This window comes from Cupressus sempervirens, chromosome 7, assembly GCF_028749045.1.
Source record: "Cupressus sempervirens isolate cs-2001-9-10 chromosome 7, ASM2874904v1, whole genome shotgun sequence".
Lineage (NCBI taxonomy): Eukaryota > Viridiplantae > Streptophyta > Pinopsida > Cupressales > Cupressaceae > Cupressus > Cupressus sempervirens.
The window spans coordinates 578,934,428-579,006,516 of record NC_143124.1 but is presented as its reverse complement, the minus strand read 5'-3'; the positions used below and the strand labels follow the sequence as shown (position 1 = coordinate 579,006,516).

General features: G+C 33.9%; 1 protein-coding gene and 1 pseudogene across 9 annotated transcripts; one reads left to right on the top strand and one right to left on the bottom strand.

Annotated features, from left to right (window-relative positions):
* Positions 1-32,567: 32,567 nt before the first annotated feature.
* LOC149548076 (uncharacterized) lies at positions 32,568-53,537 on the bottom strand. Of its 9 annotated transcripts, XM_089792105.1 has the most exons (13): positions 53,399-53,537; positions 53,209-53,271; positions 43,252-43,318; positions 36,916-36,984; positions 36,297-36,812; positions 35,987-36,197; positions 35,502-35,904; positions 34,754-34,848; positions 34,540-34,605; positions 34,326-34,415; positions 33,923-34,021; positions 33,453-33,634; positions 32,568-32,926 (listed from the first exon to the last, which is right to left on the bottom strand). In XM_089792105.1, the coding sequence occupies exons 8-12, from the start codon at positions 34,754-34,756 to the stop codon at positions 33,455-33,457; spliced, it is 438 nt and encodes a 145-aa protein (XP_089648231.1). In that variant the 5' UTR covers positions 34,757-34,848; positions 35,502-35,904; positions 35,987-36,197; positions 36,297-36,812; positions 36,916-36,984; positions 43,252-43,318; positions 53,209-53,271; positions 53,399-53,537; the 3' UTR covers positions 32,568-32,926; positions 33,453-33,454. The 9 variants fall into 9 exon arrangements, with proteins under 9 accessions (XP_089648231.1, XP_089648232.1, XP_089648235.1 ...); XM_089792106.1 differs by lacking the exon at positions 32,568-32,926 and having other exon boundaries at positions 33,181-33,634; positions 34,754-34,836; XM_089792109.1 differs by lacking the exon at positions 32,568-32,926 and having other exon boundaries at positions 33,181-33,634; positions 34,326-34,632.
* On the top strand, positions 48,987-49,739 carry LOC149548077 (secreted RxLR effector protein 161 pseudogene; annotated as a pseudogene).
* Positions 53,538-72,089: the final 18,552 nt, after the last annotated feature.

Sequence of the window (72,089 nt, the reverse complement as noted above, 5' to 3'; positions counted from 1 at the left end):
ATCATGAGAGTAACTACAAAACTAAGAAAGACAATGAAGAAAAAAAAAAATGTAGCCAATGAACTTCAAGAACTCATGAGGCATTTATGAAGGGAATAGATATTTTAGAAGAAAAGTTAGATGATGTTGAGACAGGAAAAGTGAAGTCAGCAATCGAGTTTGATTCAACCAAGTTGAATTAAGCTTGTTTACAGAACCAAAATTGGAAAATTCATTTAGAGATCAAGATACTCATAGTGATCTTGAGGGAAGATGTATTATAATATGTTTGGATAGTAGTTAAGATCGCTTGAAATTTGGAGCTTATTTGAACAAGTTACAAAGGAAATAAGTTTTACTATTATAAGAGAAAGTTTACTCTATGATAGAAGATGAAATCTATGTTTCTACAACAAATTTCATGAAGTAAATTTTTGTGGAGCATTGTCATGATGAAAGTAAGCTATGGTGAACCTTGGATAGCATTAAAAGATCAAATAGCTGATCTTGAGCAGATATTTGATTTCAAAGTGAAATAAACAACTTATTCGATTGAGCGAAGTACACAATTAATGCAAGTTCTAGATGAATAAAAGGAGTACAGACTTGATTATTTCTACATTAAAATCATCTTAGAAGCCAAGAGCGCCTAGAAGTAATTTGGTAAAAGTGATTTCAAGCTAAACCCTACTCTAAAAAGGTATTTTATTGTTCTTCACAGAGAAATTTTTTGATAAATTTATTTTTGGTGTAATCATGGATATGTCAGTTGTTCAAAATGTTGAGAATATTAAGAGACTCAAATTAAAGGTTGTTCCTATGAAATTGTTAGATAAAAACCCTAATTTAGCCTTATCAATTACTCTGAACAATGTAGTGTTATTGGAAGATGTAGGGAGTTATCTATGTAGTAAGTTTGAAACCATTGGAAGTGAGTTTATGAATAAAGATATGGAAATTGTTTTCAATCATGAATGATTATTAAGCCTAGATATGAGCATCTAAAAGACTTAGACCTTAGTCATATATTATTTCTACCATGAACTTGATACTGAAGAATGGACACATATCATATTTAGTAGAATTCATAACAAAATTGTTTGGATGGGAGATAATATATTTGACATCTCTACTGACATTATTCATTAGGTTATTGGTCTTAGCGAACAAGGTAGTGTACCTATTGGTGAGAAACTAGTTAAGAAGAAGGTTGAAAGTTATACTAAGGTAGTTTACAATGATAAAGCAATGGTGATCAACACCATTGGACAACATGGTGTAAGATTCTTGAGCAGAATCATTGCATACTCTATTTGTGCAAGTTCTAAGAGTGCTGAGTTGTCAGTAGGATTCATTTATGCAGCTTATAAGATATGTGTTGAGAAAGAACAAGTGAATTTAATTGAGATTCTAAGAGTACAACTTATTGAAAACTTACAGAAGATTAAGAGAACTAAGAATGGTGTGTTTAGATTCTAGTCTTTGATTAATCATATTTTCTTTCATGTACTTAAGAGATTTCCATTTTTATTAGTTACTAATATTATGAGTAGTGAAAGATACACTATGGACAAGATAATAGATGTATGCAAAAGGCATCTAGCAGAGAAAATCTTGGACAATAGAAATTTGATCATGAGAACATTTCAAAATCAGATAAAATAGAGATATAGAATTGCCCTTGCAATTGTTGATAGATTTAAGAATCATATATGTTTTATGGTGGATATTGACTTAACCTACATTGAAGCAGTAGAACCTTGGGAAACATTTCTTAAGCCCTTAGGTTATGAATTGAGTAATGATATAGCTATTAGTTACATTGATTTATTGTTGAAATTTGATATAGATCAAGCATCATACAGACTTGGAATGTATTAAGAGATAACCCATTCAACTTACCAGGCATCATTAGAACAGGCATCTCATAAGAAAATTACATATGTAATGAAGAAAGCACTATTGGAGGCTGGTATGTCAAAAGAAGAATCTCAAGTAGTTAGACAAACTATCTTTGGAATGAAACAAATTGGTGAACAAGGTGTAATGTATGTGACACCGCTATTAGTTGGCCAAGCATCTGGCATGTCTATTACAGAAACTCCTATAGAATAGATCATTCAATATGTTGCTATAATAGCCAAACAACCAAGTGGATCCAAAAGACAGTTAGAGAGAGTCAAGCAACAAGCTACTAGACTAGAAAAGAGAAAGAAGACATTGTTGACAATTGAGGACTCTAGTGATGAAGAAGAAGAAGAGAAATAGCCAAAGAAAGTCACTATTTCTAAGTAGCTAACAAGTGAAACAAGGCAACCATGGAAGCCTAAGAGAGAGAAAGTTAACACAACCATTGTTAATAAAGGAAACTTTGTATAGATGAGAAAGTTCTATGATTTGTACAATGGCATTGAGAATGAATAGATTAATATCTCCACTGTGAGATATATGATTCTAAATAACTTGAAACTTGAGAGTATTAAAGGCTTTGTAAATCAAAAGGTCTATGATAGACTTATAGAAAAGAAGACAACAGTTCATGAAAAAGACATGGAACTTTGGAAGTCAATGCTAAGAACTATGTGTAAGATAGATGATGACGATGAAATCAAGAAATTGATGAAGAAACTAGCACCTTACCTACAAAGTAATATGAGGCCATTTTTGTTTATGGGAGGAGGAAAGATTGTTATAATAAGTGAAAGCACAGCAACCATTAATGAAATGATGAGTGAGTCAAAGGAAGAACCTACTACTATAGAGAAAACCTTTGAAGTATTAGTAAGTGGTGATACTATGTAGATTGATTAGAAAAATGTTACAGTTAACATTGATGAAGACCTATTCAATCAGCCTAAGCCCCATTCTAAAGATATTCAAGATTAGTCGACACTGATAAAAGAAGAGAAAAGATAGATAGATGAAGAAAAGAAAAAATATTGAAGAAGCCAAGCTAAAATTGCTTGAAGAAGAAAAGAAAAAATATTGAAGAAGCCAAGCTAAAATTGCTTGAAGAAGAAAAGAAGCAAAAATAAGATGAAAAAAGGAGAAAAGAAGAAAAAGAGAAAAATTTGGAAGAAGAAAAGAAAGAAAGAGAAAATAAAATAAGAGAAGAGAAGAAAGAAGAAGAGAGAATATCAAAGAAGGTAGTAGAGGAAAAACAAAAGGAAGATGAGATGATGGCATCTAGCTCATCCTCTCCTATATATCTTGCAAACCTTATAGGTGATGATGATTATCAATCTAACTTAATCTCATCCTTGACAAAATTGTTTGAGAAAAATAAAAAGGTGAAAAGTCTACAAATAGCAGTAATGGAGGTGACTAATAGATTGCACAACACCCTCATAGTCAAACACATTGAAGTAGATCTTGAATAGATAGAACAAGTAGTTGTGAAATTGTTTGATGATGAATTTACAAATTTTTTGAATGTTGTTGAGTCTAAGGGTCAAATTTCACATGATGCTAATCTTTTTAGCACCATTTGTTAGAATATTCAAAATGATTTGTTGAGTCTTCATACTTGTATCAAGGAAATATGAAGATGTTAACAAGTTGGCAAAGTATTATACATCAAATGTACTTTATCTCATATGTTGACCAAAGATGTAGATAAAAAGATTCAAGGGAAGCTAAGTGAGTTGGAAGCTCTAACTAATTAGATACAAAAACCCTCTTACAGAGTTGATGAATTGGAAGGACAAGTTGTTGGTATTCATTCAGACATTAGGAAACTAGAACTTGAAAAAGACCTAATTTTGAGAAGACTATTAGAATTTAGAGAGTATATTTCTTTGAATATGTTAGCCATTCAAAGATAATTGGAAGATTGTGTCAAAGTGAAAGACACTTATGCAAACTTCACCTACTTTGACCTTAATGTAGTTGAGATTGCATCATATGCCTTATGTGCCATGCAAAAAAGGACACATGGGAGAAAGTTATGAACAATTTGAAGAAAAATTTGATGATTGTATGAAGATTTTAATAGCTTAAGGAAGAAAAATTATGTTTTGATAGCAGTCAGACAACCTTTTTTATAGTTTTTGAATTTTCTAACCTTTGTCATTGATGTCAAAGGGGGAGAAGTTGCTAAAGAAAATTGTGTAGTAATTTATGGATATAGCAATCATATCATAAGGGGGAGTAAGTAAGCAATTGAGCATTTGTAATATGAATTATATGTAATGTAATAGATGATAATTATTGTAAGTTTTTGTCTCTTAGCCAATTTTCCTTACTTTGTTTCCATCAATGCTAAAGGGGGAGATTGTTGAAAATTGGCTATATATAGTGATGTAATTGTTGTCATTCAAGGAAATACATGATGTACATACTTGTAGTAAAACTCAAAAATAAAGATACTTAGCTTTTGGTACTTAAAAAATACCTGAGAAATAAAGATACTTAGCTTTTGGTGCTTAGAAAATACCTCAAAAATAAAGATACTTAGCTTTTGGTACTCAGAAAATTGTCTAAGTATGAAATTGGTTTATAGCAGTATATTTTTTTATATTTAAATTATTTCTGACATCATATTATGACTAGAAAAGTTAGATGGAGATACTATACATGTTGATGATGATATGTATAACCTCAGACATCAATATAGACAGTATGGAAAAGAGATATTCATGTTTCACCAGTGAAATAGAACAGCAGAATTAAAGGAAAGGAATTATTTTGTTTACAAAATAATTACTTGACCTATTAGGGCCAACATCCTAGATATTTATTCTAAGTTGGAAAATCATATTATGGTCTTAGCCCACCTATCAAAAATTTGTGAAAAGGTATGGTATTTATGCAAAGGACATCTTGCAAAGAAGAAGTGTGCAATTATATTGTAATAAGTGATATGCGGACTTTTTGTGAAGTGATATATGTGTAGTTTTGAGAACCTAATTTTATGATCCAAGATCAAGCTGAAGTCAGAGATCATTCAAGAAAGAAGATACAACACCTATATACTTGAAGACTAATTACTTGTTTGGGCAGTGAGCTCTTCTTGCATCTATTGTACTATAACTCCTAACAAGGTTGGAATCTTCTAATAGGGATTTGAAGTCTCCTAATAGGGACTTTCTATACTAAATTTTCTCATTGACTCCTAATAGGGTCCATCCTCTAACAAAGAACATATATATCAGTATATTATCTTGTGGTATCATCACCACTAGGGTTTTCCTTGGCCAGGGTTTCCCTAGTTAACAAAATATGGTGTTATGAGTTATCTTTATGCATGGTTAGTAGTACTATTCAGCATTGATTTTTTACTTTCTTATGCATGGTTCAAAGTAATTAATAATATCTAGTTAACCAAAAAAAATTGTAGAATACTAATTCACCCACCCCCTCTCTCAGTATTCCCTATTTCTAACATGACCACCTCATAACCTATAATGAAAAACAAACATTTAAAAATAATTCTCAAAGAATTTTGGCCTCATGGATTGTAGTGTTAAAGATTAGAGGTTGCATGTGGAACATTTGGTAAAACACCTCTAAAGGAGGTGGATCTTCAGTGACAAGAGACATGTGTGATAAGAAAACATGGTAGCATGTAATGTGTAAAGTTGTGCAAACTTTTTCCAATGACCTCATTGCTTGTGAAATAATTTTTAGAATGGGCCATAGAATTTCAAAGACAATGCAAATTTTTCAATGCCTCAAAAGAATTGGTCCATTCATCAATGGATTCTTTCCATTATTCAAAATAATGTTATGTTCCTTAAAGAAGACTATTCTTAACTAGATGTAGACAATAGTGATGAATATGTTTTCAAAGTTAAACTTGTTGATCTAAAAATAATTAACTAGTCAAGAAAATACATGAATGTCACCTTGGTGGTGTAAGTATAATGTTTCATCATGATGAGTTCAAGGTTTTCTTTTTTAAATAGTAACTCTTTTAACTTTTAGTCAAAGTTAGGAAATTAACTATTTTTGTGCAAAATGTGTGAAGTTCGTAACTTTTTTCTAACTACATAAAATTGAGTTAGCTACTAACTACAAAATGGTTAGATATCAAAATGATGCCTATAAAGAAAAGAAAATTTATAATGTAAACTTGGGGGGAAGGAGAATTTTTGTAAGGGGAAAACTATTGAGAAATTTCTTTGGAAGTTTGCATCAAGAACATAATTATCATTGGATTTGTATATCTTTAAAGAATTAACATGTATGTTTTTAGTCATATGTCTCAAATGGTTTTTAAGTTATTTCTTCTTACTTCTTGTATATTGAATAGGTAGTCCATTATGTAATGATGCAATCTAGTGATCTTTTTAATTTATGCAATTGATATAATGAAAAATATTCATCTCATAGTATCTTGATGTAGTTGTGCTAGGGTAGTTTATCTTTTTGTATGTCAAGGTCATTGTTTCATGTTATGATAAAATAAACCCCTTTTCATCGATTATCTAATGTGAGATCCCATTCAATATTCATATGTCTATCATTGAGGTTTTTGTGATTTATCTTGTTTAGTTTTATGCTTTCTCCTTTTACACAAAAACACAAATATGATAATCACATGAGGGAGGTGCCCCTCTCAATCATAGAGGAAGATTGTAATCTAATAGTGATCAAATTCAATCTATCCATCAATTGACACAATTGTCATTTTTCACAAGGCAAACAAGGTTAGTTTCATAAAGATTCTCACAGTGAAAATTTTGTTTATCAACAAAACTAAATCCCACATTCACACATGAGGCCTAAATGGAAGATTCTTGGTCAATTATGAAGATGGCTATGAAGTGAAAAGGAGACTGTGGTCAAGGTTCACCTTGAGAGAAATTGTTGACCTCAATCTACACATGGATATGCCTTGAGTAGAGGAAAATTGAAGGTGAAGAAGTGATTGACCCTAAATTTATAGAGAAACTTGAGGCTTTTCCCATACCCTATATTGATTAGAGAAAGAAAGAAGATGATGACCTCTACATAAGAACCCTTACTATTGTGAACAAAATAAAAAAATGGCTAAGGGTGAAGAAAATGTTAAAAATGAAAGAAATGGGAAAAATTCCTCAAATACACTTAACTACTTCTAGTTCACCCTTACCTTCCAAGTATACTAATGAAATCCTATAATGTCCTCCTGTAGGTAACCTAAAACCTAAAGTTGAAGTTGAAATCCCTTTACATGAGCATGTTCTAGTTCAAGTTCAATCTTCTCCAAGTATAACATGTTCAAGGATTTAGAGGAAAAGGGAAGAAGAATCAGCTAGTTAGAGAAAGAAGGAAAATGAGTTATTTCAATGAATTTGGATGCAAAAAATGAGTTTATAAAACCTGTAGAAGAATCTTCTATGGACATTTTGACAAGAACCATTAGACAAGGAGAATATATGATGGTAGATAATGTTAATATTCTAGATTCACTGGTTATTGGTAATCCTAAAAACTTTCAAACTCATAAAACCAAAGTTTATCTCAATACCCCAAAATGGTTGCATCTTTCTATTAATAAGAAATAGAGTATTGTGCTTGTAACTGTCCTTGTAGAGGATATGGTTAGTAAATGTCTAGAAAAGACACCTAAAACTAAGAATCCAAAGTTGGAAGGCATGCTTGAAGTAGATGAGAACACTAGACATTGGATTGTCAATGTATTCAATCCAAATGGTGATAAAGAGTAAGATAAAATTATGCCCCAAGATTTTGTCGCTAAAAGAACATACCTTGGATTAGCAACAAGGGTAGCTAGTATGAAAAATTTCAATATTAACAACTAGAAAATCACTAGCGAAATATGGAAGGATTAGAAAGACAAGTGGGAACTGAAGCAATCTATGAGATTGATGGTAGAGTATATCTACACCTTACAACATCCAAATGCTCTAACCCTTCTAGATACTATTTTAGTAGTGGTTATGACATGCCCTACTAACCAAAAGTTTCTGAACCAAATGAAGAGGGATAGGGAAGTGGGTAGGATGTTCAATGACTAGATTGAATACATTGTGGAAAAGTTCCTAACCAAAAAGAATGTTGATGATATTATATGAATATGTCTTATTTGTAGCCAAAGACAATGTTGATTGGAGGGATGTTGTAAATGAGCAAGATAAGGATGAATCACCTGAACTTCTTAAGGAATTGGAATGTCTCAAGGACATCATGGATAATGATATCAAGTGCATTGATGTCATATTAATAGAAAATGAAGAAAAAAAACCTACTATGGGCCACATCAATAAGAACCTCTTTCTTATATAAAATGAAAGTCATGAAAGAAGTTAATTTTTAGTCAAATGTGTAGTGCCTACCCTAGTTCACATCTTTTCTAGACTTATTGTTGCTATTATTATCAGACTATGTAGACTAGTTTTATGTTGATGGTTTAGTGGTGTTGTTTTGACACTATAAGATAATATGATAGGGATTCAGTTGATATATGATGAGATCATTTAGACTTTACATTTCATGTGTGTATGATGATCATTACATTGTTTTCAATTATTACTGATGATTAGTTAGATGGTTTATTATCTCATGTGATTTATTATGGTTACTTACCCCATACTTGCATGTGTATGGTGTGCGTGTTTTCTTATTATATGGCGTTTCTGACGTGGTTAAGGAAGGGAGTCGTAGTCACCTGCTTAATTGGGATCTACACGATGCACCACTTCCTGCCATTGTCTGTTTAGCTTAGCATTATATATTGTATGTACATGCATGGTTTTTTTGTAGGTTGCAGGTACTGGGTATCGACTTCCCTGAATTGCCAGGATGAGCATACCCTATTATACTATCTCAATGATAAGAGAAGGGAGATAAATTCTCAAGTCCAAATCCCAAACCTAAAAACCATTTGTCCTAGTGAGTTAGGACAAGTATCAAAGTTGAATACCCACCGAATGTGTCGGATGACATATTTCGTGATTTTTAACCCTTTAGATTCATTTTGTATGATTTGTTCTATGATGGTTTTTCATATTTTATCTTGGAGGTCTATGGTGAATTTTCCATTAATTAAGTCTTAATAAATAGATTTAATTAATAAAGTATTTATTTGATAAAATTAATAAAATATCATGATCTTTGATATTTTGATTGTAATTAATTAAATGTGAATTATTGGGGAAAAGGAATTAAATATAAGAAAACTAGAAATTAAAAATAATAATAATTATAAAATAATAATAAAGTAATAAATAAAATAATAATAATAATAAAAGTTATAAAAAATTAAAATCAAAGTTATAAAATTTAAATAGAAATTATTTAAAAAGTAAATTGGAGTTATAAGCTTGCATGGGAATTAACATGTGTCAACAACACGGGGGTTAGTGCATCAATTAAGCACAAGGTGTCTACAATTCTATGACTCATCAAAAAGGTTGGAAAAGACCCATGCTTAGTTGGTGACACCTTTCAGCGGTTTCAAGAAGCATTCCAAAGGTTTCTTGAGAGCTCTTTATATTTCGGCATTCATAGAAGCTTAGGGAGAGAGCGTGGAGAGCAATTGGACCATTGGAGGACTCAAGAACTTTGAAGAAGGGAGCTTACTCTGCGAGTTTTCTGAGGAAAAGCGAATTAGCATCAGAATCCAGGTAGATTCTTGTGATTTTTCTTATGCTATTTCCGCATCATGCATTCCTGTCTTCTTCGTGTCTTCCATATGTCTTCTGAGGAATTTCATATTTTTATTGTATGCATTTTCAATTTGGGCAATCAAATTTATTTAAGAATTTTATATGCATGGATTTAAAAAAAAAGAGAAAACGAGGCTAAGGTTAATTCATAGCCAAACCCATTAGATTATTTATTGGATAAATTTGAGATCAAAGTTTATAGGAAATTTCTGAAAATTAGAATTCCTAAATAAATTGTGTATATACATGTTTATATATTTTTTAATCTGCACACACACACACACACACACATATATGCAATTATATATATAAATATGTATACATGATTATATGTTGTGATGTTTTTTTTTAATTTTGCAAGTGTGTGTATATATATATATATATATATATATATATATATATATATATATATATATATATATATATATATATATATATATATATATTAATAAATAAAAATGAATATCATTAATCGAAAACATTTTTTGAAAAACGTTGAACTTCATTTAAAAATCGAATCGCATACTCACGAATGGAAATTGCATAAGCGATTTTTTTTTTTTTTTTTTTAAATTTAATGCAAATTGAGGCGGGCGGGGAGAGTCGAGCCCGTACCCCCACCCCACTACGTATATGTGGCAGAGGCCGACAACACTGCTGCCGCAGGCTCTGCGACACTGTCGCAGGCCTACGACAGTAGGCCCGCACGATACCTCCTTTGTGCAGTGATATAGATATATATGAATTGACTTCTAAGGTTGTGACACAATTTTGCGATTTTCGATTTGCGATTTACGAATTGCGGTTTGATTATTATATTTTGTTTTATAAAATGTTATTTTTTTATATGTACAGATGTGTATATATATATATATACACGTATATATATATATAAGTATATATGTATATATATATATATTATTAACTATAAATGATTATTATAAAGTTCTCAATTAATGGATCACTCTTTTAATGATTAAAATATTGCTATTAAGGTTGTCAATTATGAAGAGATATTAACAATTAATTTAATTAAACTTAGTTTTTAATTAAGATTAATTATTAAAATATATAATCGAAGTTTTTGATTCATTGAGAATGTCAATTTTCAAACGATGTCATATAAATCAATTAGAAAATTGAGTTTGATGGAGAAACTTTTAAACGAATACATGGGTTAGATAAAACCACTTGATGTTAATTTGGGAATACGTAAACTGAGACTTTTGAATTCAAATTTGAAAACTTAGCAAAACCAAAACATGTTTTTACATTGTGTATTCTTTATGCTATTGTTTTGGATTTTGGGTTGACTAGTGTTGACCAGTATAGGACGTCTACCAGAGGCTTGGGGGTTATGTGATTGTGATGCCATGATGATGTTTTAATCTCGATCTTTATATCCCAACCATGGTTATGTGATGGAATGCTCTATGTATTGGATGTGAATACTAATTGTTATAATTGATATTCTTATTTATGAGACACTTGACTTAACCATTATTTTTGGTCATCGATCAGTTATCCTTGGTTATTTTCTAGTAGCCATGATGCGACTGAAATGTGGATTTATTCTTCATGATGTCATGTTGTGACATGTTTGACTCAACCATTTTTGGCATCTTTGATCAGTGTGTTTGAGATATATTGTTGGTAATTGAGAACCATCGGATACTTTTGATTATCAGTGATGCTTCAATTGCCAATAGAGAGCTATTGTGGTCATGATTTTCTATGGATGTTTGCTCATGGAGATTTGATGCTTTTATTTATTTTTGTGATTTTGAGATTTATGATTCCATGAGCATTAGGGTAGGATATCTGCATGTAGTGATGGGAAGTGGCTTGCAATGGGGGTCGGGGCCCTAAGAGGCTGCCAGGGTAACTCATTGTAAGTTGGATTAATAAGTGATAAAATTCACACCTAATACTAACTAAATGAACCTATAAAGATAAGAGTTTTGGTTCTCGCCCATGCCTTGAGTACTTGTATAGGCTAGGATGGGAGTAGTGAGAACGCATGGTTGTGACCTTGCATTCCATAGTATGCCTTGTCAGTATGAGAGGATACTAGTGGCCGCATGAGATCAGTATGGACCCGTGGAGTTTAGCTAACTGCCAGGGTAACTTGTACGTGATAAATGCGATGACACTTTCCCGCTTGCATAGTAGGTTCCTACATGTCATTGTGTGCCTCTGGGAAGTAGATGTCAGTTTCGTGATTGGAACCTTTGAGTTAGTATACTTTTAGGATTCCTGGACTATAGAGACTTGTGCTATGTGTTATGGATAGCCTGTTTGGGACTTGAGATTATCTCCTCAGCACAGTGGGAGTGGACCACTTAGGTACCATGCAGTCGGGTGGTAGTGTATTTTCCACTCTTATCATTGGAGATTCATTGAGACATCGTGGCTGATGTGTCCTTCGTGATGGTGGATATGTATCCTTTCATTGATGATTAGCATATGTTAGATGATGTTATCTTATTCTTATATTTGCATGTTAGATTACTTTCTACATATGATGTTGTATATGTTAGGAGTGACATTCCTACTATGTTAATACCGATGATCTCTTCGGTGATTTGGGATGTTACGCACGGAGGGATGGCTAGGGCCCACGATGGTCTAATGATGCTATTAACGGTTGGGAGGAACCATGCACTTAGTTATGTTGATCTTATGATGGATGTATATGTATTCTATGATGATGTATCATGTGTATCATGTGATTGTCCTTGATGTATCATGGATTAGAATAGGATGATGTACCTTATTTTACATATGTATATTCTTTTAAGCCTTCATACCTTGTGACATGTACAGTGGATGATTGAGCATTTGGAAATGTAATGTATGAACATTGGACTTATCATTATTATTTCATGTGAATGTTGTACTAGATGGATTCATGTATGTTAGTTAATTTAGATGTAACTCAACGTTAAGGGATCTTTAAAGAATGAAATCGGTTATGTATGTTATGTTTACTTTTAGATGGACATTGCAATTGCTTCCGTGATTATGTACAAGTTATATGTGGTTTTTACTTTCATGTTATTTATTTATTTATTTTTTTAAATGTTACCAAACTCAGTGAAACTCTAAGTTAATTCTTTGGATCCCTTGGCGGGGCGTTACATTTGGTAAGGCCCACGATGGTCTAATAATGCTATTAATGGTTAGGAGGAACCGTGCACTTAGTTAGTTATGTTGATCTTATGATGGATGTATATGTATTCTATGATGATGTATCATGTGTATCATGTGATTGTCTTTGATATATCATGGATTAGAATAGGATGATGTACCTTATTTTACATATGTATATTCTTTTAAGCCTTCATACCCTGTGACATGTACAGTGGATGATTGAGCATTTGGAAATGTAATGTATGAACATTGGACTTATCATTATTATTTCATGTGGATGTTGTACTAGATGGATTCATGTATGTTAGTTAATTTAGATGTAACTCAACGTTAAGGGATCTTTAAAGAATGAAATTGGTTATGTATGTTATGTTTACTTTTAGATGGACATTTCTATTGCTTCTGTTATTATGTACAAGTTATATGTGGTTTTTACTTTCATGTTATTTTATAAAAAATAAAAAAAATGTCACCAAACTTAGTGAAACTCTAGGTTAATTCTTTGGATCCCTTGGCGGGGCATTACATTTTTTATCAGAGCCCGAGTTTCTACATTGGGAGCTCTTGGTATTTTGGAACAACTAGAACTGTGAGCTATTAAGTGTATCTCTTCAACTTGAAACTAGGTGAACTGAAACAGAACTTGAATTGCTACTTGAATATTTTTCATACTTCAACACTTAGTTTTCAAAACTGGAGATTTTACTTAAACCTAAACATTGAATTGAACTTAGTCTATTGCAAACATGTGTCTTTTGATTGTAATAGTACCTTGTTCTGTTGTAAGATGGTGTCTGGGACTAGTTCTTCTGTTGGAGGCTGAGGAAGAGGCCGTGGTTGTGGCAGAGCTGTCAATGCCCATGAGTCTGCCCATGAGGGATCGGCTCATGTAGAGAGCAGGGAAGAGCACTCTAATAGGCAGCAGCAAGAGAGCCATAGAGAGGACCAAGCTGAGTCTGAAGAGGTTGGTTTGAGACAGATGATGCAAACTATTTTAGAACGTCTACCTCCTGTTCAAGAACAGCCTAAAGTGCATCAGACAGAACAAGAGCATAGACCCAGATCTAGAAGTCCTCGGAAGGATCATCAAAGGTTCATTGTGTCCACTCAGATGAAGGATCTTTCAAAATCCAAGGTCAAGCCTTTCAATGGGCAAGGTTCTGGTTATGTGGCCGAGCAGTGGCTAATTTCCCTCGACAGGATTTTTGCCATGCAGGATTTTGACAGCAATGTTAAGGCAAGATTTGCGATCACTAATTTAGAGAATTTTGGGGCCACTTGGTGGACGATTGAGGAGAAGAAGCTGGGAATCAATATGAGCAGTGTCAAATGGGAACTATTCTTAGAGAGTTTCCGTGAACGATTCCTACCAGAGGAATGGAAACTACAAAGGGTAGATGAGTTTCATAATCTCAAGCAGTACACTATGTCAGTGACCGAGTATGAGCGTAAGTTTTATGAGCTTATGCCTTTTTTAGGGTTCAGTGAAAATTCAGCTCAGTTGACACAACACTTTGTTAGGGGTTTGAATAATCGTATAATTGGGGGTTTCAAGGTATTTGAGCCAAAAATTCTCAAGGATGTGGTATATTGAGCAATCCTTGTTGAGTGGTACATTGAGCAATCCTTGTTGAGAAAAGTGTCAACCTTGGTCAAAGTGGTTTTGTAGGAGCACCAACAGCATCAGGATCTAAAGGCAACTTCAATTCAGGTGGTAACAAGAAACCTTTCTTTTCTAAGGGAAAACAGTATCAGCAGCAGTCTCAGCAGACGCAGCAGCAGAAGGGATCAAATTCTCAGGCTCAAGGTGGTGGCAAAGGTTACCACAATGCTCAACGCAATAAACAGAATTAGTCCAATCAGCCAGCTCAAAGTAGCCAGTCTTTTGTAAGTAGGAACAGTCGCTAGCAATCTAATGTACCACCTATGGGAAGAGGATCTGGCAGGAATACAAATTTTTTTTCATGTGGTCAGATTGGACATTATGTAGCTCAGTGTCCACAGCGAGCACCTCAGTTTTCAGGACCTAGGCCTACAGCTTCAGAACCCAGAGTTGGTGATGCAGGGAGAGCTCATAGAGTTTTTGCAGCAGTTGATCAGCATCAGGTAGATCATCAGGGAACAGTGGTTGAGACCACAAGTGCTATTCGAGGTATATCTCTTTCAGTATTGTTTGATTCAGGAGCTACAGATTCATTTATTTCACCATCTATAGTTTCTAAGTGCAAGCTAGATGCGATGAAGCAAGATCATGGTTGGCAAGTGGAACTAGCCTCAGGGATTAAGGCCTCCACAAATTCTGTAGTTCATAAGTGTGGGCTTAGCTTAGGGAGCTTTGATACAGCAGTGGATCTTCGAGTCATACCCCTTGGTTCCTATGATGTGGTTCTAGCCATGGACTAGCTTGGATCTCATAGAGCTAGTATAGATTGTAGGAAGAAGATTATTTTGTGCCAAGATGACCAAGGGAATGATGTGAAGATAGTTGGGATACCGAGGCCTATATCTCTGTGGATGATTTCTGCTATGCAAATAAAGTGAAATTTCTGTAAGGGATGTCAGATATTTGCTATTATGGTAAATGATCTTGATGAGGAAGATCCCATGAAGAAGACTTCAGATCACCCGATTTTACAGGAGTATGCAGATGTCTTTCCAAGTGAGATTCTAAGCATGCCTCCAAAGAGGGACATTGATTTTAGCATTGATCTAATTCCTGGAGCAGAGCCTATCTCTAAAGCTCCTTATCGTATGACTACTCAGGAACTGGGTGAGCTATGTCTTCAACTAGAGGAACTTCTGGCCAAAGGGAGCATTCGACCTAGTGTATCACCATGGGGAGCTCCAGTGCTCTTTGTGAAGAAGAAAGACAGTTCTTTGCGCCTTTGTATTGACTACAGACAGTTGAACAAGGTGACTATTAAGAACAGGTATCCTTTGCCTAGCATTGATGACTTATTTGATAAGATCAAGGGAGCTATAGTATTCTCCAAGATTGACCTTAAGTCAGGATACCACCAGCTTTGTATTAAGGAAGTAGACATTCACAAAACCGCTTTTTGAACTCGCTATGGGCATTATGAGTTCACAGTGGTACCTTTTGGATTGACTAACGCTCCATCGGTGTTCATGAGTTTGATGAATGGTGTTTTTTGATCATATCTTGACAGGTTTGTTCTCGTGTTTCTTGATGACATATTGATATTTTCTAAGACTCAGAAGGAGCATGAAGAACACCTGCGGTTGGTATTGCAGTGTTTGAGAGGCAATCAGCTTTACGCCAATGCCGCTAAGTGTGAATTCTTCAAATCAGAGATTCAGTATTTAGGGCATGTTATCTTAGGTGATGGTATTTCAGTAGATCCTACAAAGATTCAGGTGATAATAGATTGGCCTACCCCGACTAATGTGTCAGAGATTCGTAGTTTCATGGGTTTAGCTGGTTATTATCGTAGATTTGTCCAGAGCTTCTCTAGGATAGCACATCCTATCACTTCTCTTCAAAGGAAAGGTAAGAAGTTTGTGTGGACAGAGAAATGTGAGGAAGCATTTCAGAGGCTCAAGGAGCTTTTGACTAGTGCACCAATTTTAACTGTACCTGATCCAGAAGGTGATTTCATGGTGTGTACAGATGCTTCTCTTGAAGGAATTGGAGCAGTGTTGATGCAGAATGGTCGGGTGATTGTGTATGAATCATGCAAGCTCAAGGATCATGAGTTAAATTACCCTACACATGATCTTGAGTTAGCAGCAGTAGTTCATGCTTTGACAAGGTGGAGACATTTCTTGTTGGGGCACAAATTTGAGCTACATAGTGATCATCGTAGTCTTCAGTACATTTTTACTCAGCCTAATTTGAATGCTCGCCAGAGACGATGGATGGAATTTTTATGCGAGTATGATTTTGAGGTTAAGTACATTCAAGGTAAGGATAATGTGGTGGCAGATGCTTTGAGTCATAGGAGACATGTGGTAACATCGATGACTCTTAGTGTGGATTTGAGGAGTCGGATTCTTCAGGCACTTCCTACGGATTCCTGGTATCAGGAAGTGTGTAGAGAGATAGATTCAGGGAGACCCTTGGAAGGTAAGTTTGTAGGTTACGTTCGAGAATCAGATGATCTTTTGAGACATTTGGGGAGGATTTATGTGCCATTACTGGATGAGCTTCGCACCTTGATTCTGGCAGAAGCCCATCGTACACCTTACTCAGCACATCCAAGTGTCAAGAAGATGCATGTTGATTTGAGACATTTGTTCTTTTGGTCCGGGATGAAGTGAGATATTGCTGATTTTGTGGCTAGGTGTCTTGAGTGTCAAAGAGTCAAGGCAGAACACCAACACCCGGCAGGATTATTGCAGCCTAATCTCATTCCTTCTTGGAAATGGGATATCATCTCCATGGATTTTATAGTAGGATTACCTATGACAATTCGACGTCATGATGCTATCATGGTTACCGTTGATCGGTTGACTAAGGTGGCGCATTTTTCACTGATCAGGTCTTCCTACACAGCAGCTTCTGTAGCGAATGTCTTCATGCGTGACATTGTGAGATTACATGGTATTCCTAGAAAGATCATTTCTGACAGGGATCCTGTATTCACATCTGCATTTTGGACATCATTGCAGCATGAGCTTGGAGCGCAGCTAAACTTCAGTTCGACATATCATCCAGAGACTGATGGTTAAACAGAGAGGGTGAACCAGGTTTTGGAGGATATGTTACGGATGTGTGTGATGGATAGGCAGACACATTGGGAGGACTATCTCTACCTAGTGGAGTTTGCTTACAACAATGGGTATCATAGTTCTATTGGCATGACACCTTTTCAGGCATTATATGGACGTCCTTGTCATACACCATTGAGTTGGGACAACCTCGAGGATCTCATTCTATTGGGTCCTAAGATGCTTCATGATATGGAGCAACAGGTAGTGCGTATCCGTGAGCATTTGACTACGGCACAGGATAGATAGAAGAAGTATGCTGATGCTCATAAGATTGATAAGCAGTTTGCTGTGGGTGATAAGGTTTTCTTGAGAGTGTGACCGCGAAAGAGTCTGATCTAGTACGAAAAGGGTTCTAAGCTAGCACCTCGCTTTGTGGGACCATTCAAGATTTTGGAGAGGATTGGCCTGGTTGCTTACCGTCTTGTTCTACCGCCCAGTCTAGCTCGCATTCATGATGTTTTCCATGTTTCAGTGCTTAGGCAGTATATTCCTGATATTGTGCATGTTCTTGATTGGAATGCGTTGCAGGTAGAGGATGAGCAGCTGGCCTTGGAGCTGGTTCATATTCTGGAGCCACGGGAGTTGACCCTCAGGGGTCAAACCATCGAGCAGGTAAGGGTCCAATGGGACCCTACTGATGATTCTTTAGCTACTTGGGACGATGCAGCTAGATTAAGGGAGTTATATCCCTATTTGTTTGTAGGCTTCCAGGAGTAAGCCTAATTCAAGGGGGGGTGGATGTAGTGCCTACCCTCATTCACATCTTTTCTAGACTTATTGTTGCTATTATTATCAGACTATGTAGACTAGTTTTATGTTGATGGTTTAGTGGTGTTGTTTTGACACTATCAGATAATATGATAGGGATTCAGTTGATATATGATGAGATCATTTAGACTTTACATTTCATGTGTGTATGATGATCATTACATTGTTTTCAGTTATTACTGATGATTAGTTAGATGGTTTATTATCTCATGTGATTTATTATGGTTACTTACCCTTTACTTGCATGTGTATGGTGTGCGTGTTTTTTTATTGTATGGCGTTTCTAATGTGGTTAAGGAAGGGAGTCGTAGTCACCTGCTTACTCGGGATCTACACGATGCACCACTTCCTGCCATTGTCTGTTTAGCTTAGCATTATATATTGTATGTACATGCATGGTTTTTCTGCAGGTTGCAGGTATCGGGTATCGACTTCCCTGAATTGCCAGGATGAGCGTACCCTATTATACTATCTCAATGATAAGAGAAGGGAGATAAATTCTCAAGTCCAAATCCCAAACCTAAAAACCATTTGTCCTAGTGAGTTCGGACAAGTATCAAAGTTGAATACCCACTGAATGTGTCGGATGACATATTTCGTGATTTTTAACCCTTTAGATTTATTTTGTATGATTTGTTCTATGATGGGTTTTCATATTTTATCTTGGAGGTCTATGGTGAATTTTCCATTAATTAAGTCTTAATAAATAGATTTAATTAATAAAGTATTTATTTGAGAAAATTAATAAAATATCACGATCTTTGATATTTTGATTGTAATTAATTAAATGTGAATTATTGGGGAAAAAGAATTAAATAAAAGAAAACTAGAAATTAAAAATAATAATAATTATAAAATAATTATAAAGTAATAAATAAAATAATAATAATAAAAGTTATAAAAAATTAAAATCAAAGTTATAAAAAATTAAAATCAAATTTATAAAATTTAAATAGAAATTATTTAAAAAGTAAATTGGAATTATAAGCTTGCATGGGAATTAACATGTGTCAACAACACGGGGGTTAGTGCATCAATTAAGCACAAGGTGTCTACAATTCTATGACTCATCAAAAAGGTTGGAAAAGACCCATGCTTAGTTGGTGACACCTTTCAGCGGTTTCAAGAAGCATTCCAAAGGTTTCTTGAGAGCTCTTTATATTTTGGCATTCATAGAAGCTTAGGGAGAGAGCGTGGAGAGCAATTGGAGCATCGAAGGACTCAAGAACTTTGAAGAAGGGAGCTTGCTCTACGAGTTTTCTGAGGAAAAACGAATTAGCATCAAAATCCAGGTAGATTCTTGTAATTTTTCTTATGCTATTTCCGCATCATGCATTCTTGTCTTCTTCATGTCTTCCATATGTCTTCTGAGGAATTTCATATTTTTATTGTATGCATTTTCAATTTGGGTAATTAAATTTATTTGAGAATTTTATATGCACGGATTTAAAAAAAAAGAGAAAACGGGGCTAAGGTTAATTCATAGCCAAACCCATTAGATTATTTATTGGATAAATTTGAGATCAAAGTTTATAGAAAATTTTTGAAAATTAGAATTTCTAAATAAACCGTGTATATACATGTTTATATTTTTTTTAATCTGCATATATATATATATATATATATATATGCAATTATATATATAAATATGTATACATGATTATATGTTGTGATGTTTTTTTTAATTATGCAAGTATATATATATATATATATATATATATATATATATATATATATATATATATATATATACACACACACATATATATACATACATATGTATATATAATATATATATTTAATTAAAAAAAATGAATATCATTAATTGAAAATGTTTTGAAAAATGTTGAACTTCATTTAAAAATCGAATTGCATACTCACGAATGGAAATCGCATAAGCGATTTTTTTTTTAAAATTTAATGCAAATTGAGGCGGGCGGGGAGAGCCAAGCCTGTACCCCCACCCCACTACGTACATGTGGCAAAGGCCGGCGGCACTGCTGCCACAGGCTCTGCGACACTGTCGGAGGCCTGCGACAGCAGGCCCGCACAGTACCTCCTTTGTGCAGTGATATAAATATATATGAATTGACTTCCAAGGTTGTGACGCAATTTTGCGATTTGCGATTTGCAATTTGCGGTTTGATTATTATATTTTGTTTTATAAAATGTTATTTTTTTATATGTATAGATGTATATTTATGTATATATATATATACAAGTATGTATGTATATATATATTATTAACTATAAATGATTATTATAAAGTTCTCAATTAATGGATCACTCTTTTAATGATCAAAATATTTCTATTAAGGTTGTCAATTATGAAGAGATATTAACAATTAATTTAATTAAACCTAGTTTTTAATTAAGATTAATTATTAGAATATATAATCAAAGTTTTTGATTCATTGAGAATGTCAATTTTCAAACAATGTCATATAAATCAATTAGAAAATTGAGTCTGATGGAGAAACTTTTAAACGAATACATGGGTTAGATAAAACCACTTGATGCTAATTTGGGAATATGTAAACTGAGACTTTTGAATTCAAATTTGAAAACTTAGCAAAACCAAAACATGTGTTTACATTGTGTATTCTTTATGCTATTGTTTTGGGTTTTGGGTTGAATAGTGTTGAACAGTATAGGATGTCTACTAGAGGCTTGGGGATTATGTGACTGTGATGCCATGATGATGTTTTAATCTCGATCTTTATATCCCAACCATGGTTATGTGATGGAATGCTCTATGTATTGGATGTGAATACTGATTGTTATAATTGAGATTCTTATTTATAAGACACTTGACTTAACCATTATTTTTGGTCATTGATCAGTTATCCTTGGTTATTTTCTAGTCGCCATGATGGGACTGAAATGTGGATTTATTCTTGATGATGTCATGTTGTGACATGTTTGACTCAACCATTTTTGGATTCTTCGATCAGTGTGTTTGAGATATATTGTTGGTAATTGAGAACCATCGGATACTTTTGATTATCAGTGATGCTTCAATTGCCAATAGAGAGTTGTTGTGGTCATGATTTTCTATGGATGTTTGCTCATGGAGATTTGATGCTTTTATTTATTTTTGTGATTTTGAGATTTATGATTCCATGAGTATTAGGGTAGGATATCTGCATGTAGTGACGGGAAGTGGCTTGCAATGTGGGCCGGGGCCCTAAGAGGCTGCCACGGTAACTCATTATAAGTTGGATTAATAAGTGATAACATTCACACCTAATACTAACTGAATGAACCTATAAAGATAAGAGTTTTGGTTCTCGCCCATGCCTTGAGTGCTTGTATAGGCTAGGATGGGAGTAGTGAGAATGCATGGTTGTGACCTTGCATTCCATAGTATGCCTTGTCAGTATGAGAGGATACTAGTGGCCGCATGAGATCAGTATGGACCCATGGAGTTTAGCTAACTGCTAGGGTAACTTGTACGTGATAAATGCGATGACACTTTCCTGCTTGCATAGTAGGTTCCTACATGTCATTGTGTGCCTCTGGGAAGTAGATGTCAGTTTCGTGATTGGAACCTTTGAGTTAGTATACTTTTAGGATTCCTGGACTATAGAGATTTGTGGTATGTGTTATGGATAGCTTGTTTGGGACTTGAGATTATCTCCTCAGCATGGTGGGAGTGGACCACTTAGGTACCACGCGGTCGGGTGGTAGTGTATTTTCCACTCTTATCATTTGAGATTCATTGAGACATCGTGGCTGATGCATCCTTCGTGATGGTGTATATGTATCATTTCATTGATGATTAGCATATGTTAGATGATGTTATCTTATGCTTATATTTGCATGTTAGATTACTTTCTACATATGATGTTGTATATGTTAGGAGTGACATTCCTACTATGTTAATATCGATGATCTCTTCGGTGATTTAGGATGTTATGCACGGAGGGATGGCTAGGGCCCATGATGGTCTAATGATGTTATTAATGGTTGGAAGGAACTGTGCACTTAGTTAGTTATGTTGATCTTATGATGGATGTATATGTATTCTATGATGATGTATCATGTGTATCATGTGATTGTCTTTGATGTATCATGGATTAGAATAGGATGATGTACCTTATTTTACATATGTATATTCTTTTAAGCCTTCATACCCTGTGACATGTAGAGTGGATGATTGAGCATTTGGAAATGTAATGTATGAACATTGGACTTATCATTATTATTTCATGTAGATGTTGTACTAGATGGATTCATGTATGTTAGTTAATTTAGATGTAACTCAATGTTAAGGGATCTTTAAAGAATGAAACTGGTTATGTATGTTATGTTTAATTTTAGATGGACATTGCTATTGCTTTCGTTATTATGTACAAGTTATATGTGGTTTTTACTTTCATGTTATTTAAAATAAAAAAAAAAAAAGGTTAACAAACTCAGTGAAACTCTAGGTTAATTCTTTGGATCCCTTGGTGGGGTGTTACAAAATATTTTACCACTATCTCCAAGGTTGATTCAATGTTGATTATTTGTAGGGATCATCTCAAGGTGAATGAAAGAAAATTTTAACATATCCACAAAGTAAAAGAGATATGGAGGTTGTAACTAGAACACATTGGAGTGTTACAATAGAAGGAATTGTTCAGATTTGTAATTTCAGACAAAGAATGGAAAAAATCAACTGGAGGCCTTACTACTGATCAAGAACAATATATCAATCCCTTTACTCTAGCTAGAAATTAGATAAGAACTTAAGGATGTAGTAGCCGATAAGATATTTTTCTTTCAAAATAATTTTTGTTTTGGTTATTGAATAGTTCCAATAGTTTTTCAACTCCTCTGCGGGTCAGTTGTTATAACTAAAAATTGAATCTTCACCCTTAGTGGATATTTAAGTTTATTTCCAAGATTTTGAGAGGGTTATCTCTCTTTTCTTTCTAAAAAATTATATTTTGATATGTTTATTTGGATACTAATAGATATCATCTAAGAAAATATATATGAGATCATGTGGTTTTATATATTGATTATCTAAGTATTGGATCTTGTGGTTCACAAATTCATACAAAAACTTTTCATGTGGAGATAAATAGTATGTAAAGATAATTCTTATTCTAGTATATGTAATATGTACATTCAAGGTGACAAAGATAAGTTATTCTTTAGGCTGATTTTATAATCTTATTATGATAATTGATCATGTGGCTTATTATTATAGTAAGATTTGTGTGGTTTTTTAATTTACACATTCTTTTCATCTTGATGTTTAATGTTAATGCAATATGCTTTGTGGTTAAAAGTACCATTTAAAATATTCTCTTATAATAAGAGTCAATTGAATAATCTTTCAAGTAAGGAAGATCCACCTTTTAAATGTAGAGAGCTTGCTAAGAAAGAAGCTCATTTTTTAGTGTGTTTTTCTTTCTAGTTAGGGGGGTAGAATTTTAAATTAATTAATATTTTAAAAGAGGGGGAAATTGATCACTAACAATTTTTGGTGATTCTACTAGGGATTTGTTAGAATTGATAGCCTAGTGTTCCAAATTTTTGATTGTGAGATTAGAAATCATGGTTTTTCCACATCATGATGTCTTTCATGTGTTACAATCCAACTTAGGATTCCTTTGTACACAAGAAGACCTAATCTCATATTTGAATTCACTAGTGTGGTAGTTAAAGAGGAATAATTAATAGTTTTAGTAGGTAAAGAGAGTTCTATAAGAAGATGAAGAGATAGGAGAAAGATTAAGAGGAGTACTCATAGTTTAAGAGGCTTCTATGGTAAACCAAATTGTTAAACCCCTAGTAGATATTGATTGAATAGTTCAACAATTAAGCTGGTTAAAAGAAGGTATACTAGGATTGACAAGGACAAGGGGTTATTGGACAAATTTTTTGAGGCATTGAAAGGATTGAACTTTTCCCTTGATCAAATCTTGAGGAGGAAAAATAAAATAAAATTAGTTAGCAAACCCTCTTCTCCACCACTTGCCACAATCCCTTATGTTTCTATTCAAGACTTAATCATCCTTCGAAATGTATCACCTCTTTGCATCAATATTAGAGCATTGAATTTCACCTCACCAAACATGGCTCTAAATCAGCCAAAGGGATAGACTATAGGTCCTTCAAACCTCGGTGAGAATCTTGGTGTCTTACGCAAAGGAGCTAGAGATATTTTATCTAAGTTTAATAGGGATGGAAAAATTTCAATAGAGGATCATATGAATGATTTTCATTCTTATTTTAGCATCCTAGATGTCACAATAGAGGATATTGTAGTAAAGCTCTTTACAAAAAACCCCTACGAAGTCTGTTGCTTATTGGTTGCATCACCTCTCACACCCCTCTATACATAACTGGAACAGAATGATAGAAACCTTTGAGGATAGGTTCAAGTATACTTATGATGAAAACACTTTGTTGATGTACTTAAGATAATTTTAAAAAGAGGTATATGTTCATATAAGATAATTTTAAAAAGAGGTACATGTTCATATGTGATAGTTTGTTGCCAAATTCAACAAAGTATTGCATCAAATTTTTGTAGCTTCGAGGCCTGATGATGAAAACAAGAAAGGTTTCTTCTTGAACTCAATGTCACCTAATATTAATTTTCACCTCAAGAAGTGTAGAGTGGTGGACCTTTCAACTACATAAAGTTTGGCTATTGAACTTGAAGACAATCTTATCATGTCTAAGAAGTGGAGGAGGGAAGAACAAGCCCTAAGTGCATAGGCATCTACTTCAAGCACTACAAACCCTTTGGTGCAAAGGTTATTAAATGAAATAATAACTATGAAGCAACAATTTCCTAAGACTAAAACTCTTTATTAAGAAAATCCATGAAAATATATGAATCAAGCCACCTGGAATATAGGAAGGTAGTTCAATCTACCCCCTACACAATAAAGGATACAAATTGAACACCCCCCCCAACAAGAATAATATTTTTATTTCCCACCACACAAGTGATCATAATGGAAGGACATGTCCATAAAATGTATGTTACAAGAAATTGGAAGCTAAGGAAGAAGCTATAGTAGGAGTAATCATTCAAGATGAACCCTCTAGAATTCTTGGAAACTCTGTGAGTTATTACTTGGAATATGAATTTGATTCCAAAAGAGGTGGTGACATATTGGTGACTCTAAAGGAGTCTTGCTACTCTATTTTGACGAGAGGACATTGTGGAGGAAAGATTTACAGCTAAAAAATAACCCTTATGGTAAAATTCCAAGCAAAGGATGTAGGAGCCTAAAGAAATGAAACTCCCAAAGTACAGAAGTTAATGACCTTAGAGGTTCAAATTCTGAAAAGGTCTGACATGGAACCTCTTTTTGATATTGTAGGATTTTGTAAATCCTCTAAAATTCAAATTTTCCCTATTGAATATTTCAAAATGAACCCTCATGAGCTAGATAAATTGGTGGATTATGTCAATGGTACAACCTCTCAACAAGTTTATAATGTGTATTTTGGTGAAATATCTAGAGTGAAGCAATTATATGATGACAAAGAGTTAGTTCAACAAGATAACATAACTTCCAACACCCTCACAAGGGATAAGCCTAAACCATTCTATGTATCATCATTCATGCATGATTTTAAACTGAATGGTTGTATCATTAATTGTAGGGCTTCTAATAACACAATGTCATTCACCATAGCCAAAGCCTTAAACCTCCCAATGATGGATTCTAAGAAAGTTTCCCTCATTGACTAGATCAAAGATGTACAAGTCTTGTTATCAATCTTCCCTTAGAAGTGGCTAAAATTCATAATATTGGTCATTGATACTCTAGCTAGCTATGGGATTTTTTGAGCCAGCCTTTTTGTAAGGATTTAGGATGTGAGATCTAGATGAATTTTTCTCTAGTTGGCATTCCTATGGGAAGCTAGAAAGTAAATTTACTTCATAAAACCAAATATGAATATACTATCTTTCCTTTTGAATATCCTAGATCCCAAATCCTATTTCATAAGACTTATTTTTCTATTTAAGTTATCATGCCTAGAGTGACATTGTAGGCTCAACATCATTGAATGAAGATGTGCCCTGGATTAAGGAATTTGATGGTAGTTATTCCACACCAAGTTTAAGAGTGGGTGTAGTCTTTGCTTCTCCTCATGAAAATAATTTTTCTAGTTTTATTTAAGTGTGAATTTGAGAATAACACAACTAAATATAAAGCTCTATTGTTATGTGTAAAAGAAGCAAAGAAAAGGGGCATTAAAGTACTAAGAACACATGAGGGTGTTGAATTAATCATGAAGTAATTCATACAAATCTTCATGGTTAGAAATGAGAGATTAAAGCATTAAAAAATAGATTTTGGCACAAGATTGAATGGTTTTGTGATTTTTTTATAAAATCTATGCCCCCAAGAATTCAATTCAAGGGAAAATGCGCTCACAGGATCAACCTCCTTCTTAATCCCACACCCTAACTTTGCAAATTATCATTACACTATTGAGTTAGTCCACATGTCTAGTGTTCCTAATTTAATGCCCAGCCATGGTAGGTCTTCAAGGATGATCCTCATATAAACACATTCTTGCAGGGAGTTGATAAGTTTTCCTCTAGTTATTTTGAAGGTTCAAATGTTGAATTCTTTGAATTTTTCTAGGATTGAGATGTCAATTATTGCGAGGAGATATTGTAGCTAAAGGCTAATTATATGCCAAAATGGGTGGTGGATCTTGAAAAAACATTTAATAGAAAAGACTTCTTTGTGAATCATACAACATAAAATGATAGTAGCTAATCTAGTGACTATGAGAAGTGATACAAGGATAAATTCAATGGAAGCAATAACAAAAGGAACCAGCACCAACAAGAGATAGATAATAAAATTCATCTAATTGATTTATCAAATGAATAGTATATACACTTGCTCTCTTACAGATTTCTTCTTCCTGTAATTTCATATCCAAAAACTTGCCCTGAACCCAAACCTAAAAACTCTATTTATACTTGCTATGGAATATTCTAGATTATTAAAAAATAGAAAAAATGGCTTATAGAATACTCTAGATCAATATAGAATAGGGAGAAGAATGACCCCACAATGGTCTGAATGAATCCCAAGAAAAGATCTTATCCTAATGACGAAATTGGGATAAATTCCTCAAGTCGGCTCATGCAGAAATCATGTCCAAAATAACTTTATGTGGGTGCTCCTGCACCATACTCCTGGGGATAATAGAATCCAAGTCCCTTGGATTGGCCTTCCTCTTTCGTGCCTTCCAATTCTTTGGTATTTGATGTTTGTACTCTTGACCAATATCCAAATCAACTGTCATATGTATGTAAATCAACTGTCATATGTATGTAAATTTTTGCCATATTTAGATGGAACTCCTACAAACCTACAATGAATGGATTAGATGGAACCTCATTAAATATGACTTCACCAATTTGGGTTACTATAGGAACTGTTGCATCCTTTGCTGTGATGTCTTTATGATGCAATATCTCCATACTTGGAGACAAATTCATCACTATTGGAGCCTCCTCTATCCTCTTAGCTTCATCACAAGTCTTCTTCCTTGCTACTAGTATCCTTTTGATAGGCCAGACCACCTTCTTTCTAAACTTCAAATGCCATTTCTTGGTTGCATTAAGGACCATCACATCCAGCCCTTTATGAACTATTTCATCACAATGCTCATCAACCATTTCAACCTCTTTTCTATCTTCAAGAACTTATGTATCATAAGCTTCATAAAAAATATGTTGTTTCTCACCTTGTATATCTACATCACTATGTTCATTTGGTATGTCAGCATCGATCTATTCATCTGGTATATCAGCATCAATGTGATTAAGTTGTTCTTTCAATGGACAACTCTTCTCTTCCAGTGTCTCAGTACAGGCTTCTGTAATTTTAATCGAGTGATGTTCTAGATCAATATTTTCTTTTTCCATATTTTTCTGCAGTTCCTCTTTTAGTTGTGTTGAATTCTCTTCTCGCTTTCTCAATTAATGCATTAAGAATTCCATTCATTCTTTTATCTCTTGATCTATTATGGCTTCCTCTTCTCTTTTCTTCCTTTTCTCTTCTACTCTTTTCCTTGCTTCTTCCTTCTTGTTGTTCTAAAAATCCCAATATGAAACCCATGCATTGAATAGTATCTTCTAATCATGAGATAAATCTCCTCTTGTGACCATTGTCTCCTATCTAGGTTCTCTCCACTCAACCTAGTCTTTTGGCAACACTTATAGGTTCTTTCTTCAACCTATCACAAAATCTAATTCGCCTTAGAAGCTGAAAGCTTTCCCCAAGCTTTTCCCAAGTGCCTTAGGATCTTTCGCCAAACTCTAATACCAAAAATGATGTAGAGATAAATTCAATGGAAGCAAAAACAAAAGGAACTAGCACCAACAAGAGATAGATAATAAAATTCTTCTAATTGATTTATCAAATGAACAATATATACACTTGCTCTCTTACAGATTTCTTGTTCTCGTAGTTTCATATCCAAAAACTTGCCTTAAACCTAAACCTAAAAACTCTATTTATACTTGCTATAGAATATTCTAGATTTACAGAATACTCTAGATCAATATAGAATAGGGAGAAGAATGACCCCACAATGGTCTAAACGAATCCCAAGTAAATATCTTATCCTAATGATGAAATCAGGATAAATTTCTCAAGTTAGCTTATGCAAAAATCAAATCCAAAATAACTTTATGTGGGTGCTCCTACACCAAGAAGGTAAACATTGGAGATTAACAAGAGCCCAAGTTAGTAAAATTGGGTTTTTGTTGTGATTTTGATGAAAAGGCCAAAATTTTTAAGCTATTGAAGGAGTTCAAAGATGTTTTTTCTTGGTCCTAATAAGATCTCATAAACTTCAGGCATGGCCAGTTCTGACACCACATCCCATTGAAGCATGGGGTATTACCCTTTCGATAGAAATTAAGAACCTATAATCCAAAAGTGGAGGATGTCATTTTTAGAGAATTCAACAAGATGCTTAAGACGCATATCCTTCAAACTATACATCACTCTACGTGGGTGGCCAATATTGTGCCAGCGTGCAAAAAGAATGGAGATATTTGTATTTGTGTGGATTTTAGAAACCTAAATTGGACAATTTTAAAAGACAAATTTGCATTACCTATGATGGATCAAATCCTTCAAATAGTGATTGGTTTAGAAATGATGTCCCTCCTAGATGGTTCTTCAAGATACAACCAAATTAGTGTGGTGAAAGATGACCAACATAAGACAACCTTCACTAACTCTTGGGGCACATTTTCAAATCATAGAATATTGTTTGGATTAATCAACACAAGAACTACTTTCCAATGGGCTATGGATTCCACCTTTAGTCGCCTACTAAATAAAACCATTATTATTTAATTGAATGACATGATAGTCATTTTGAGAAGGAGGAAGAAGAATTTAAAAGACCTCGATGAAGTTATTAAAAAATGTCAAGACCATGGAGTCTCTTTGAACCCAAAAAAGTATGTATTTTTGTTAAGGGGAAGCTTTTGGGTCACCTAACCGCAAAAGAAGGAATCAAGATTGATCTTGAATGGGTAAGGGCCATCCAAAGATTATGTCTCCTATGCAACCATAATGGTGTAAGATCCTTCTGTAATATCCCCCTCTACTATCAAGACTTGGCATTGAATCATCCATTCAAAATAATTAGGGGATAAATGAAAGAATAAAAGGATTATTTTTCTATTAATTATAAGAGGATCAAAAAATAATAGAACCAGAGAGTTTACAGAGTATCAACAAGGAGGCCTAGCCTCCATCCAACAACAGAGTATCAAATGTACAATGACATCAAAACATGAGGAACAACCAACTAATATAAAACATCAAAATGAACATCCATCCAAGTAATCCAACCAAGTGGACACTCCATCCAAACAATGTTTTTGTGCTCTTAAATTTGAGTTAATATGAGCAGCTCTTTTTTTTTTGGCATTAACATTCTTCATGATCTCCCTATTCAGTCTTTTACACGCCTTATCAAAAGCATGTAGGTCATCCAACGTTCTTCTCCTTTGATATCCATGTTTCAGCTCATAGTAGAGGAAGACAACATGACCATCTTCCAGGGATCTCTTCAACTTGTCTTTCTCAATCAACATAGTGGCCTGAACTTGTAAGAAAATTTTTAAATGTGTAAGTTACCGAAAAAACTCAGTAAGAACCCTCAACTTACCTTGGTACCTCTCCTCATTCCTGCATTTCCAGATCTGCCAGAGGATGTTAGAGGACAACATATTCCAAAAAAGATTTGAATCTTTATGAAGACTAGAGATATGATTAGTAACAATGTCAATAATAGTAATATTAATAGGATAAATAATACCAAACATTTTCCAAATCTCTTTAGCAAAAATACAGTCAAATAAAATGTGTCTACCAGTATCAGGAAGCCTACCAAGGCTACATATATCAGAATCAGCATGAACTCTTTTAATAGGAAGCCTATCCAGCATAACAAGCCATTTAAAACATTTTATTTTTTGTTCAATAGGAGATTTCCATAAGTAATCAAAATATTTTTTCCAAACACCAGCTTCAAAAGAAGAGTACCAAACATTATTAACATGCTCAATGATATCTTTATTCTGATCAATAATTCTGTAAATATTCTTAGCTTTAAGGTTAGCCATGACAACTCCATTTGGCCATTTACATTTAAGATGCCTATGAGAATCAACAAAACAAACATTGGGCAGACCCTTAGAGGCTTGAATAATCATATTGTAAGTTTTCTTTTGTGAATCAGGAATGTCATACTTCCTTTTGAGCTCATCCCACGGAGTGAGACAATCTTGCTCAAAGAGATCAACAAATTGATTTAAACCTTTCTTGGCCAAGACCTGGTAGAGCATCCTTGGGACAGGGCTAGGGGTTTGCCATTAAGGTGGAGATTCCACCAAATGGATCTTTCACCGTGAAGCAGATTTTTACTGTAATAGTCCTTGTTGGTGATAAATTCCTTGACATGGTCCCAAGCCTTCCAAATAGATTTGAACACCACTCTCATTTATATAAGTAAAATGAGAGATTCTTCCAAGACCTAGCTTTCTTAGGACAACCTCTTTCAATGTTATGTCTAATAAGCACCTTCCAAGGACTGTTACCCTCCAAGGAGTGAAAGATCCATTTAGCGGAAAGGTCAATGCCTTGGACTTTGAGGTCCTTAAGCCCCAACCCCCCAAGGATCTTGTCGGTATGGCACCACTCTCATTTAACAACATGCAACTTTTTGTTACCTTTACCATCAGACCAAAGAAATTGTCTAATAGCCTTTTGGATCTCCATGATAATAGATATAAGTCTTCCATTATAGATTATAAGATAAGGATTATTAGATATCTCGATTATCAATAATAATTTATTTGATAAATAGATATAAGTCTTCCATTATAGATTATATAAGTAAAATGACTAAATAATATATTGATTAAACATTACAAATAAATAAATTAGTATTTGACTACTAAAAAACAAACAATATTTATATTATAAATTAGTATCATTAATAAAAGTTCTAAGTTCAAATTAACATTGATAGTCATACATAAAGTGGACACGTAAGACTAACATCGGCATCAACGGAGTATAGGTCACAACCCCGCCATTATGACCCTTCATTGGGTAGGGAATATGTATAAATGTTCATGTCATGGATACAGAAGAGGACCGGAAAAATGTTTTATAAACTTGTACATAATCCAAGCAGACCCGTGGATCAGGGGTTTACCGCAGAACATAAACTAAGAAACAATAGAATGAAATCATACAAAGGATGGCTATATTCCCATAAAGTGCATATCGCTTTGGGCCCATGCATACCACGTCAGCAATATACATACTACTTGTAACTATTCACATGCATCAATGCAGCCTATAGAATGGCCCGCCCTTTCAAATAAGATTATTCACGACCGCCTATGCGTGCTGGTTGGGTACCATATGTCTTACGTGGATTTGTCGATGAAGAAAAACATTAAGATAGGTTTATAAATAAACAAAATATGAATGGAAAACCGTGAACAATCCCATTAAAGCATGCCAAACCAACAGAGTCATATTTGACTAAACGAACTTCACCCACACATAGTTCCCCGCGGATATCCTCTACGCAGGTGCCGAAGGGTAGTCACGCCAAAAGTTCCTATAAGCATGGCAGTCAAACTATTGAAAGAATATGGGAAGGGAATGTACAAACAGTAACAAGGGGCGCTTGCGCCAGACTTCCTGCTTTTGGAAACTGTAGTGTTATAGTAGCAAGCTAACTTTAAAAAACAAATTAAAATTAAAGAACATGAAAAACATTTACCATACATTTATCATAACAAAGATATTTATTGACTATATTCAATTAGAATGATATATTTAATTACAAGCTGAATATTCAGGAACATAAAAATTGCAGGTAGCACAGAGCTATGGGACTGGTTACAAATGAATGAACATAAAAACTGTTAACCTGAAGCAACCATATGCAGCATTCTTTGTTAGATAGTTTCTATATTCTTGATGCTGATGCTTATGTTGGCCGGAAAAAGTGTTGGTGTTCATGAATGTCATTAATAAATGGACTCCACATGATAATCAAGACTTTTTAATTTCAAAGTGACAGATTTGCATAGTTCTGTAGAGCAGTTTTCAGCCAATTAATCAAGAAAACATATGCATCTTCAGCTGCAATCACAAAACCAAAAGCACAATTCAATAAACAATTATCTTTATTTTATAAGCATTTTTCAGTTTGTACGTATGCTGAACTTATCCATGATTTACACAAACATTTGTTCATGCTCCAGCTTGTGGAAAACATTTTCTTTTCAGCTAAATAACATTACATGATAATCAATACTTTTTAATTTGAAAGTGACAGATTTGCATAGTTCTCTACAACAGTTTTCAGCCAATTAATCAAAGAAAACATATGCATCTTCAGCTGCAATATCCTTGTATGTTATCATTTTCTACAAGCTCATAAAATGTGGAATAAAGTTTCCAAAGCTGTTGTTACATAACTTGTTCTATATAGCATAGTTCTTTCAAGTCTTGGTTTGTTGTGGAGCTCATGTAAATCAACAGTGCAAGTGTCCAACAAGAGGACTGAATGCAACACACATTGCTTTGCTAAAAAAGTTAATTAAAACCAAAAAGTTAAATAGTATATACAGAACAGAGATTCTCTATTGTAAATAAATAAATTGACCTTCAAGCTTTAAGAGCAGTAGCATGGTCATTAAAATGTACAAAGCCAAAATCCCGCTTTGCTTGCCCTGGCCTTTGTTCTAAAAGAACAACTTTTGTAACCTCTCCATGTCTCCCAAAAAGATCTTTTAATTGCTCCTTTGTCATATCATCTGGCAGATTGCGGACATACATAGACTTGACCTAGTATATGAATAAATAACAAAAGTGATATAAAATAGTAAATAAACAGTCATTTGCCGTTCAAAATTTACAACCACAAAAGCACACCCAACAAACAACATTACTTCAACTAAAGGCAAAAAAAACATATATACATGTTATACTTCAATTGAAAAACAATTTATGTTGGGTTAAGAATATGGTATAACCTGAATGCATCATGACAATAATGTAGATCTACTACAAGTTTATTGATAATTTAAACACATGCTAAACCTTGAATAGACAAGACAAATACCAGTCATTTACCTCTTCAGTTGAAAGATCGTCTTCTTTCACATTTGATGGAATATTAGCCAGAAAGAGCCTATTTTTTGGTCGAGATTCTAAAGCCCTGAGTTTCTTCTCCTGAAATTGAAAAAATGCATTTAAAAACAAAGCATCATGCAAGATTCTCATTTAATGAAAAAAAAGACTCAAATAGGTTTCTAATAAAAGTTAGCAATACGCTGTACTCTAAACCATTCAATTTCTCAATGGCATCCTTAGCAGATTCCTTAGTTGTAAAGGTTATAAAGGCATATAGTGCCCTGTCTGCCTCCTACTTAATTGTAATCTGTTAAAGATTACACAAGTGCTCAGCATAGAAAATTAAATTTTTTAAGACTTATGATTGCAATAAAAAATGACAAAAGAAAACATATGCAATTACCATCATAAAAATATTGACATCAAAAATCTCCCCACACTGCTCACAAAGGCTTATCAAATCTTCCTTAGTAATTTCTCGTAATTGAAGACGCTGGACAATATTCTTAAGGCTTGTCAATTCAATAAGCAATAACAATTTTAGGCAAGAGCCTAACATAGAGGTAAATTGTAAGCTTCTTATCTGGTAGGCCTTGGGTTTGAGTGTTGAAATATACCTGTTCTGTTATCTCCTTGAGTATGTGGATTTGATGAAGTGTTAGTATAAGAAAAGCCGACTGTTGCTGGTGATTTCAAGAACAATTTGTTGGCTTATGCAAAAAAAGCAGCTTAGTAAACATGATTAGAAACATGATCTTGACACCTTAAAAAGTATAACTATTTATGATGTTTGAAAGAAATGTGCTAAACAAAGATTTAAAAAAAAATTACCATTCAAGTGTACACTTCAAATGGTAGTGATGTTTTTAGCCGGTAACCTTAAAAACTCCACTAGTGGCATTGGGATATGACATCTGTTATTCATACTGCAGAAGACTAATAAATGGAGTGTGGGAGGCAAGATATGTGCAAGATGCATTGTGTTTACTTAATAGATTAAGAGGCGAGTAAAATATTGCTTGGTTGCATCAAATACATAAATATGACTTGGGCAGGCAATCAATATGCACATTTACATTTCTGAATTGAAGAAAACAATAACAGTTAACTTACATGGCAGTTAAAATCAAGTTAAAATAATTAACATTATTGCAATTAAAATCTTTGGTACTGAAGATTAAACATAGAATCTAGCTCAATCGAAACATGCCATATTGAAGTTAATATTTATATTATGCATGGTATAATTTTTACATATAACGTAAGAGGTATGTATGAACAACATTTAGTATGTACTATTTTGCTTGAATGTTGCTAGTGACTGTTCAAAATGACATAAGCAACATATATGTACTAGTGACTGTTCAAAATAGAAAAGATAACATATATGTTTTATAGCAGATTTGATACAATTGTTATTTGAAACCAAAACTTTGTAATAGCTGCAATATGAGAAAAGTATTTGATGTAGTTGGAGCCCTGTACAATTATGCAATTGTATGAGTCAAGCGAGTGCTACATAAGAAAAATAATTTAATATGAAATCAAAAGAAACGAAAAGCATTGTTAATGTGTATACCTCAATAAAGACATTGTGTGGCCTAATGTTCAAGTGCAATAACATCAGTTATCTGATTGCTTTGATTCAAATTGAACTTTCCTCTTAGCTGAAAGTCTCGAAACATAAATATAGTGGCTGGTTTGTCAGCAACATATGTTTCATATGTCATGTTTTGTAAGGAAGGCCAGATTTGCTGAGCAATATTCTTCTCTGCAAAGCAGTGGATAGTTTGATTGTTGCTGTTAGTAATGATTGCTTTAACGTGTAGGGAATATATGTAGTTGACTTCCTCTTTACATTTGGCACAATAGGCTTTGTTGTCATTTAGTGCGGTGTGGCTATCAAATCTGTAGTCGCATTTAGGACAAACTGCATGAAATGGATTTGAATATGTATTTGCAGGTGTCAACAACCCAATAACCTGTAAAAAGGTTCAAAAATATTAGCAAAACTTCGAATCTTATTGTAGGAAATGATAAGTACAAGGTAATCAAAATGGTTACCTCAAATGTGGTGTGCAAGAGTGCATGGAGTCCTTTCAATGTTCTTTTGTCATTTAGGTTGCAAATATATGTTGATGGAGTTGTACGAAGAGTGTGCTTCTGATCTTGCTTTTTTGCAATGTTTTTAAAAAGAAAGATTGGAATTTCACCTTTTTTGTAACTGTTCTTCCATTTGATTGAAGAGTTGAGAGAAAGATGGACGCAAGTAGAGCTGTGTTGAAAATATAATAATGAGTATTTTGTAAAAATGAATCAAAATTGTAAAAAAAAAATGTATTGAAAAAAATGAAAGTAGAATGAAGAAGCTTACTGGTGCTTTATCCATATCTATATGGCCATCTTTGATATCAATGATATGCTATGTTCCTTTTGTGTTTGCTGCTACAGCAAGGGCACCTATTGTTCCATAAGCATATTCTTTTGTACTAGATGCAAGCTGTTTTATGGTTGTGCCTGGGATGAAGTTGTATTCATTTTGAAGTGGTGGAATACTATCAATTTCACTAGAATCCTTTAAAAGTAAGATGTAATCAGAATCTCTGTAGTCAAAATCTGATTTTGGTGCAATCTCAAATTCTTTTATTGCTATTGCAGTTCCCGGTATTATCTTATGCTCAAACTTGTGTAGTAGATGGCTACCAACAGTTAGTGTGATTTTCATTTCACCCTTATAATCTGTCAAATCAGCTTGTAAGACTTCACGCATTCCTATGCCTTTGTCAAGGATAACTTTGTAGGTCACAAGTACAGTGCCTTCAAAAGTGTTGCAACTTTTCTAGCATTTAAATCTTCAATTGTTACTGGTCTTTCAGAAGTTAGTTTTGGCCTATTAGAAAACAAGAAAGATGATGTTAAGTTGCATGATTTGAAAAAAAGTCGAAGATGCAAAGAGGACTATAGAAGATGTAAACAACAATGCATGTTGATACCTTTTTGATTTTTTTTGCTTATTTGTATCTACTTTAGTTGCTGGGTTTGTTGGCTCCATTATGATTGGTCTGTTATAAAGCAAAGGACATAATGTTAATGTTGGTCATTGGAAGAATGTAACTGTTGGTTTTTGTAATATCATGTTATAGAATGAATGTTTATGAAAGTTGAAAGGTGATCTGTCCAATATGCTTCTGTTTTATAGGTGGAACATATACTTCTAATTGAATTAGTCCATATGTGGTCAATTAGTGGTCTATGTGCAATCTGCGTTTTGTTGAGAACAAATTTTGTCTTGTATTGGTTCATATGTTGTATGAGTTTTCTTGTGGTTTTATTCTCCTTACACATGTCTACATTGAAATCTCCTACAATAAATACAGCACTTTGTTGAATTGGGTAACTGAAGATGCTAGTCATTGTCGTTAGGATCTCATCTATAGCAGTATTGGGGCATATGTAAACATTTGAAACAATGAATTCAATGTCATCATGACGTAAGTGTAGAGTTATGGCTTCAGTATTTTGTGTTTTATGTTCTCTTGTATTTAACACTAACAAATTGTTTGTTGTAAAAGTTGTTATGCCATGTATATGATATATTGTATGGCTATTGTATTTGTGGAGCAAATTTGTATGGGATGGAGGCAAGTGGACCTCATGGAGACATAAAATATTAGAGTCCATGATGTCATAGTCATTGACAATATCATTTGTATGGGTTTGTAAACTACGAGTGTTTAGTGTACATAGAAGTAGATGTGAATTTGGCATTGAGCAAGTTGGCTGATTTTCAAGTTGCCATTTTGCATGTGTTTGAAGGCGGGACATTTTAGAATGAATATTTTGTTTGACCTTTATGTGCTTTGATTGTAGAGGTTTGAGTAAAAATAGTGATTGAATTGTTTTTGTTCTTGAAAGTGTTGTGTATGTTAAGCCATGTTGTGTAATGCCAGTTGGGTCAAAAGCGAGGCCTTGCAATGTTATCCCTTGAGATCGGTGTATTGTTCGAGCACATGCTACTTGTATTGAAAATTGTTTTCTAATCTTTACTTGTCCACTATTAAGTATTTTTGGAATTGGCCTTGTTATTCTATGTATGGGAACCCAATCTCTTTGAATTTCTGTTGTATAGTATCGCGCTAGTTTATTTTGTTGCTAACAGCCTATTTTCGGATCATTAAATTGGATCCAAATTATGTCAATGCCCTGTTCACTTGTGTATGTTTTGAATATTCCATCTGATCCATTGACAAGGCCATCTTCTATGTTATATTTTCCTCCAATAATTTCAACAAGGATGTTTGGTTTTAAGATTATTTGACTTGGTAATATTGCTAAATGGTTGTAGCTTTGTGTTGTAGTGTAGTTTTGGTCTACAAGGTCAATTGCAGCTAAGATGATGTTGTTACCAGAAAGTATGGATAACATATTCCTGTTATGTGTGTCAACATCTTGTCTTTTGAAAAAAAGGTATGGGAATGTTGGTCAAGTGGTGCTGGGCATAGGCAAGCATGATTGAGATATTGTATATTGTCATTCGTATGTGATCCCAAGCGTATCCTATTAAGAATAGCAATGAATTGGCTATCATTTTGCCTCATTGTTGTGTTTAGGGAATAACACTTTACTTTATCTTTCCAAAAATTGTAAGGCATCAGTTCTGTTGGAGATGGTTCATTGCTAAATACATCTGAGTCTAGTACTGGGAGAGCTTGGTAGAGATCACCCAAAAAAATTGTATCAATGTTACCAAAGTATTTAGTAGGCAATTGCATAATATCACGTAATCATTTATCAAGGTATCACAAAAATGTGGACTCTACTAAAGAGATCTCATCTATGAGAAGTAGACGCAATTGGCTATAGATCTTTGACATTGTATCTAATGTCTTTGTGCTAAGGGGGACAAATTCTGATTTATTGAAAGGTATGTGGAATGTTGAATGCAATGTTGTTCCACCAATGTTGTATACCACTTTTCCTGTATATGCAGTCATCAAGCCTTTTGGTTTGTCAAGATCACTATGAATTGTATTGTTATATAATCGGATGAGAGCTTGATAAACAGTTGTTGCAGTAAATGTCTTTCCTGTTCCTGCTCCTCCTGTTAGAAACAAGTGTATTGGATTATTAAGTTCCTTTAACTTTTTCATGATAACGTCTTTAATGATTGCTTGTTGCTCTCTATTTAAAGTTCTTCTTAGTCTATAATATTCATTATTGTCCATGATCTGTGGATGTCTTGCAATTTCAAATGTCCTTGGGACTAGGTTATTAGTGCTTTTACGAAGTGTGGCTTGAATATCATGTTCTATGTCATATTTTTCTTCTTGTGTGGGTTTTCTTTCTGTAAATCTAATGTCATCGATGTTGAAATCATTGTCTTTGACTTCAGCAATAGCTTTATCAATGTCACTCCATCCAGAATTAGTGGTGTAGTAAAATTGTGCACGATTTATTTGGATAATTGTTTCATTTTGCAAATATGCATTTTCCCAAGTGTTACAGTTTTCTTTTAATGTATTTTCATTTAGTATGAATGGCTTGTACAATATTAATTACTCCCTACAATAGCTTTCTATGTCAACATGCTTGTTGAAGTTTATGGAATGAATTACTCTTGGCTTGGTTTTATGATGAAGCCTAGTGCCATTTTTTTTATATTTGGAAACAAATTCTGCAAGGCAGATGTTTGAAATAGCTAGTGGGCGTTGTAAATAATAGTCCATTATTGATTTGCACATTACATTTTCTGATTCATCATCCTCTTCGTTTAATGCTTTCACTAATTTCAATATAAATGTTTGATCATTTTCAGGTCTTGTATCAATGAAGATGCATTTTCTAGAACTATAATTCAATGGCAATGAAAGAGCAAGATGTGCTGCTTGTTGAGATGACATTTGGTGAAGGTTCAGTAAAGCATTTCCTAATCTTGATATCATTTTTATCGCATCTATATTTTCTTGTTGATGGTCTTTACGAATTTTCTTGAATGCAGTTGTCATTGACTTATCCACTTTTGCCATATAAGAACTACAATACATTGCTGCAACATATGCATTGAGGATGTATTGTGCATCTGTATTTGCTCTCCAAAGCTCTGGTATTTTTTGGAAAAGCTATTGTTCCATATTTGCGAAGGTTACCTTTGAAGATAAAGGGTCAGTTTATTGATTCTAGATCTCAAGGCCATTATGTAGTCGTTTTATTTCCTCTAAAAAATTTATGAATGTAAATGTGTTGTTGTAAGTTGTTTTTTCAATTTTGCTGTATATGTTTTTAGAAATTGTATGTAAATTTTCATTTGCATCTTCTAAGGGTTCAAGTATTGTTGTATTCCTAATTGGTGGAAATGGAAAACCATATCTGCAACGTGCATTTGTGAATTTTCTACATCATTTTGTATGGTGGTGTATATGCAATACCGCTATATTTGGGTCTAAGTCTTTTGTGTCACATGTAATGTGTTTATAAGTAAATTTTGTAATGCTTGTGTTGCTATGCTTTCCATATACCGGTGCATTTTGAACCCATATGAGGAAGTGGTCATGTTCATTTCCACAATTTTAGAATTCGGTTACTGAAAAATAGTCTAATACATTTCCAAAGAAAGATTGATCTGTAAAGATCAATGTTTTTAAGGCATTTATCCTATGCCTATAGTATCGCGCACAGGTTATTGGGTCTCTTTTGATTAGTTCGTAGAGATTTATGTCATTTTCTGTAATGAAGTCTTGTCTATTTGTTAAATAATGGTTTGCATGTAGTTCTTGTAATGTTATTTGCAGTTCAGACCAGTTCTGTTCGGCACTGGTAAATGTGAGGAAGAAAGTAGGTGGTCCTAGTTGTCATATCATTGCAAAGACATTCTTTTTTTAAGGTGTTGTGTGTAATCAAGAGATATGCATTTTTTTTTAAGTCAACATAACCTATATCTAACTTTAATATTTTCTCTAGATTTGGTTTATGCTTGACTTCTTTTGCTAGTAGCTTTCTTCCTTTTAGTTGGCCCTTTCGAATTCTTATCCACATTGTGGATATCACTTGTTGTATAAGTATTTCAATTGTTTTAAAGAAGAGGTTAGTTATATGGTACGCAAATCGCCTCTGCGAATGTGTCAATTCCCATAGCACTATTTTTTGGTAACTAAAATTTTAGTGATATCATTATCACGTGGGTTACCAAAGAACAAAGTTAGAAAATTCATTTCTTCAGCATATTTGTCTTGGAATATTCCAATAGGATATTGGTCTTGGGCAGGTGCAACTTCAATCAACTTGTCTTGCATTTATTGTATGTTGATAGATTTAGTGAAGTCATGCACCAAAGTTTGACATGATCCTTGTTCACTGTCACTATCTGACTCAAAGTCAGGTGTGGATGGTTCATTTTGGTTAATAGTTTCAGTATCTATTTCAATAGCTTGTTTCCAGTTGTCATTGAGTTTTACATTTTGCATTTTATATAATGTTGTTTTTGTCAATTCTTGAAGAGCTTGCATGATAATTGTTGGACGTACCATGCCTTTTTGGAAGGCATTTTTATATTCTAAACGTCTTTTCAAAGAAACTGCAACTGTTGTTGTATTAGTTGTAGATATAGGCAAAGCTGTTTGAACAATGTTTGTGTCAACAGGAACATTAATGATGGAACCAGTTAGGCCAAACTGAGATCTTTTGTATCCAAGCTCCCATATTTGTGCAAAAGCAATTCATAGTGAAACAAGACACTCTTCCAATGGTGTCAACATTTTAGCATATTGCATTGTATCACTCATTCTAATATTATGTGTTGTAGCATATGTAAGAAAAGTTGATTGTTTTAATGCAATATTGCACTTGTGACAAATGTAATTTGTTAGCGTATTGATAGGTGGTTGGACTAGTTTATGGTAGGTCAGTTTTTGTTCACTTTGAAATGCTCTAATGTCTTTTTTTGAAACACGACAATTGACAAATACTACATGAGTATTTTGGTGTGTCTTGAATTTTTTTTTTTTGAACAGTTGTATTGGTGATAATGTTTTTTTCTTTTGTTGAGGCAGATGTTTCCTTTTTTTGTAGTTTGGGGAAATTTTTGTTTGATTTTTGAATGCATTGAAAAAAAAAATTTCATCAATTTGATTATTGTCTCTAATCACTTTTTTTGTAGTACGAAGTGATATTCTTTCAATAGTATTGTTCTTTTGAATCGTTGGTAATTGTATTTGGCAAAGTTTTGTGGTTTGTTTATCTCTTGATATATTCTTGAACTGTTCTTCTACCTGGTCATCGCTATAATTGAATCTGCAATGCAAAAGAGGCTCAAAGTGTCCATGGAGTGGATTAGTGTCATTGAAAAGTAATGAATATGGTTCCGTATGCGATATGCTATTAAAGTGCAAGTACTTATTGCATTTGGTTAGTGACCAGACACATACTTGTATATTTAGCCATTTTGATAACTAGTGAATGCAGAAGACATCACCTCATAGGCCAATTTCAGTATTGCCTATAGCTAGATTCGCAGACAATTGCATTCTATGCAAATATGATGCAACATCTGTAACTTTATGTAGTTCATATAATGTTTGTGCATTCAATTCAAGGTTGTATGAGTCAATAGCATCCTTTTCACCTCTTTGTAAACAAGCCATAAAGTATTCAACGGTTTCTTTTTGTAGTTGAATTGATGTATACTTGTTACCAAGCAAGTATTGGAAGGAGTCGAATAAACAATCTCCAACTATGTATTTGAATAAATTTACTCTGCATGATCCTTCTTTTTCTAGAACAGTGTCAATGTCAAATTCTGGAACTTCCGTTCAGGTTTCATAGTTTTCTACATTTATAATTTTTGAAATGTTTTCTATTGGTTGGTTTGTGTGGCCATAACTTCTAACATGTTTGCAATCTGCCATTTTATCCACATACAAACATATAATGCAGTATTACCTGTAGATGTTGTATTGAAATTGATTCGCAAATAACCCCTAGCAATAATGGAAAAGAATTCCAATAAGCTCCTATTGTTTCTATGCATAAAGTGTTTGCAAGTTACATGATTGAATCATCATTTGTTTGATTAAATTAAATACTAGGTACTTGTATCATACATCTCCTTTTGATTATGATTAGTAATTTAATTTAGATTAAAATATAAATCATCATTTTTTTATATTACATTGTTATATTTTGAAGACTAATTTTAGCAAGATTCAAATAAATAAGAGTTCTACTAAAAAGCTAAAATTATTTCTTACTTTATAGTGCTTACTTTGATACAGAAAACTTAGAAACATCTATAGGAGCAATGACAAACTATAGAATGAAAATAGATACTTGCATACCTATCACACACTATTTATCTTAGTATTTTTTGAATGAAGCCTTTAGAGTTGAACGATATTATTTAACCTGTGCATGTATAAATGAAACAATTATTACTAATAAATAAAATAGAGAAACATTTATAGGAGGAATGACAAACTATTGAATGAAAATAGATACTTGCATACCTATCACACACTATTTATCTTAGTATTTTTTGAAAGAAGCCTTTAGAGTTGAACGATATTGCTTAACTTGTGCATGTATAAATGAAACAATTATTACTAATAAAGAAAACAGAGAAATATAATACAAAGGTAGATTACAAATACAAATACAACAAGACTTTCTAAAGATATTCTTTGTCTATAAAAATCTATTTTTTACTACACAATTTCTATATAAAAAATAGATTCTTTTAAAAAGTTAAATAAAATAGCAATTTCTATAAAGGACTAAATTATTTTAGAGAGAGAAATAATAGAATACTTAGCTGATATTAAAATAATATAAATTAAAATTTCATGATTTAAATATTTAGTTATTTTTTCACTTTTCAACTTTGACCAATAACAATATCACTCATTTGTGTTAATATATAATATTTATATGCAAATGTTAAAAATTATATAATACAATAAAATTAAAGAGCTTATAAAAATCACAAGTTTTTTTAATTCAATTTTTTTTCTTTTAGAATAAAATAAATATAAATTTTATATGTAAAAATGAAGAAAGAGGAAATTGAAGCTTGAGTTATATATAGAAATATAGATGAAGGTATTGAGAAGAAATATAGATTTGTTAGATGACAATAAATTAGTGATATAAATATATAGTAATAAACATTACTACAATTGAATTTTTCAATTTAATATGTATGGTTTATTTATTCTTTTTTATATTATGACAATGATCAATAGGAAGAACCTAAATACAGATAAAAACTTAATACTATTGATATAATAAATATTATAAAACTTAATTAATTAATAATCAATACTAAGTTTTTTTTTATATTTTTTAAAATTCACATAATAAAATAAACTATTTTAAAGTAAATAGATAAATAGATACTATAAAATTCAAAATCATTTCCAATAAGCCCTCAAGTTTGTTGAGGGGGAATAGCTCTGCGAAAATTGGAATTTCTTCACATGCTATACAATTGTCTATACAAGCGTCTCTTTTGTGTGTATTGGGTTCCTACAAATCGCGCACAATTGCATTTTAGCTAGTAAATTTGATCTCTACTAGATGTGCGCCCTGACATAATGATGGAAGTTAAGTAGTGTTAAATTTTGACTTTTCTCTGTTGTATATTTGAGATCAGGGCGACAATAAAAGTTCATGCACAGGAACTGACCTATCAGTTCCTTAAAGTTCACTTGAGATAGGTCATTTAAGAAATCTTATTGTCAATGTAAATTAATTACATTGCAAAGCATGGTCAGCACCGACCAAGAAGCTTCCAGAGGCATGTGCGGCCATCCCTCCAACTGCCAACTATTCTCATTAAAAACATTACCAAACTCTTCTCTAGAATGCTCTGTACATTCAGCTATAAATAGACTGGCTGGGCCTGGAGTTTTTCAATGCTCAAGTTTGGATTGATATGTTGTGGCTCATTTCCTGAGTTTTTCTGCTGTGTTAATCTCTCTGTTTTTGTTCATGGTATCAGAGCTCCTCAATTGCACGTGGCCATTCTGCTTCAGGATAGCCAACTTTTCACGCATTTCTACAGGTGTTGTATGGATGCTCAGCTCTACTGCTAGAAGGCTACTTCTCTCCTTTGTGTACCTGTCCCCGGAAGAGGTCTTGAGCTGCTCCAGAGCGGCAAGGCTAGTGGCCTTGGAGCTGTTGAGATTGAATGGTGGCCCCGGTTGAAATTGGGGATCGTCTGGCTGAGGCTTGGCACTTGCAGCCCTTGGATTGACACAAGCATTCTCTCCTTTTTTGTTCAATCTGTGCTTCAACAACTGGCCATGGCCTGCAAAGGCAAATTCGGTGGTGCTTGCAAATGCGGAGGTCAAACTCGAAGTTGCAGCCATGGCTGTCACAGGGGTGCTGAAGGTACATTTGATTTCAGCTAAACATTTTTGATGAATAGATATGTGTGTTGGTGCAGTTGGAGAATAGTTTGATTTATAGAATATTGGAGAAACTAGTTGCTGTTCGAGGCAGAATTTTACTATTTGTTAAGCTTCTGCGGAGATTTTTTAACACAGTTCAAGTGTTGTATGCTTTTTTTATTTTACTAATCTTTTGAGATACTATATGTGGTTGAGACTGTTTCATTTGAAGATACAAATTGTGTGTGTTTAATGGTTGTTTGGTGATATAGTAATCAAGTACATTTGAAAGATATTATTATAAAGAGCACTTTGAAAGATTTGTGTGGGAAGTTGAAAGTGGTAATTTTAGAAGTCTTTTGTTTTGATAGCTTCTTAAGAAGGCCAATATCAAGGCATGGTCTTTGCTTGATGCTTATGTGATTATGTGCATGTGTGTCGGTGATTGATTGGAATTTAACTATGGCTGCCAATGAGATGTCTAGTCTTGTGGTTAGTGAAAAATTGGATGGATCAAATTATGCCAATTGGAAATGTGAGATGGAGTTAATTTTACAAATGAAAGATTTATGGGAACTAGTCAAAGAAGAAGAACCTAAGGATCAAGATAAACTTGATAAATGGAATAAAAAAGATATGAATGCACGTGCTACACTTTTGTGGCAAATTAGTCCAGGGATTAGGCCTCATGTTCAAGGTCTAAAAACAACAAAGGCAATATGGGAAACTTTACAAACAATGTATGAAAGAACAAGTAAGTTAAAAGCAATGGATATTAAGAGGCAATTAACTCATTTGAAAATGAAAGAAGGAGATAGCATGAATGATCATATTGCTAGATTGAAAAACCTAAGAAATCAGCTTGCAATGATGAAGGTTGAGTATGAAGATGATGAAATTATAGAATTTTTAATTGAAAGTCTTCCAGAGGAGTATAATAATTTCATTCGCACTTTAGAATTAACTGAAAATTTTGAAAATATAATATAGCAAGAAGTCTATGGTGTTTTGTTAAATGAAGAAGAAAGGCTTCACAAGTTTACAAGTGAGTCTAGTAAGAGTCAAGCATTTGTAGCAAGAGGGAAATACAAGAATTATAATCAAGAAAGAACATATCAAAATCAAAGACCTAATCAAGGGAATCAATATAGAAATAATCAAAGACAATGGTCTCAACAAAGAGATAATCAAAATAGGCAAAATTATCAAAGGCCACAAAATGAAGGGAGAAATTACAATAATAATTTCAAAGGAGCAAATACTATCAAATGTTTTAAGTGTGGAAAAGAAGGGCATAAAAGTGATCAATGTTTTAAGAAATGGCAAAAAAGATTTAATCAAAGAAGGCAATCAAATTTTGTTCAAGAAGAGGGTGATCGTCATATAATGATAGCTTCTTTGGCTGCTCAAGGTGATTCAAGTAATGCATGGTATATTGATTCAGGAGCTAGCCAGCATCCAACTCACAACAAAGATATTTTAAGCTCTTTAGAAGCAACAAGAGGTGCAAAAATATTTCTTGGTGATGATAGTTCACATGACATAGAAGGAATAGGTACAATTTCAATGAAAGGTAATGATGGTAAAAATTTAGAGATAACTAATGTGAATTTTGTACCTAGGTTGGCTAAAAATCTTCTATCAGTGAGTCAAATAACTCAACATGGATATAAGGTGGAGTTTTATTCAGATAAGTGTTTAATCAAGAATATTGATGATGGATACAAAATAGTTGCTAGAGGAGCTGAGAATGATGGATTATATAAATTTCAAGCTAGTGTTGCTAAGAAGGCTTATATCACTACAAGATCATCCTTAAGTGAGTTATGGCATCAAAGCTATGGTCATTTAAATTATCAAAGTTTGGCTATGCTTTCAAAGATGAATATGGTTGATGGATTACCTTGGATAAAATTAAATACAAATGTGTGTGAAGGATGCATGGTTGGTAAACAACATAGAGACACTTTTGAGAGGTCTAGATGGAGAGCAAAAAAAAAAAGTCTAGAACTTATCCATAGTGATTTGTGTGGTCCTATGAATCCAACATCAAAGGGAGGAGCTAGGTATATCTTGACATTTATTGATGATTTTTCAAGAAAAATTTGGGTTTATTTCTTGAAACAAAAGGATGAAGTGTTTAACAAATTTGAAAATTTTAAAGCTCTTGTGGAAAATGAAAGTGGAAATAAGATCAAGAGAATTAGAATTGACAATGGTGGAGAATATGTAAACAATAGGTTCAAATCATTTTGTGAGCATCATGGGATCAAAAGAGAGATGACTATTAGATATACTCCTCAACAAAATGGTATTGCTGAAAGGAAGAATAGGACTTTAGTGGAAATGGCACGTTGTATGCTACAATCTAAGAATCTTCCTTTGTTTCTATGGGCTGAAGCTATTAATACCGCATCTCATGTTTTGAATAGATCTCCCACAAATGTTTTGCAAAAACATTACTCCTGAAGAAGCTTGGAGTGGAAGAAAACCTAATGTTAAGTATTTTAGAGTGTTTGGATGTGAAGCCTATGCCCATGTACCAGATGAGATTAGAGAAAAGAAATTTGATAAGAAAAGCATTAAGTGCATCTTTGTGGGGCATGATGACCAAAGGAAAGGATATAGGTTGTATGATCCTAGTGTAGAAGATGTGTTTACAAGTAGGGATGTCAAGTTTAATGAAGGGTTTGATGATATGCCAATATCCACTCCTATTCCACATGTGGCCATTGAGAATCATGAATATCCTAATAATTTTGAAACTGGTGAAAGTTCTAAGGAACCCTTTGACATGGATGAAGAATCTAGTCCTTCTCCAAAGACCAAGAGTATTCAAGAAATTTATCAAAGGACTCACCAAATTAATTATGCTTTGATGACCACCATAATGAAGACTAATGATCCTCAAACATATGAAGAGGCCAAAGGAAAACATGAATGGGAAGAAGCTATGAAAAATGAGTATGATTCATTGATAAAGAACAACACTTGGGAATTGGTAGAGTTGCCAAAAGGTAAGAATGTGGTTAACAATAAGTGAGTTTATAAGACCAAGTTCAAGTCAGATGGGAGTATTGAAAAACATAAGGCAAGACTTGTAGCCAAAGGGTATTCACAAAAAGAAGGGATTGATTACACAGAAACTTTTGCCCCAGTAGCAAAGATTAGTACTGTTAGAGTTATTATAGCATTAGCAGCTCATTTTTAAGTGGCCTTTACACCAAATGGATGTTAAAAATGCATTTTTGAATGGTGAAATTGATGAAGAGATTTATATGACTCAACCACAAGGATTTGAAATACAAGGGAAAGAACATTTGGTTTGCAAATTAAAGAAATCTTTATATGGTCTCAAACAGGGTCCAAGGGCTTGGTATTCTAAAATTGATGAATATTTTCAAATTCAAGGCTTCCATAATAGTCCACATGATCCAAATTTGTATGTGAAGGAATTTGCTAGTGGTGATATCATAATCATTGTGCTTTATGTTGATGATCTTATTATCACAGGACATAGCATGGATAAAATTAGTAAGATAAAGTTAAGCTTTCAAAATACATTTGAGATGACAGATCTTGGTTTTCTACACTATTTTCTTGGTATACAAGTATGGAAAAAGGATGATGGATTTTATCTTTCTCAAACTAAGTATGCCCTAGACATATTGAAGAGGTTTCAAATGACAGATTGTAAAAGTGTATCTACTCCAATTGCTTCGGGGTTGAAATTAAGCAAGGACATGGAAGGTGAAGATGTTGACCCTACCTTATATAGGCAATTGGTTGGTAGTCTTGTATATTTAACACACACTCGTCCTGATATTTCTTTTGCAGTTAGTGTGGTTTCCAGATTTTTGAGCTCACCTAAAGTCCCACATTGGATAGCTGTTAAAAGAATACTAAGATATGTGAAAGGGACTTTAAAGATGGGCATCTATTATTCATTTCATGGAGATACTTCCCTTATTGGCTATTCAGATTTTGATTGGGCAGGATGCATGGATGATCGTAAGTCCACTACAGGTTATGTTGTCTATCTTGGTGCAGGTCCCGTTTCTTGGTGCAGTAAAAAGCAGTCTACCATAGCTCTATCCACTACAGAAGCTGAATATACTACAGCAAACGAAGCAGCAAAAGACATCACTTGGCTACGAGCTATCTTATCAGTCCTTAGGCAACATCATGCAGGGCCTTCTCTACTTCATTGTGACAATCAAAGTGCCATATCATTGTCTAAGAATCCTGTGTTCCATGCTCGCACCAAACATATTGAAGTTTATCATCATTATATCAGGCATCTCCTCCAACAACAGGTGATTCATCTTCAATATTGCAAGACAGAGGACCAGATTGCTGACTTATTCACCAAGGCTTTAAGTGAAGCCAAGTTTGTATCTCTTCGACATCTTTTGGGCTTAAGAGTAGTGACATAATTATGGTTGTCATTCAGGGGGGATTCTTATGAATTTCAACCATTGTATTTAGGAAACTACAGATTGTAAATGGGTACCTAACAAGGCCTTAGGCCAGGACCCATCATATGTAGATTATGAGGGGATATTTAGATAGTAGATATTTAGTATAGCTATTGTAATTAATTTAGGGGGGATGTCAACGTAAATTAATTACATTGCAAAGCATGGTCAGCACCGACCAAGAAGCTTCCAGAGGCATGTGCGGCCATCCCTCCAACTGCCAACTACTCTCATTAAAAACATTACCAAACTCTTCTCTAGAATGCTCTGTACATTCAGCTATAAATAGACTGGTTGGGCCTGGAGTTTTTCAGTGCTCAAGTTTGGATTGATATGTTGTGGCTCATTTCCTGAGTTTTTCTGCTCTGTTAATCTCTCTGTTTTTGTTCACTTATATCATTAAATACTTCACAAAGTTGACTCGACAAAATGATATTAGTAGAGAACTTTGGAAAAATTTGAATGCGTAAATATTGGTCTCAGATCACAATTACATATATTCATTGGGTTTGAATAGGCAGATAGGTCAAGGCAAAAGTCTGGTTGGCATAGTGCTATTATTTCTGTTTAATATTAAACTTAATTTAGTTAATCCACGATCAGTTAGCTAACACACTACATCCCTGTTGGCAATATACATATAGGAATCCTACTGCTATAGGTAGAAGCAGGTACATCATCTCTTTACCCATTATTAGATTTGAATGATTATTAAAATATGTTTGGCAGCCTAGCTACCACAATAATAATTACTGAGTCTAGTGCAATATAGAGGCATTATGGATTGCTGCTTATTGATAATTAGCTCTGAAGAGCCTCAGGAATGTTATTATATTCCTCGCCAGGTTATGAATGGAGTAGAGGAGCACGATCCTTGTTACAAGAAAATAGAGTACAATAGCATACAAAACCTGCATAAAGTACAAGTCTGTTACCCAGTTCTCTGTTGGTTCCCATTGACCCACCTTAAGAATCCTGAAAATGGTACTAGGAAGATTACTCTGTTGCTTGGTAAGACTGTAAAGTAGTGCTTTACTCTATTTTAATTTTACATCTATAACAATCTGTGTTACAGAAAATTATTTTTTTTAAAAGATGTTTTGTAAGTCAGTTCTTTACCCTGAAATTGCAGATGGATGTACTCTTCAATGTTAGTATGGTCTAATACTCCTGCTCTCTTTTTCAGGGATACACATTTTCTATGCTTGTTTTCTTATTGCAGTTACAAATAGTTTTGGCAATGATTTTTAATTCAATATAGAGATGGCAAACATCAACACAAAGGTAAATATTCCAAGCAATATAGAATCTGACCTTAAACTTTAAGAATAGATTGCACCAGATTATAATGATTTTCAGATTACAGTTGATATGGAATCCTTTAATGCTGGCTATTAAATAAAAGAGAGTTTCCAGAGCTTACACAGTGCATATATATTATTCTGTAGCTACAAATCTTTTATCTTTGAATGTCAAACCAGAAATGATGACTGTTCAGATAGAAAACTATTCTAATAATATAAGACTCTTTATAGATAATTTGCCACACTGAAGGCCCCAATGTAACAAGAAGCTTGTATGGTAGGCACAGAGAAAGATTGTTCACACGGATGGAATATATAGTCTAGTATTAAATAATGAGCCTGCAGCTTTGAAGCAAAGGAAGAATGTTTTCAGCCACAACCAGAATTGGAATCATGATCCTGGACCTTCTGTGGATTCATTAGGAACACTGATACTTGGAGGATTGACAGTGATAGCAGCTTCAAGTGAACAACCATGATGATGACTTAATAAAAAATTTAAATGCTAAACTTGAAGAGCTAGCCAAATTTTCTGTCAGGCCCAAATAAATATTTTGGTTGCATAAATATCGAAGCTTATTACATCTGACAAACTTCTAATTGCCCAAATTCTTAATGTTCGTATTGAAACAGATGATAATCAGATGATATTATTCTCTATTATAGAGTCAGGTCGAATAATTATTTCATAAAGCTTAAATAAGCGGCTGATATAATATTCAGAACAAATATCTTTACTCTTTTCAGATGACTACAAACTGCCGATGATTTGTAATTAACCTTGGCATCGATGCAGACTGTCAGATATCCACCCCTCTAGAAGAATACTCATATTAATGCTGATAAAGCATTAAAGAGTCATTGCATTGACAGGATAAAAGAAGCAAAATTGCATAGGAGATACACAAAATTTCATGAGAGTTGACATTATACAAAGTCAACATGAAGCTTCTTTTGCTTATTAAAGTCGTCCCCATTGAATTTATTGAAGTATTCATTTTGGGGAACTTCTATATTGTTAAAAGTATTTGTTTTGGGGAACTTTTAAATTGCCCCTAACAATGATGGTTATTAAAATATGATATTAATTACTCATATAATAATATGAACACCATGCACAGCAGTAACGTCAATTTCAATTTTGAGAATTTAAACCAAATGTACTTGCGGCATGTACAAAACTTACATTGAAACTTAGCAATGAACAAATAACACAGAAACTTAGAATTCATAACGTACACAATTGTTAAAAAAATGCACACTCAGATAAATCTAACCTTCACAAATTATATGCAACAAATAAATTGAGAGGGTCCAAATTCAACACTACGCTTCCACCTTATGATTCTTATCCAATGGCTCATAACTGCCATGGTTCCTAACCCCGAAAACCCTCCCCACTCCAGAATTCAGCCCTAATTCTGCTACAAACATCTTTGGCTGAAACGCCAGCAGTATCGAGCATGCGCAGCAACAAACGACGACCACTGCCAGAAGTTTCTCACACTTGCCCTCAATAGCAGACGTAAGAGAAGATCCTCGCTCCAATACCGCCCACTGGAGCCCGAACCCTAAAGTGGCGATTAAGAGAAAAATTGTGGGCGGTATTTCGGGCAGAAAGGGGTTGTTCTCCTAGACCAAAAAAACCATGACGAGGGGGTGTTCTCGTGAACTAATTAATAAAATTGTGGGCAGTATTCCGAGCAGAAAGGGGGTGTTCTCGTGGACCAAAACAACCACGACTAAGAATGTCTTCGACAAAATAGAGTTCTTCGACATTGATGGAAGGTCATGGAAACAGGGCTAGAATGTTCGCAATGAGCAAAATGAATTCGATTCTGAAAAGCTCAAGATTTTTGTGGTTCCAAATTCGCACAATGAAGCCATAGACTGAGAAAGGCACACCGGAGTGACACCCTTCATGGGACCTTGAATACTGTTGCTAATATCTTTTATGGCACAAAGCAAAAACTTAGAAATGATTTGACTAAATTTTTTACCAGCTCTCTAAATTTACGACATCTCAAATGCCCTAAAGACCCAAAAGACCAAAGCTCTGTATGAAGAAAACATTTGTGATTCAGAACATAGAGGAAATTAGTTCAGGAAACAATTTTACTAACCTTTTAAAAAAAACCACAATTGAATTACTGATTTATCTCCTCTTCCTGCAACACCTGTAATATCTTTGTTGTAGAATAAAAGCACATAAACAAACAAATAAAATACTTAAAACGTAATTTTCAGCAATAAACTTGAACTTCTCGATAAAAAACAAAAAAAATCAATGCTAACCAATCTTCTATAACTGACCTTAATAATAGTAATACAAGCTTAGTTAGTCTGCTAAGCTACTTCTACCTGTATCACTCATAAAGAGAAGAATGCACAATCTCATATTAGACTGCCTCAATAAAAAACCGCATTGTATCACTCATAAACAGAAGAATGCACAATCTTAGATTAAACCGCTTCAATAAAAAACCTCGACAGATAAAGATAGACAGAATGATTAAAGGACAGAAGGCTTATTTAATAACAGTTGTAGAAGATAAAACGGAAATTAATGCACTCATTAATAAGGTATCAGAAAAGGATTTTTTTAATTTATAAGTTTCTCTACTTGTAACAAATGTCAAAAAAAAAAAAAAAAGTTGATGATGTTGGGCGCTCTTACAGTTTTTGAATTAGCGGGCTCATTTTCAGGTGGGAAACTAGTTGGGGAGAACCTGGCCAGAGGCACAGACCCTGGAGGAACTGTGGGGGGGCCTGGGAAGATTGCTGGGTTGAGGTCCGTGTCTTTTGAGAATGATGTTTTGTCTAGACATGTTTCAGACACTTTTTGTGGGGTTCGTGATCTGCCCTTGGATTCTGCCTCTGTATCTCGTGTGTTGGGTCAAGATAAAGAGGAAAAGAAGGATAATGTGGAATCAAATAAATTTTATTCCTCTATTGGAAAGAAGACAGGGTCCTCAGATCAGAAGAGCTAGTCTTCACTTTTCGGCAGGAAACCTACTGGAAAATCTTCTTTCCCACTAGTGACTTCGAAAACTAGTTGGGAGAAAGGTGAGTTCCAAGTTTTTATCCCTGATCCCTTAGTGGATTTCTCTGTTTCCTCCATGGATTTTACGCTGGTGGGAAAATTTCTGGGGGCAAGACCAGATATTGATTCTCTAAGGATAATGATTAAGAGGAAATGGGCTATTCGTGGGGAAGTGGATATTGCTCCCATGCTGAATGGTTTCTTTCTATTTAATTTTAACTATAAGGAAGATATGAAAATGGTTCTTTGTGGAGGCCCTTGGCCTTTTGGAAAAAGTTCTCTTACTATCAAAAAGTGGGAGCCTAATATGGTTTTATCTGACTCCTTCTTCCTTACTACCCCTATTTGGGCCAGACTTCCCAGTCTTCCTCTTGAATTCTAGCATGAGGACATTTTTAAGGGTATTGCCAGCTCTTTTGGTGAACTGGTGGCTCTGGATAGTGCTACTGTTACTAGATCCAAACTCCACAGTGCTAGACTATATGTGAAGGTAGTGGATCTAAATCATCTCCCAGACAAAGTGGAATTAATTTCTAAGCTTGGTAAGAAAACCCAAGAAATCTTTTTTGAAGATCTTCGTAATGCTTGTTATGCTTGTAAGAAGCAAGGTCATTTAGTTAAAAACTGTCCTTCCAAGAGCAAAAATCTCTTTAGTACTGAGAAGGTAGCGAATAAGACTAAGGTTCAGCAAAAGAAGGTTTGGAAACCTAAACATGTCTAGCCCACAGAGAAGAAAGAGTATGAGAATGCAAAAGTTCCACCAGCGATTGTGGATACTGGTTCTAAGCCTCTTCTTGAGAATGGGGCTAGGCTCATGTCTGATACGGAGAAAAAGAACTCTGAAAAAGAAGTGATTGGCTTACAACTTGATCCCATTTTACCTGAACAACGAATAGATGAGCTGCCAGACTTATCAAAGCAAATTGTTCTCTATCAAAAGATGGAGGATAAATGGGGTGAGCTGGATGAGAAGTTTGAGCTTGAGGAAGGAGAATTCTTGGCTGAATCAGGAGCCCATAGTGAGGAAAAACCAACTCAGTCCAGGGAGTTGCAGGCTTTTGATCCTATTTTTTCACAGGATACTTTTATAAAGGACCTTCCTATCCTAGAAGCTGTCAAAGAAGATGGAGGTATTTCACAGCTTAAACTAAACTCAAGGAAAAGGGCCAAAAAAAAGAATAATATAAAAGAGGTCGAGACTCGAAGCAGTAAACTTGATTCACATACTAAAGTGAACCCCAAAGCCTTGACCCTAGTAAAATCTGGTAAAAAATTAGACCAGCAGTCCAAGGTGAAACCAGATGTTGGGTTCCCGGATGGACATGGAAGGAAATCTTCTAAGAAAACCAGGGAGATAGAAAGCTTGCAGAATATTGTTGATGGTTGTCAAGCAACTATTCTGGATTATAACCCTAAAAAATGGAAATGAAAATTATTACCTGAAATATTAGGGGGTTGAACAGTTATCATAAACTAGATGTTGTTAGGAATTTTGTTAGAGAACAGAAACCTGATTTTCTTCTGCTACAGGAAACAAAGATGAATAAAGAGAAAGTAGAGCAAATAAAAGATTTCAAAAATTACTCTTTAAATGCTAGTAGTTCAGAAGGTGCTTCAGGGGGAACCCTGATGCTATGGAAAAAAAATTGCTTTGCTAGGACAATTTTGAGTGCCAATAAATACTTTATGATTGCTAAAATTACCAGTGTTGATCAAAATGAGGACTGGTATATTGTGAATATATATGCACCCAACATGAAAAGCCAAAGGAAGAAGGTTTGGGATTCTATATCCAACTTTAAAAGTATAGATTACTTTGGACGATGGATAATCATGGGAGACTTTAATGCCCCTCTTTATGATCATGAAAAAATGGGAGGGAATGTTACCCAGCTTGAAGGAAGAATGGACCTAAGGGAGTTTATTAACAAAGAGGGCCTATTGGATATGGATCTTCATGGCATTCAATTCACTTGGAGTAATAAGAGAGTTGGTAATGATTGTATTCAGGCTAGGCTTGATCGTGCTCTTATCTCTCCGGATTGGTCTAAAGACTTCATCTGCAAACTGGAAGCCCACCAGAAAAATGGAAGAATGGTGGAATATCAAAATTGAAGGTACTGCTCTCTTCAGAGTGACTGCTAAACTTAAAAATGTCAAAAAGAAAGTTAAAATTTGGAACAAAAATTGCTTTGGGAACATCTTTGAGAATAAATCTATTTTGAAAAAGGAGATCCAAAATATTTAGGATAAAATTCAGAAGGAGGGATACACCCCTGACCTTCTTTTAGAAGAAAATGATAAGCTGTCTCAATACCATGACATCATTACAAAACAGGAGATCTATTGGAGGCAAAGATCTAGATTGACATGGCTGACTGAAGGAGATAAAAATACCAAATTTTTCCATCTATCCATGCTTAAGCATAGAGCCAAATCTCACATTTCACATCTTATGAAGGGAGATTTGAAGATTAAGGAGGATAAGGACATCATGGACGAAATGGTGAATTTATTCTCAGGGCTAATGACAGTGGATCCCTTCATCAATTTGGAACTTCAGGCTGAGTTTCTCAGAGTGATCCCCACTCTAGTTTCTACGAATCAAAACAAATTGTTAAGCTCAATTCCTAAGAATGATGAAATTTTCAAAGTTGTTTGTTCTCTAGGAGGAGATAAAGCTCCTGGTCCTGATGGCTTTCCCATGTTTTTCTTTTAAAAATTTTGGAAACTTGTAGGAAAAGATGTTTGTGATGCAGTGAAGGAATTCTTTGGGGCAAAACAAATGCTAAAGGAAGTTAATTCCACCTTCCTGTGCCTGATCCCTAAGAAAATTGGAGCTGATTCGCCTGACCAGTTTAGGCCAATCAATCTTTGTAATTTTCTATATAAAATTATCTCCAAAGTTCTTACTTCAAGACTACTTCTGGTGACCACTTTGCTCATTGCTGACCAACAAAATGGCTTCACTCCAGGTAGAAAAATCCTCAACTCTGTTATTTCGACCCATGAGAATATTCATTCCTTATCTTGTTCTAACAATCAAGGATTTGTAATGAAAGTGGACATTGCTAAGGCTTATGACAGAGTTGATTGGTCTTTCCTCTCTAATATTTTGATGGCCTTTGGCTTTGATAAGAAGGTTGTTGGACTGATTCATCAGTTAATCTCTTCTTCTTCTATTGTTGTTCTGGTTAATGGTAGCTCTTCTCCTTTTTTTAATCCCTCTCGGGGATTGAGACAAGGGGACCCTCTTTCCCCCATCCTATCTATTATAATGGCTGATTTTTTGGGGAGGTACATTGGGGATCTTGTGTGTAGAGGAGTCATTAAGGGATTGCAACCCTCTTCCCACCCTCTTATTTGTTCTCAAGGCCAATTTGTTGATGATACCATTTTTATGGGGAAATCTGAAGTCAAGGAAGCCAGAAATTTGAAGCAAGCTTTAAATCTTTTTTCCTCAGCTTTTGGTCAACTGGTTAACTGGAATAAAAGTGTTGTGCTTCTTCTCAATACCTCCATTCTTAGACAACATAAAATTGCCAAAATCCTTGGATGTTCTATTGGTTCTCTCCCTTCTTCCTATCTAGGTCTTCCTTTAGGCTTGAAGATTTTGGATTCCTTCTGGGAAGACCTCATTAATGAATTCAGCAAGAAGTTGGCAGGTTGGAAAGGGAACCTTTTAAGCCAGGCTGGTAAATTAATTCTTCTTAGAGCTTCTCTCCAAAGTATACCAACTTTTTCCTTAAGTCTCTTCAAAATCCCCACTAAATTTGTTGAGGCTATTGATAAAATTCAAAGGGATTTTTTATGGACTGGTTCAGAGGAAAAAAAAAGAGAATACCTTTAATTGCCTGGGATCATGTTTGTAAACCAGTCAGGGAAGGTGGTTTGGGTATCTAGAAAATCAGAAGCATGAATCAAGCTCTTCTAGCTAAACAAGGATGGCGTGTATTCCATGAGAAGAAAGAATGGAGTACCATTTGGAAACACAAGTACCTCCCTAATTTTGTTTCTCTTCCTGATTTCTTCTCCTCTGCTGATGTTATTCATCCCTCCTCAATTTGGGGAGCTGTGCAGGGTACTAAGAAAATGCTTGGAGAAGGGTGCTCTTGGAAAATTGGCAATGGGTCTAGGGTGAGTTTTTGGGAAGATGTCTGGCTTAAGGATCATCCCCTGATCAAAGATGTTCAAGATCTGAATCAAGTTGACTTATGCAAGCAGAGATATGGCACTCTTATTAGTCATTATTGGCAAAATGATGCCTGGGTTAACTTGAAGGACATTGATCAAAGTTTCTATCACATCCAATTATCTCTCAATGCTATTTCTCTCCACCCTTCTTTTGAGGATGAGATTATATGGTATGTTGATCCTAGTCTGCAATACAAGGTTTCTTCTCTCTTTGCTTCTAAGGAGAAGGAAAATCATCCCTTGTGGTCTCAGGCTTGGATTAAGGGTCTCATTCCTAAAATTAATTTCTTCTTTTGGGTCCTGCTTCAAAATAAAATTCTGACCCTTGATAATTTGCAGAAAAGAGGTATAAATTTGGTGAATAGGTGTATTTTATGTAAGAATGGTTTGGAAGATAGAGACCACCTATTTTTGAACTGCTCTTATTCCCAGATGGTTTGGGCTGAGATCCTAATGTATTGGAACTTGACTTGGGTTCATCATAACAATGTGGAATCTTCTTTTAAAAGCTGGAAATGCTCGTCTAAGAATTTTGATATTTAATTTCTATGGAAAATTACTCTGCCTCATCTCTGTTGGGGTATTTGGAAAGAAAGGAATAATAGAATTTTTAGAAACAGAGAGGTTCCTGGATGGGTGCTTGGTCAGAATATTATTAGAGCTTGTAAGGAGAATTTCAAATCTCTGAAAATATCTGATCAAACCTTTCTTATTGATAATCCTATGTTTCCTAGAAACCCTAAGACTCAAACTGATAACCCAAGATTGAATGTCACTTGGAGTTCCCCTCCGAATGGTTGGATTAAAGGAAACTTTGATGGTGTTGCTAAGGGAAATCCGGGGAGTGCGGGTTGTGGAGGTGTGTTAAGAGATCATATGGGAATAGTTAAAGATGTTATAGCTATCCCTATAGGTCAGACTAATAGTCACATTGCTGAAGCTACGACAGCCCTTTATACTATGAAAATTGCAGTGGATTTGGGATGTCCAAAATTATGGTTGGAAGGTGACTCTTTAAATATTATTAATATCCTTAATAATAAAAGTGCTATCTCATGGTCGATAGAGACCACTATCAAGGAGATTAATTACCTTATTCAAAAATTTGAAAAAGTTGTCATATCTCATACCTTTCGGGAGGCCAATAGTGCTGCTGATTGGGTTGCCAACTATGCTGTCCTAACAGGGAAAATGGTGAGATGGACCGATGAATTAAATAATCAAGTTGATCTCAAAGCAATTATTCATTATGAAGCTATTCATGCGCAGGTGGGTAAGATTTGAAAAGATTGGAAAGTTAATGATTTCGTGGAGTGATCAAATTATTGCCAGATTTTCTTTCCCTATGAAGTACACTCAAATGAATGCGACGTGGTGTTCGCACATTTATCCGAACAAAGGTGTCTCTTTTGGTGGGAAGAAAAACAGTTTTCTTTCTAACCCTCTCTTTCTATGTGTCTGGTTTTTCTGGTTTGAATGTGTTTACTGTTCTCTGTTGATGGGGGGTGAACCGCGCAAACAAGAACCAAAAAACTATGAGGCATGGAAGGCTCGCAAGGATGTTTGGAAAATTTTGCAAAAAGGAAAAGTGACTCGTTACATGGAGTGACTCAATGGTTTTAAGCCACACATCACTACGGCTTTCTTTAAGAATTGGTCCAATGGAAAAGTCACTCTCCATGGTGTGACTGTTAAATTTACGGAGGAGTTTATTGTTGAGATCACGGGGCTTCCTACAGAGGGCATTAAATTTACTAAGCAAACTAGTATTTCAAATGCAGCCTACAAAAAGTTTCTGAAAACAGAAGAAGAGGAGAAGCTTCTGGAAAAGAATGGTGATTTCTTTGATGCGAACCAGATAAAGGAGATCTAGAGGGATGTTCTCTACTACATCTGTGAGTATTTCATACTTGATGGAAGAAATAAAAGAGTTCATAAATGTCATTTTGTTTTTTTAAAATCATTTCAGATATAAAGATAGAATATCTTTCCCCTTCTTTTTGCGGTTTTCTTTACTTAATAGTTTAGAAGCCCATAAGAAAAAGGATTCCAGACCCATTCTTCATGAAGGTCTGATCCTTCTTATTGAGGGATATTGTAAAAATAAGAATATTGCCTCTACTCCCTCTAAGGACAAGAAGAAAGAGCCCATTAGGAGTAAGAAGGGTGACTCTGTTAAAGGTAAAGAAAATGCCCTGAATTTGAAACCCTTTGCCTCTCAAGTTCTTGAGGATGAGGAGTCTGAGACTGATAATTCAGAAAGCTGTGAGAATTGGAAACCTAAGGATGAGGATGATACTGAAACTGGAGAGTTAAGTTCTAATTTGGACGGGTATCCGGAGACTGAAGATAATAATGAAAAAGGAAAAGAGGAAAAAAATAGTGAAGGTAATTTTGAACACAGTAAATCTAATAATGAGGGCAACCAGGTTATTTCTAGTGGGGGTAATAAAGTGGAAGATAACATTGTTGGGAATCCTGTTGAGAAGAATAAGGAGGACCATATGGCTATTACTGCTTCTCCTGTTAAGGGGATCGAGGAAGAAAAAAGGAAGGACTCTGCTCATCCTGAGGACTATGCCGAGGGTCGAAAGGAGGATCAAACGGAAATGGAGGATATCAATGACAATGTCTGCTCCCCCCCTCATGAGACTACTGAAGATGATTGTGACGCTATGCAGAGGGATACCATGCTTACCTTCCTGCATTCTACTAAGGAGAAAGCTAACACCAGTCTCAAGGTTGATTCTTGGATCTACAATGAAATAATGGGTTTGAAGAAAAAGGTGGAAATTCTGCAACATAACCTGGATACTATCAATGCTAAACTTAGTCATATGGAAGGACAGATGGGAGACATCCCTAACAAACGTAACAACTATAAGAAGAACCTCACAATGTTAATCAAGGAGAGTAGCACTAAGATGGAACAGGTCACCTCGAGTATTTGGGCAGTCGCTGCTAGCCTGGACAAAAGGGCGAATGAAGATATCATTTTGGCTGAGGGTCCAAGTAAAAGAACTAGGCAGAGCTCGAGGAAGAGTGCTATGAAAGCTGCTGCTACTATGAATTTTGTTTCCATTCAAGAGACTGCTACAATTGGTAAGGACGCAACTAAATTGATCCTGGAGCTGCAATAGTGGCATTGGGGTGGGTTCTCTGGTTTGGTGCTTGCCTGGTTTTGGTCGCTGGTTGGGGACTCTGGTCTTGGTTTTTAGTTTTTTTATAGTTTAGACTGTTTGTGCTTCCAGATCCCTGTAAAACCTGTGTTAGTTTGTTTTTGGACTTTTCTAGTGGTTTCAGGTCCCTGTAAAACCTGATTTCGATACTGTTCTTCAGTTTGTTGCAGGTTTTTTCTTGGTTGGGCTATCTTGCTTTATCTTTTTGTTTTTTGTTAAAGGGTTTCGGGATTCCTTCAAAACCTGCTTTTACCGTAATCTAAAAAAAAACAAATGTCAAAAAGATAATATTGGAAGATGATTTTTATTTTTTTAGAAGTTTATACAATTGTGACAAGTGTGAAAAAGATAAAATTGCAATCAATGCAGTTGGTGGGAGAATTATTTGAATTTTTGTTGAAAGAAATTGAAAATTTTCATTGCCTTTTTCATCATTAGCTAATAGAATTTTTGAGAAAATGCATTTTTCAATTTCAAAAAAACATAAAAATCAATATACCTTTTGCAAACATTAGTATATGAATGAAATTTTTAGATTTTATAACTAATATGGAACTTAGTGATTCCATTAGTTTCCTGCCAAGGGCAGGAACTAATAATTGATTGACAACCTAATTATACTCATCCCACACTGTGCCAATTATTGGCAAGTATAAATGAATACATTGAATATAGATTTTTATTAATAATTGTAATAATGGGACACACTCACAATATATAGAAGGTATATAGATACATTGAATATTTATTACTTAATTAAAGTATTATTATGATCTCAACAATTATTAACTCTATAACATTATTAATGATTATTAAAATTAGATCGGATATATTCTTATAACTGAACGAAACATTATAAGAATTAATCTTTTGATTATTGAAATATGACTATTATTAATATTATAATTCAATTAAAACATCTAAAAATAATGGATCCGAAGTGGGGACATTACACCTTCTTTGGGAAAGTCAACTTCTCTAGAAGGTTTGTTCCTAACTTTGTTAAAACTACAAGACCCATGGTAAATCTACTGAGTGAAAAACAATTTTTAAGATGGAATGAAAATGCTATGAAGTCATTTGATGAGGTAAAGAAGGTGATAGCTTAGGCCCCCACTTTGATTTGTCATGATTTTAAAGAGGATTTAATCATATATTTGTATACATCTAAACATACTATGTCAGGAGTATTGTTACAAAAAAATGAAATGAATGAAAAAATCCCAATATCTTTCATGAATGTACCTTTGAAGAACAAGTTATGGTATTTTGTAGTTGAAAAATAGTCATTTTATGTATTGAAAGTTGCTAAACAATTTAATATTACATTTTTCATTCCCATTGTGTTGTATATGCAATAAGAAATATGGTAAAGAGCATATTAATACAATAAGAAGTGGTCATAAATAATAGAGCTATATGGGTGGAAAGAGTGCAGGAGTTTGACCTTGAAATTAAGCTCACCAAGTTGGTTAGAGGCTAGGGGCTATGTAAGTTAATAGATAAAAGAAAAGAAGATGAAGCCCTGCTTGTTTGCTTGTTTGTTGGTATGAAAGATACCTAATTTTTTTTTATGTTTATTAGTTATTGACTTATGGTGAATGTCATATGTCCATGTCAAGTAAAGAGAAATGAATTTGAGACTAAAAAAGGCAAGTATGTTATTATAGATGATGTTTTGTATAAAAAAGGGCTAGATGGGATGTTTCTCTGATGTGAGGATGCATATAAATAGAATAAATTGTTACAAACATTCCATAATGAAGCATGAAATGGGCATTATTCATCAATTGTCACTACCCTCAAGATACTTGGGAATTGTTACCACTAGTTGGGAATGTTCAAAGATGCCTATAACTAGGTAGCCAATTGAAAAAAAAATTATTTACAGGTAATTACAAGCTATCTACCTAACCTCTAAAGCCAATGGTCATAGAATAATCTTTCAGGTAATGGGGACTTGATTTTATTAATCCACTTTATTTACCCTCTAGTTTTGGTCATACCCACATCTTTACCACTACAAACAACTTCACGGAATGGGTAGAAGAAGTAGTTTTGGTTAAGAAAACAACTTTAGAAGTGGTATGTTAGTTGTTGAAGGAAAATATACTAGTTAGGTTTGGAGTTACATTAAAAATAGTGATTGATAATGCCCAAAAAAAATTGTCCCAAGAATTACAGTTTTTTTTTAATGATAATAGGATCAATTTGTCACATTCTTCAAACTAATTCACTCAAGGGAATGGACATGTGGAGTCCACAAATAAAAATGTGATCAATATCATGAATAATTTGATAAATAAAAGAGGGAAGGATTGACACAAAAGGTTTTATGACACATTATGGGTGGATATAACTTCAACAAAAAGAGTCATTGGAATGACCCCATTTGAGTAGGTGTATAGGTTAGACGTACAATTGTCCCTGCCATTGGATCTTGCCTCTTCTAAGCTATAGAAGGTTATAGAGGACAAGGTTTTTCAAATTTCATTGGAGAAAATAAAATTTTATCTAGCTAGGATAGAAGAGGAGTGGGAAAACTTAATAGATTACATAACTAGTCACCACGAAAGAGTGAATGTGATCTTTGACTATAAAGCTAGATGAAGAAAGTTCATGGAGGGTAACAAAGTGCTCTTACAGGACAAAAAAAGAGAACCTAAAAGGGTCCATGGGAAGTTTTAATCCTTGTAAAAGTTTCCATTCAAAATTAGTCAAACTCTTGGTGCAAATTCCATTAGGATCAATTATGTAGATGACAACAAAATTCCTTTGTCCTATAATGGACAAGATTTGAAACTCAGATGTGAAAGTTGATTGGTTCTTTTTACATAGGTTTTGGTTGTGTTGGAGCTAGTTGATTAGTTTGGTTTCCTTTTTTTGTTTTAAGTTTTATTTAGTTCCTTTTCTTTGGTGTAAAATTAGAGATGCTAGGTTCTAGCTAAGCCCTTTACAATCTTTTTCCTCAGTCAGAGCTAGTTTTTACCCATTTTTTAGTCTTATTAAATTTCTATCAAAAATGAAAATTGCTAAGTCCTTCTTTAAGTTGTCAAACCTTGAACTTGAACTTTATTGGTTCAAATTTTAAATTTTTAAGTTTGCTAAGATTACTCAGGACTTCCTTGTTATTGCTTTTTCATATTATGCTATGTCGTCAACCCGACTGCCTCATGAAGTTGAATTGTCAAACTACAAAGTTCAAGGTTCAAAGTTCATCTCACATTGAGTATTATATTATAGGAAGTTTGTGTCATTTATCTTATTTAGGCACAATGGATGGAAGCATCCCACACCAAACTTGAACCTCGAACTTCATTTTCAATGGTTTGGTGTTCATGATTTATTAACCATATGCACCCAAAGAGTTAATCCTTAAAATGTGTCATCCTATATTTTATGGAAAGAGAAGTTGAAACCTTCGAACCTAAACTTTTTGGTTGAAGGTTCAAATTTTAAGAAATATAAAACTGCCAATAGACACATAGAAATGTCACAACCTAGAATACCTCCCACAAAAGATATAAGCACATGCATTTTGTGATGATTAGAAATGGTAGTGCTGGAATAGATTTGTTACATATGAAAGATTAAGATATTCATTTAAAATGATGGCATGTTGTCAAATTGGTTCTTTCTTTGTCATTTAGTATAACTTGCCATGCATGTCTGATTAGAATAAACCCCTTTTTCTTTTAACAATTCATGATTGCTTATTTACAATAAATTGCATATAAATTTTTACAAAGTGAAAAGGAAAGGTGGTGAAATAACATTTCTTCCCAAGGGTTTTGTTTTTTTATGGGTGAGTCTGAAACTCCTTAAATTCCCAAATTTCATTTTCTATTTTCTAGAATTAGAATGTTTTTTGGTTTTTCTCTTTGTTCCCTTATTTGAGTTACTAATTTGAATCCTACATATATCCTTTTGGCCTTTTCTCACCCTAAATTCCTAAAGAAAATAATCATGCACCTTTGATAAGATTTCCCCTAGAACTAGGAGATACCGCATTGGTAGATGAGAGCATTGAGAAAGTGGTCGCAAGGTTTGAAAATGCTCAGCTCGGGTCCATGGGAGAAAAAGTGGATAGAAGTGGTTTAATACAAGTTTGTGTTTTTCCTCAAGACATATTGTGCTTAGAGATTGTTCTTGAGTGTCGAGACAAGTATGACACCATAGAAAGATGCATTAGAATCCACAATGGAAAAATTTTGATTTATGTGAATTTTATTACAGTCATGGGTACCCTTATGATTCTACCTAAAGAGGTATATAAATATTGGACAATAAACCTCTCCTATTCTTAGTTCGCCACTAATACAAAATATTTCAACAACCCCATTGCTAGGAATTGGCTTCTAAAACCAGTGGGAGGAGGTTCTCCCCTTCTACATCCCCTAACCAAAGAAAATATGATCCTAGAAGTAAGAGATATCATTGCATTTTTTAATAATGTGAAAGAAAACCAATATGTATTATTATTGGGGAATTTAATGTATTTCTTCATTTGGACCATTCTAGATGAAGATGAGTATATTGATTTGGATGAAATTATAGCAGAAAGGTTGCATGAGGAACTCTCACAAGTTTCTTGGACTAATAGTTTTTACATGTCCTCTTGTTTTTACTATATCACAGCTTGTTGTAGAGAAGGGGATGCTCTACCACACCAAGTTTTGTCCACAAACATAGTCATTTATTATTTTTATCCTCTATTAAAAGGGGAAGAGTTCTGGAGATTTTAGAATATTTTAGGATGAGTTCCAGGAAAGGAAAGTAAGAGGTTGTCAAAATAAGTCATCTAGTTAGTTACCATATATGGTATCTTTTTTATTCAATTTCCTAAGTTCATGTACCTAAGATTTGTTGGATTTCAGGGTGAATCTTTGAAGTTTCCCAAGTATTATTTGGAAATTTATATATTAGTTGAAGTATGTAGATAAGTTGCTAATATAGATAAAATTTGTAAGGCCATTAAGGGTTATAGGCATATTTTCCCTTTTGAATTGGGTCACTACCACTACAAGAGTGTTCAAGATGCCTTCTAGTTAGATCTAAAATAAAAGCCATGGGTTTAAATCCATATCAAGCCAGGTCTAAATTTGACAATAAAGGTTTCACTCAAATATAGTTTGAACTAGATCATGCATTCACACATGAGCCCCAAATGGAATATTATTGGGTTGATTGCTAAGATGACTATGAAGTGAGAAGGAGACTATGATCAAGGTTCGCCTTCAGACAAATTGTTTACCTCAACCTATGTGTGGATATCTCTAGAGTAGATGAAACCTAAGGTGAAGAAGTGGTTGACCCTAAATTTATAGATTAAATTAAGACTTTATTCATACCCCAAAACTAATTGGAGCAATAAAAAAGAGGATGGCCTCTAGATAAGAACCCTTTCTATTGTGATAAAATTTGAGAAATGGCTAAGAGAGAAGAAAATTTTAAAAATTAAATATGGGGAAAATTCCTCAAATACACTCAATTGTTTCTAGTTTAGGCTTACCTCCTGAGCATCCTTATGAAATCATGTAATTTCCTCTTGTAGGTAACCTAGAATCCAAAGTTGAAGTTAAAATCCCTTTACAAGATTAGGTATGGGTTCATGTTCAATCATCTCAAAGAATAATCATTTCAAGGAGTTAAAGGAAAAAGGTAGAAGAATCAACCAGATAGAGAAAGAAAGAAAAAGAGTCAATTATACTTATTTTTTATGTTGAACAGAATTTTAGCAAGCTTGTTGTAGAATCTATCATGGATAGTTTGATAGGATCCATTGGGAAGGGAGAAAGAAGATGGTAGATAATGTTAATATTCCTGGTTCACTAGTCATTGATAATCCTACAGACTATCACACCCCTAAAACCAAAGGTAATCCTAATACCCCAAAATGGTTTGATCTTTCTATCAGTAAGAAATGCAGTGTTGTACCTATAACTATTCCTATAGAGGATATGGTTAGTAAATTCCTAGGGAAGACACCTAAAACTAAGAAGCCAAAGCTAGAAGCTATGCTTGAAGTGGATGAAAACATCAAACATTGGATTTTCAATGTATTCAAGTCAGTTGATGATAAAGGGAAATGTGAAATTATACCCCAAGATTATGTCATTAAAAGAACCAACCTTGGATTAGAAACAAGGGCAGCTGATATGAAAATTTTTAATGCCAACAACCATAAATTTGCTCATAGAATATGGAAGGATTGGAAAGATAGGTAGGAATCAAAGCAATCTATGAGATTGATGGTAGACTATATCTACACCTTGCAACATCTAGATGCTCTAGCCCTTCCAGATGCTACTTTAATAGTGGATATTACCTCCTCTACTAACCAAAAGTTCCTAGACCATATGAAGAGGGAAAAGGAAGTGGTGAAGATGTTCAACCATTGGATTGATTTGGTGATGACCAATGGGGTGAATTATATTAAAAACATTTCTGAAACAAAGCTAAAAGAAGATAAGGTACTAATGAGTTAGAATTTAAACCCAATTCCTAGGAGGCATAAAAGGTAAAATGGGATGAATACATCATATAGATTAATGAAGTTTAGGCCTACAATGTGGAAAATTTCCTAACCAAAAAAACCTGCTAATAGTAGAGATGGATATTTCTTGTTCATATCCAAGGCCAATGTCGAATGGAGGAACAATGCAATTAACTAAGGTATGGCTGAATTATCTAGACTTATTAAAGAACTAGAATGTCTCAATGACATCATGGATAATGATATCAAGTGAATTGATATCATATTAATAGAAAATGAAGAGAAACCTGACCATGGGGCTACATAAATAAAAACCTCTTTCCAACATAATATGGAAGTCATGAAAGAAGTCAAGGAATTTTTAGTCAAATAATTCACCACTATCTCCAAGGTCAATTCAATGTTTCTTATTTGTAAGGATCATCTTGAGGTACACAAAAGAAAAGTTGAACATATCCAAAAAGTAAAAGATGTGGAGATTACAACTAGAACACATAAGAGTGCTACAACAGAAGGAGCTAATCATATTCATAGCTACATAAAAATAAGGAAAAAAATAAATTGGAAGCCTTACCAATGATCAAGAATAATCTACCAACCTCATAGCTCCAGCTTGCAATTAGATAGGGACTTAAGGATTTAATAGTCAATAGGGTAGTTTTTCTTTCAAGATATATATATATATATATATATATATATATATATATATATATATATATATATATTGATTGGTTATTGAATAGTTGGTAGTTTGTTGAATCTTGTGTGGGTTACTTGTTATAACCAAAAATTGAATCTTGGCCTTATATGGCATTTTAAGATTATATTAAATACTTTGAGATGATCGGTTCTTTGTGGCTTCTAAAAACTTATATTTTGATACTCTACTTTGGATACTATTAGATATCATATAATACAATATATATGAGATCATGTGGTTTTATGTATTTATTATTTGAGTATTGGATCTTGTGGTTCATAAATACATACTTTTTTTTCATGTGGAGATAAATAGTACGAGAACATAATTATTTCTTTATTGTATGCAATATTTGCATCCAAGGTGATAGAGAGAAGTCATTCTTTAAGTTACTTTTGTAATTTAATTGTGCTAATTGGTCATGTGGCTTACTATTATAGTAAAGTTTTAGTGGTTCTTTAATTTTCACATTCTTTTCATATTAATGAGTTGAATTTTTTTTCCTGATGCTTTCTATTTAAAAGTACCATTTAAAACATTCTTTCAAGTAAGGAAGTTGCACCTTGTAAATGTAGAGATCTTACTAAGAAAGAAGTTCATTTGGTAGTTAGTTTGTTTTTATTGATTAAGGGGATATAGTTGTAAATGATTAAGATTTTAGAAGAGGATAAAACTATTTAGTAACACTTTATAACTTCTACACTTTCTTACACATGATCTTAACACTTAATTAGATGATGTAAAACAATTAAATCAACATCATATTATCACATTCTAACTCATTCAAGTGCCCATTGAATACCATATACTTATCAATCATACTTTCTTCAAATCCTCTTCATCAATCAAATGATATGACAGTCTACTAAATTAGAATAATGTCTCACCAATTAAGGTTTGAAATTAGTGAAAACATAATAAATGATATGACTCTTTCACAAACATTAATGGCACTATCAATTGGGACTACTAAGTATCACATACCTTTTTCTTCCATATATTGTTGTGTGTCCTCTTCTCTTTAGTTTTTCCTTTTTCCCATTCAAATTTAATTTCCTCCACTCATCAACTATAATCTAAGAGGGATTCTTGCACTTTGGGCTATTCACTAAATTGGACCTATACTAGTCCCTCAGATGCTTATGATATAACCCATCTTTCTCAAGGAGCTCAGATTCATCAAATATACAATCCTCCAAAAAATTATACAATGTATGAGATCACCTTTTTGTCCAATTACTGATGATTCTATGGTGATGTGGAGCCTAATCAGACTCAGAGGTTTATTTAGTGTAGTTTTCCCATAGATTATTTCTATGGGGCTTTCGGGGTAGTGCCCCCAAGACAATGTCAAGGGGAGTTGGCTGTTATTTTTCTATTGGACGAGTTATTCTAGCCCTAACTTTTTAAGTGATAAAAGATTGTATAAAATGTCTCAGGGATAGGGATTTCATAATGTATGATATATTGTAGCTTCTTGGGGAAATATTGAGCTATAAGATATTATGGATTGTAAGCACTGGATAATAATAATATTGCACTTGTTGTTGGATGTATCCCAACGACTAGGTGAGCCACGTTAAATCCTTGTGTCTTATGTTCTCTTCTGTGTGATTTATTATTTTCTCATATTGGCTATATTTGAATATAGATATTATTTTTGTCTATGGTTAATCTTAACAAGTCATGTTAGAGCTAGATTGTCATTTTTTTTCAGCTCAGATTGTCATCATTTTTTAAGCCTAGTCTTTCATCATTTCTTTGTAGCTATCATCTATTGGAAGGTCTCACAGTTAAGTGAGAGTCTCACAATTGAGTGGGAGTGATGGTAGATGAAGGTAATTTAAAGGTTGTAGAGAATTTTAATAGGTAGAACTTTTAGTTATGGAAAATGCAAATGGAGGACTATCTTTATTAGAAGGATTTATGGTGGTCATTAAAAGGAAAAGCCAAGAAACAAGGAACTTTGACAAATGAGGAATGGAAAATTTTGGATAGAAAAGAACTTGGGAGTACTTAATTATGCTTAGCACAATGAGTGACATTTAATATTACAAAAGCAAAGATAATGGAAGATTTGATGAAAACCCTAGCAAAACTATATGAAAAGAACTATGTTTCAAACAAGGTGTTTCTCATGAAGTGTTTATTTAATATGAAGATGACATAAGGTGGATCTATTGTATATTATTTTAATATGGTTACTAGTCAATTATCCTCTATGAATGTTAATTTTAATAAAGAAATTAGGGCTCACTTGATTTTGTGTTCTTTTCTTGAAAGTTGGAATGACTTGGTAATAGTTGTGAGTAATTTTTTTCTAGATCTAATACCCTAAACTTTGATGATGTGATTGATGTTATTCTAAGTGAGAAAACTTGTAGGAAAACTTTAGGTGGATCTACGTAAGGAAGTGATTTGAACACACAAACCATAGTTAGAACAATTGAGAGAGGAAGTAATTCTAGAAATCATGGGAAATCAAGAGGAAAATCAAAGGGGACGAGGTCTCAATCAAGAGGACCAAGAGATTGTTGGTACTATGGAAAACCAAGGCATAAGAAGAAAGATTTTTGGACTTGAAAGAAAAATGAAGGAGATAAATCAAAAGGGAATAAGGAGACAAATGTGGTAAGTAAAAAATTTGAAGAGGATTATTTTCTTCTTTCTTTAGAAAGTGTTGATGATTCTTGGGTTTATATTCTAGGGCTTCATTTCATGCTACACCCAATAGGGGTTATTTTATTGATTATGTCCAAGGGGATTTTGGGATTATTTATTTGGGAGATAATGAACCCTATTAGATTGTTGGAAATAGAAAAGTTAAGATTAAGTTGTAGAATGGGAATCATTGGCTACTACATGAGGCAAGACATGTTCCAAGGTTGAGTAAGAATTTAATTTTAACAAGGCAACTTAGTAATGAGGGTTGTGTAGTTACTTTTAATGATAAAAATTGAAAAGTTTCAAAAGGCTCTCTTCTAGTAGTAAAGGTGTAAAAGTAGGCACCTTATATCTTTGTACAGGTCATATTGTTTCTTCTACTTTAATTTTTATAGAGAAAAATGAATGTTTGGGAATAGTTGTTGTAGTTGAGCAGAGATAACAAATAGTTGTTATCAATTTTTATATAGCACCATGGCACAATAGATTTCGGAACATGAGTGAGAAAGGTATGAAACTAATTCATTCAAAAAAAGTTTTACCAGGTCTAAAATGTATCAATATAGATTTCTATGAAAGTTGTGTGTGTGAAAAAAAAAAGTGAGTTTTGTGAAGAGTGGAAAAAAAAAAGAGAAATCAAAGCTTGTGCATATAGATGTATGGGGACCATCTCAATTATCTTCCCTTGGTGGCTCTCATTACTATGTTACATTTATTGATGATGTAAC

Coding starts and splice junctions, on each gene's coding strand:
- LOC149548076 (XM_089792105.1), bottom strand. Junction 34,416..34,539: donor TCAAGGAGATAACAGAACAG/GTATATTTCAAC, acceptor AATATTGTCCAG/CGTCTTCAATTACGAGAAAT. Junction 34,022..34,325: donor ATGTCAATATTTTTATGATG/GTAATTGCATAT, acceptor TTTCAATTTCAG/GAGAAGAAACTCAGGGCTTT.